This window comes from Lithobates pipiens, unplaced genomic scaffold (genome assembly GCF_037356315.1).
Source record: "Lithobates pipiens isolate NorthernLeopardFrog02 unplaced genomic scaffold, aLitPip1_a1.2 Scaffold_69, whole genome shotgun sequence".
In the NCBI taxonomy this organism is placed as follows: Eukaryota; Metazoa; Chordata; class Amphibia; order Anura; family Ranidae; genus Lithobates; species Lithobates pipiens.
In genome coordinates, this window is record NW_027507891.1 from 1,847,796 (window position 1) to 1,919,884 (window position 72,089).

The window sequence follows — 72,089 nt, forward strand, 5'->3', positions numbered from 1 at the left end:
CACACAGTACACAGTACAAACACAATGTCCCCACATATGTCCCCAAAACACACGTCCCCAATAATAAAAACATGTCCCCCACATATATCCCACTAAAATCACATGTCCCAATGATTATCTGCACACATATGTACGTGATCACCTGCACACATGTACATGATCATTTGTGTACATATGTCCGTGATCACACAAACCAATTATTATACACTTAACGGAATTTTTTTTTACCAAAAACATGTAGCAGAATACATTTTGGCTTAAATTTATGACAAAATTTGATTTTATTGGCTCTCTTTTCAAATAGTAAAAAGAAAATAGTTTTTTTTCCAAATTTCCGCTTTTTTTGCGCTTATATCGCAAAAAATAACAACGGAATTGTGAATAAATAACACCAAAATAAAGCTCTATTTGTGCGAACAAAATAACAATTTCATTTGGGTACAGTGTAGCATGACCGCGCAATTGTCACTGAAAGCGCTAGAGCGATGAAAGCTGAAAATTGGGCTGGGAAGGAAGGGGGCGAAAGTGCCCTGTATTGTAGTGGTTAAAGTAGAAGTTGTGACATATTACACTAATTACTACAGTATAATTTTGTGCAGGTGGCAAAAAGGATTTCTGGGAACATCACCCTTACACAGTCATGGGTGAGAAAGTTCTGGAAGAAATAGTCTGCAAGAGTTACGCAGAGGAGGAGCAATAGTCTGCATGGTGATGCAGGAAAAAGACTGTAGCTTTGAAACATGTACATCCTTCCTTCAGGCTCAAACGAAGTGTTAATCTGAAAGAATCTACAAATATGATGGCAAAGTGAACTATCCTATGGGCATCCCATATACCCCTTTTCCCCAACCAAGTTGTACCCCCAATAAACAAAAACACAGCAAATGACTTTTCATTGTCTCTACAAACAATATATGGGAGTCTGGCAGCGGGGTGATATGGTGGATGTTTGTTACTTGTGGCAACTACACTATACACTCTGCACTTCGTTGTCTACACATGGGGTGCCATACACAGCAAGGAAAGCTGTGCATAGGGGTGCAATGCCGAAGGGGGTACATGTTCCCCTGTTTTTTTTATTAAATTTTTGTTTTAAGAGAAGTCAATTCCACACAGTATTGCATTTCCAACCTCTTAATTACATATACCATCTCTCCGCCCCCCCAGAAAAAAATAAATAAATAGTCCCCTCCTCCCTTCGCCTCCTTCCCTGTTTATGCGGCAATACTAATCTGAGCCCTAACAAAAGGTCTCCCCCATGGGATAAGTGCGGTATTCACATATTCAGACATGCTATTGGTCTCTATACTTAAAGGGATTGAGCACTCATCCATTTAAACTAGTGGTTCTGTACCCATGGGCCATTTCTTGGTACTACTGATACCTTTATAGCGGGAATCTGACTACTTACCGATGTGTGAGATTTATATTTTAGCATACTTCTACATGTCCGTTGCATATCAGCACCTACCCAGTTTTTGTCCTAAGGAAGCTAATATCTTAGTGAAATGCGTTGGCGAGCAAGTTTTTGGAGACATTACTGGATCAGAAATTTTTCTCCTACTTTTATACATTATGACATCAATTTCTGTACCTTAGATCCAGCCCTCTGTAATTGCATCATTGGGTAACTGTGTCCACTGTGCATGTTGGTATATTTTTTTGTAATTTTAATTATGCTGTAATAAAATATATACTTTATTGATTTTCCCTCTCGTCTGCCAATTTTTTGACTTGCTAAAATATATATACACAAGAATTGACCATGGTGAGGGTCTTCCCCCCCCCATGTTACATATCAAATTATAAATCAGTTTTTTCATAAATAAAAAGACAATATTTTTATAATAAAATTGTTTATTATATCAGTAATTTCCATTAAAAAGAAAAAATGGTACACAATATAAAAAAAAAAAAAAAAAAAAGTAGGTAGGTGGCGCTCAGTCATGAAGTTATGAAATCTTCATAGAACGAGGAGGCTTTAAAAAAAAAAAAAAAAAAAAAGTGAAATTACCATAACGGCTACTTCCAGACAAAGTCGATATTTCAGTTCTGATTGGATCACTCGCAGACTCTGCCCCCCCACTTCAGCAAAGTCTGTAATGAACTCTTCTATTGGTGGACCTGAACATTAAATCCGAGTCTGGAGAGATGGACAGAACTAATGGGGTTGCCTTCTACAAGGCACGGTCAGGTCGGTGCTCACAGGATGACGCAGCAGCATGTGGATGGATAATCCTTAGTCTCCACCCGATTCTCCCGTCCGTACACAAAGTAGCTGCAGTTCTTCCCCTTCCAGCTGTACTCCACCTTGGTGAGGGGCAGCCACTCTATGGACTGTTTCTGGGGGGACACAGAGGACATATTCAGGGTCACAGTACAATCACCACAATTCTTTAGACTGGCAAAGCTGAACACTGTGCGCTCTTCTAGAAATATTGCTGTGAATGCCTTGGTATTCCTACAGCCGTCCTCACCAATGTGTTTCCTATAATGTCACCTAGTGGCCACATGTGATACTTTCCTGAAACACCCCACCCAAACATATACTGCATTATGGCCACTAGAAGGAGCTGGCAATCATAGCAAATATGCATATGAACACATTGGGGGGGGTGATCTTAACCCTCTAACTACCACTTTAGCTGGTCAGCTTAGCCCGTAAAAACATCTCTAAACAAACCTTTACTTTCAACAGATATCAGATAAGTGCTGTATAAACTTTATATAGAATCTGCTACATTCAATATGGAGACCTCCCATCCCAGAACAAAATCAAGTTGGGTAAGGGATGCTCAGCCATTCACAGGAGGCTTAGTATTGAATACATTAATACAAGGCTTCCTCTGGTTGGCTGAGGTGGGAAAATTACCTCACGATTGCCAACATCTCAACCAGAGGAAGCCTTGTACACATTCAATACAAAGCCTCCTGTGAATGGCTGAGCAGCATTTGGCCTGACTATTCTGTTCTGGGAGGTCTCTGTCCAGTTGCTGAATACTGGATGTAGCCAATTCCATATACAGGTTATACAGTGCTCTGTAATGACAGAAAGCTGGAGTTTAATGAAAAAAAATAAATAAATAAATAAATAAAAAAAATAAATAAAAAAAAAAACAAACAATGCAGCCACCGCATCTAGGAATTAGTAAGCTGCAATTTAGATTTGTTTTTGGGTTTAAAACTGCTTTAGACTAAATGTGTATTAATAATGGCGAGAACCGGCCAGAACCAAAGAGAACCAGCCAGAACCGGCTCAGTTATCTACGATTTCACTTTTCCATTTCATTTTATTGTAACATTAGATATCCTTGTAATGGTGATTCCGGCACACCCAAGCTGAACTCCGCCCACAATTTATTTCATATCCCAGAAGGACACTGTGCACTCCGAAAGCTTCTATAACCCAGATATTGCATTGTAAAAATATCTGTGACATCATCACTGTGCTGTACATAGCCTGAGCTGTGGGAGTGGCCCAGCAGGCTGCACCCATTATGGGGGGGGCAGAGACGAGACCAACCCCCTGCACAAGGAGAGAGATCAGCAGTGGGCGGTCTTTATTACAGGAAGTCTCACACCGGATGACGGTACAGATCTGGGAGAAGATTCCGGAAGAAGTCACATGACTGATGGATTTATTATCCCGGGGGTCAGATATAAAGTGCGCTGTACCTCTGAATGCACCCCTAAGGATCAAGAAATCACAGGTAAGTGGTATCTCTGAACTTACCTGCTTCAGTATGCGGCAGCTGGAGATGAACTGAGAGTAATGTTGCTGGACCGCCGTCTGAGACGCCTGATTGATGGACGCATCGGGGAAGTTCACCAGAGGTGGGACCTACAAACAGACAACCAATCACCATCCAAGAATGGAGGAAAACCTTCCAAGATAAGGAGTGCAATATTAACACCCCCCCCCCCCCCCAACACACCTAGCCAGGGGCTCCATCCATGGTCAGATGGGCCACCCTCCCGTCAGCCAGGGGCTCCATCCATGGTCAGATGGGCCACCCTCCCGTCAGCCAGGGGCTCCATCCATGGTCAGATGGGCCACCCTCCCGTCAGCCAGGGGCTCCATCCATGGTCAGATGGGCCACCCTCCCATCAGCCAGGGGCTCCATCCATGGTCAGATGGGCCACCCTCCCGTCAGCCAGGGGCTCCATCCATGGTCAGATGGGCCACCCTCCCGTCAGCCAGGGGCTCCATCCATGGTCAGATGGGCCACCCTCCCGTCAGCCAGGGGCTCCATCCATGGTCAGATGGGCCACCCTCCCGTCAGCCAGGGGCTCCAAAAATGTTGGATAAACAAATTTATTCATCAGATACAGCTGAAAAAAAGAAAATCTCACCAATAGCTGCTCATCCACGAAGATTTTTTCACCGGTCACCTTCTTGAACAGGTCAGTGTTGAATTCGGAGCCGTGGTCAGGTATGAACTCATACAGGTTGTTCTTCCTGCAGAATAAAATATCAAATCTGTATACTGGACTTTTCTTCACACACTTTTTGGAGTGTTGTGACCATAAAAAAAACAAGACAAAAAAAACCCCTCACCATGTAACCGTCAGCTCAATGTAGGACATCACTTGCCCCTTCCCCGTACAACCAGGGCAGGTCTGCACGTTCGTCTGGTGGCAGGTTTTGCATCTGTTCACAGAACAAAATATGGTGAAAGGATTACAGCTGATCAGAGGTTTCTGGAATTTTTACCAGGAAGTTCAGTAGACAAAAGTACTTCTAGCAATTTGTTTAGAATTGAGTATGAAATGGTTAGAGACCCCACTGGTTTATATTTTGCCCGTCTATTGAAGGGAGAAGTTTTTGATATAAAATATTCTTTAAACAGGCAAAATCCTTATACAAGAAAAACACTGAAGGGCTCATTCTTGTAGAGTTTACCTTACAATTAACACATTTACAAGCTTGTGCTTTCAGATTTTTATTATAAAGTATTTACAGATTGGCCCCCCAGAGTTGAAGATCTGCTCTCGGAGAAGTCACTTGGTATTTCTATTCACAACTGTTCAGATATCAGCTGCACAAGGAGTGCATGGGTTTCTAGTTTTCTGGATTATAATGCAATGGAAGGAGGACAATTAAACTCAAATATTGTGAGCAGAAAGCAGAACCTGACCATGTATTGTGAACGGACCCTGAAAGTACATGACCTTTCTCCAGTAGGTACCTACCATGGTCCCTCTTCATTGACTCCTTGGGCATTCCAACCTACAAACCACATGAATTTGGGAAGCAGTGTTATGGGCTGGTCTGCCACCCCAGCTGCTGGTTACTGATCTCACACACCACATTTCAGAGCCAATAGTCAAGTACTGAAGTCAGAACTCCAGGTCAGTACACTGCTAGAGGCGATGACTTGGAAAGTTCTGCAGCCATTGTGAAGAGATTTTCAGAATGAAATCAACAGTGGCAGGCTCCTGGTTTCTTCAGAATACATTTCCTCTAAAGTGGCCCTGTCATTTACGTAAGGAAATCCCCATGGAAACATCCTGCAATAGAGGTATAAGTTACCCATCTGGCAGTCTATGTCTCCTACCTGCCCGTTACAGCTTTGCAGCCTCCACCAGACCCTTCAGCAGACAGAGGAATGCCTGTGTCCCCAAACACTGACCCTCTACATTAATACAGGACTCTACTAATGTGGGGAATGGGAGGGTAGGGCCACAGCATATGGCAAGGTAAAGAGGTATAGGACACTCCTGAAGTGTCAGTGTGCAACACGGATGGTGGCTACAGTACTAAATGGAGGAAGGTAGCAGACATGGCCAGCAGAGAGGGAGTTTGTTTTTAAATTAGGATTTCTTCAGAATTATGTTGCATTTTGTTGCAAGATACAAGACCAAAACTCGCAGTAACAGTATGACAATTAAAGTTATTTTAGAATATACAGATGCAGCATAACACCCATCGCAGACCCCTCTTCACTAGTGCCAAGGCACCCATCGCAGACCCCTCTTCACTAGTGCCAAGGCACCCATCGCAGACCCTCTTCACTAGTGGCAAGGCACCCATCGCAGACCCTCTTCACCAGCTGTACTGAGGTCATATAGGATTGCTGCCTCGACACACATGTTTATACAGAAGACATGTACTTTCAATACTTTCTGTCCCAACACTTACCCTTCTGACCCGGTTCCACTGCAGTGTGAACATTCTTCTCCAGCACTGCGTCCAGATCCATTACAGTGCTCACATTTTACCTGGGAGAAAAAAAAAAAAAAAAAAAAAAAGAAAGAACACACCACAATGAATCATTGGCAAGGTTTACTTATGGCTGGTACAAGCTTAATTTATTGAAAAGGCCATTATATTCTGAACACATCCAACAATCTTCCCTTCCTCTATAGACCCACATGCGGTCAGAGGATGGCCCAAGATAAAATTAGGACTGTCAATGAGAAGTAATTCCTCCATGGACAAGACACAGGGACCTCCATGGATTAAAATCACCTGAAAGATGTTGAAGGAAAACTGGGCTCACAATGGAGTGAAAATTGAAAATGTTCGCTGGCTTGGCAAAAGGAGAAAACTCCCCAAATGGATCATCATATTAACCTTCAACCCTGAAGGAGGGTCACCCTGAACTGCGAGAACACCGCCTCTTCCCATCCCTTCAGTGGAGGTCCACTATGGAGTTCCTCCTTCCATAGCACTGCCACTGGCCATGGTGGACTCTTAGCCCTTGTACACGCAGTCGGACATTCCCACAACCAAATCCATCGGATTTTGTCCGAAACTGTTGCCTACACACAGTCGGACAAAGTTGTCAGAAAATCCGATCATACTTAACGTGAGGACGTTATGTCATTAGGACGGGACTACGTTCAGGCTAAAAGGCAATAGCTTTGGTCTAGGAATTTGATCTGAGCATGCGTGGCACTTTGTCCGATCGGAATTCTCTACACATGATCGGACAAAGTCCGATCGGATCATGTTGTCGGAAAATTTTATAGCCCAGCTGGAAAAAAAACTTGGTCCGTCGGAGGCCACACACTGTCGGATTATCCGACAGCACGGTCCTATCGGGCAATGTCCATCGGAATGTCCGACTGTGTGTACAAGGGCTTACAGGGCATCATCTCCACACGATCGTGAGTGCCCTCTTCTGTTCCATTGTGAGCGCAGCTTTACTGTTCTACAAACATTGTAAGTCTGTACTTACACACACAAACCTTTGGCCATTATCTACTACTATTGTAGTCATTGGAAATTTCCTTTACTCCTTCCCCATGCAACGCTTTGTCTTGAGTGTCACTTTACATATTGCATCTATTCCATCCCTGTCATTTGAATGATGGATACAATATTCATCTACAATGACAGCTACTGTGTTTTCACCAGAACTATGGGACTTACCTGTCCATTTCCATTACACTTCTGACAGATGATCTTCCCCTTTCCATGGCACTCTTCACATTGCTGGAGGAGAAGATTGAAGATAGAAGGGTCACCGATGGGCAGACTTCCCCAATCTAACAGAGCTAGCAGCCAAATATCGCACAGCTCTGCTGAACAAGTATAACCCCGGTCTGTACAAGAGCACAATATAACCAACTCTATAGTAAAAGACACTAGAATATGGCATTCTATCTAAAAGAAGACACATTTACTTAGAAGCACCAATAAGTCTCAGAGTTACATATGGTACAGTGACAATTGGACAAGATGGGAAAGTCATATTTTTCCTAAAATTACTTTTGTCCGTTCTGCATGTCTAAACAAACCACCCCTCCCCTTGCACAAAACATCCTGAAAATACTAATGAAGCACCCCAGGAGGCTTTGGGCCAGAACCTGACAGACGGCTCTGACCACACAAGGAGAGAAGATGGCGGTGTGGATTCTGGAGTATGTCTACAGAGTGAAGATTACACCAGACAATGCCGGATTCACAGCAAGTATTACATTTTGAACAACCCAGCAGTCCATAGATAGAAAAGGAGATCCGTCTTGTACTTTCCTCCATAGGGAAGATTCCTTACCTTCTTGGAGGAGGTGTGAGGTACTGGCTGTTTTTTGGTTTCATCATGGAAGAGGGCCGGAGGTTCCAGGATGATCTCCCAGGGCTGAGGAGCTGGCCCATTGGATGGACCATCCAGCTTCTCACCTGCAGGAAAGTGAATACAAGGAATTGAGTTTACACAATTCTCATTCCGAAGATTGCTTTCACCAAACCACTTCACATTTCATCTCCTGCTCTTGTGATTGGCTTATCAATATCTAAAGAACATAAGGAAACAGCAAATCACAAATTATATGGATCCTCTTGAAGGAAATCCTCCTTCAAAAATGTCCCCAAGTCCTTCCCAGGCCCAGAAACTGGTCATCTTCCAACAAACTGCTGTAGACCAATCAGAACCAAGATATTTCACAACGCAGTGAACCAAAACGCACACTAGAGCTGCACGATTAATTGTTAAAAAATAAAAAAAATTGCCATCTCGATTTAACCCCCCTCATGATCATCATCCAGCATTTCCACGATTGATGCAAAATTGCTCAGCTGTGAAAGAGAAGAAACATTGGGAGTTATTTACTAGAAGGTATATCCACTTTGTACTGCAAGTGCACTTGAAAGTGCAGTCGCTGTAGATCTAAGTGGAAGCTCTGCTAATTTTATCATCCAATCACGTGCAAGCTAAAATGCTGTTTTTTAGTTTCCTTACCTGTCCCCCTTGGGGAAAAAATACACATCAACGAATTAAAAAAAAAAAAAAAAAAAAACTAGCCAGTAAAGTTAGCCAATTTTTTTGTATAATGTGAAATGTTACGTTGCAAGAATTGTGATCTTTATTCTAAGCAAAAAAATAAGTAAAAATGGTGATTCTCATTTTATCCAGAATCGTGCAGCTCCAACGCACATTATATGAATTGTAGGACACCACAGTGCATTGTGTGTTGGAAGCCACTCTACAGCACAATAAGAGTTCCATTCACAATCAGTGCCACTCCAACAAATGGGGGACCCCATAGAGAGGTGGTTTTGCTGTAACATGCGTCACAATGCAATAATTTCACAGTCTGCATGTGTGGATCATCACCATGTACTTAGCAGCCATATTTACATCAGATGATGTCTTATCTTCCTGCATAGTGATTGTTCTTCATCGTTCATCTCTAGATGTAAATCTCAGATGGTCAACAGAAAACATTGTGTGGCCGAGAGTCCTGTGCCTGGAGGTGACCAGGAAATGTATTGGTCACTAGAACCTTCCAGAATCCCAGCAGAGCCCTCTGAAGAACACGGGGGCAATGGCTGAATGTTCCCAATATGAGTATAGCACCCTCTACCTCAGATAGGATATGCTAAAAAGGTAGAGGTTTTGTTTTTACAGCCAGTGCAGGTCTTGCTGTAAGCTAGGCCTGTTTGTTTTGATCTGGGGGATGGGAGTGGTTGAGAGTAGCACCCGGTGACTGACGTACTTCATCTCTCTGGTGCCTCCTCTGTTTCTGGAAGGTTCTGGAAAAGAGGCAGGGCAGAGGATCTGCAGAGGATTGGCAAGGGGAAGGCCTCCTATATATACACTCACGGTCAGCCTGCTGTGGGAGGAGTTGTCAGGTGGCGGAACTAGCGGAGTGTTAGGCCATCGTGAACTTGGAGGGAGCCCCCCTTCTGGGGGGGGGGGGGGGGGGGGGTGGTGGTATGACTAGACCTGGAGCTCGGGAAGGAACCCCTTCATACAACACTATCTCGAGGTGTCCTGAGCAGTAAGAGGACAGCGGGGAGCACTGCTGGGCAAGTCACTGGGAGGGATCCATTCCGGGGTCGGTGAGTGACAGGCACGGTGTGGAGAGCTGGTAGAGACATGCCAGGAGTGGATGTGAAGCCAGAGGGAGAGACTGATGTCGCTGGTCTTATCAAGTTGCTGCAGCCAGGAGGGTTGGCAGGACTTGCACAGGACTTTCTGGGATCAGTAGTCCACCAAGATTCAGTTAGCACAAAAGTACTTTTTCATCGCTATTGGTCGCTACACCAAGGGGGATTGCAGATCCCTGCCAGCAAATGGCGGATATTGAACAGTTGGGACTTTCACACTGAAAGCGCCCGGACGTCGGCGGTAAAGTAAAGCTATTCGGCCACTAGCAGGGCGGTTTTAACCCCCGCTAGCAACCGTAAGAGTTAAATCTGCCCGCAAAATGCCGCTGCAGAGGAGCCTTGCCGGCGGTGTGGAGCAGTGGTGTATTCACTGCTGCCAAAACTTTTTGTGAGGCCCTGCCAGTGCAGCGCCCCCGTGTGAGCACTTGGGCCTTCTCAGTGGGATTTCTAGCGCTAAATCGCCTGAAAAACACCTCCAGTGTGAAAAGGGACTGCCCAACCATGTGCTGACTGACAGGAATCTGGGATTCATCAGTAGAGAAAGTGGAGTTGACTCAAGTGATGTGCTGGAGGAGTGTGGAGCTTTAGACACTGCCAATATAGATTCAAAACAGTTTGTTCCATTTACCAAGATCAATTATCTGGGCAGGGTGATGGGTGGAACTACTACACTCAGCGACCCCACGAGGACAGCGGTACATGAGGATTAGAGAGATTACAGGGAGTGAAGATCCCCATAGCGGGTGCACACAGCCATTGAATTCAAGTGTTTGTTAAGGTAATAAATATAAGACTATGCCAGCCCCTCTATTAGAGGCTGGCATAGCACCCTGTGTATAAAAATGAGTGCTGTAAATACTGAATCTGAGCTGTCCTCAGGCCGGTCACGTGACTCACGGCCACTTTCCATGATTGCTCGTCTCCTCCGCAGAAGCCATCCATCGGAGATGAAAAGCGGCCGCGAGTCACGGGACCGGCTTGAAGACGGCTCAAATTCAGTATTTACAACACTCATTTTTAAAAACAAGCCTCTAATAGGAGGGACAGTGACAAATGTAATATTTTATTATTACAATAGCGGCGAGACAGAGAGCAGGGGTGGAGGGTGAGGGGAGAGAGTGGAGCAGGGCAGCCTTACACGGAGGGAGGCACTTTGACCACCCTTTTTTTTTACAGTTTAGAGCACAAGCACTGTGCAGTGTAATCTGCTTTAAGTGACCAGAATCCATTTTTTTTTTTTGGAAAAAAGAAATAAAATAATTAAAAAAAAGCGTTAAGGTCCCAAATCCCACCCATGAATGGTCTCCACAGATCCTGAAATACTCACTTGTTAGCGGTTTGGTTGTCCAGTCACAGGACCGTGACTCTGTGAAGGTTTCCAAGCGATACTGCCAATAGAAGACAAGAGTTGTCAATCCATAGGAAGAGACATTTGGGGACCTTGTTTGTCAGTAAAGCGCTCCAGCAGTATTCTCACCCTATATGTATTGAACGGCTTCATTTGCTGGATTACCATCTCTTCCACGGGGGAGGAGCCATAGCAGCACTGGCCACTGACGTAATCCAGAAGGGCCTGTTTTGCCGTCTCCTGGCTAATTGAGGGAATCCTGCCGAGGGGGAAAATTACAACTGATGTCATATGAAGTGAAAAAGTATTGCACATTATCCAACTTTATGGTCATCAGGAGAATAATCGCCATCATCATTTGTCGGTAGAAAGGATGAACATTGCACACAGGATCATAGCGGGGAGGATGGAAGCTGCACCATGGTCCCCAGCAGTCAAACGGCACCACTTCCTCCAGGGGACGACAATTACCGAGACTCAGCACTGCCACTAATCCAACCAAACCCACCACTCTCCTTACATTACTGGCCATGGTGCAGCTTCCACCCTCCCCGCTATGAGCCTGTGTGCAATGCTCATACGTTCTACTGTTTGTCAGTGCAATCTAATTTGTTTAATTCAATAAAATGATTCATTGCACCAGATCACGCATGTAAAGTAACCATATAAGAAGCTCTGATATACGCATTACCTTCAATCTGAGAAACTTGAGAAATACAGATGGGGCTACACTGGTTATGAAGGACAAACCCCAATATCTATGCATTTTTTCACCTTTAAACTACATTGGGGAGGAGCATGGATAATGGAAAGGTCAGCACACATTTTCTGAGTCAGCGGGAGTGGAAATCCTCCTCTCCTCTGGATCAGCAACATTATCTCTGGTACTGGATAACCTGCGATTTTTCTATAAGATGACAATCTGTACAGATCATGGAGGAGGAATACCAGGATGGAGGTGGGGAGATCAATTAATGTGTGGACACAAGATAAGTCTGGTGAAGCCAACTTCAGTTCCTTTAACTGGAACTTTGGGAAGTTATCAATGAACCATATAGCGGGAACTTTAATTGCAGACCAGTGGCATCTGATGCTGTACATTTTGGGAGGGTTGGGGGGGGGGGGGGGGAGCGGCAAACAAGACATCTCACCGCAACCCCCTAGGCCTGTCAGCCTAGCCACACACATAGTCAACTGTCCTAAACCAGGCAACTCAAGGCATTGCAACAAGCCGATGCAGGAAACCAGCTGAAAGATCTCTATTGGAAAGCATCATATTTGTCTCCCAGTGGATGTCACTGAAGTTTCCACATAGAGACACTTGATAGGTACTCAGAAGGCATGCTTCCCCAGAACCTATAATGACCATCAAGAGGCAAGGAAACAAAGCTGCCACAATTCAAAACTAGGATATTAAAGTACTCGGTACCAATGGCGCTCTGTAAATAGATTAGGGGCCAGCATATAGATTGGGGGGGGGGGCACCCCGTATGGACTGGCTACCACTGCAGACTAAACTCACTTTAAAAAATGCACATGTAGTGGAGCATTCTCTGCTTCTGGCAGAGATCCCGAAATCTAGTGTTCACTGTGCCAGGGTGACACCAATCACTCTGATGCCTGTGCTATGGACGTCCTTCAGACGTGACCATGAATGTTGGTATGAAGTCCAGTTATCTTGAATTGGCTTCCCTCTGGACCTCATTATTAGAAACACAATGCAGCTGAATGGAGATCGAGAGATCCACAAGCTATTGGAATCGGAGCACAAGGTAGGTCTTGTTTTTTATTGCAATGCAGATCAGTGACCAGACCTGAACCTAGTAGGGTTAGGGTTGATTTTTGACACAGGGTCTAGTTCCACTTTAAGTATCATGAATCACCAAGTTTCAGGGACTAAAGCTGACCATACATTGATCAAGCCTCCCTGCTGAACCGGCCGAAATTTGGTCCATCTATGTGCAAGCTGATTGTGTCCAAGTTGATCCATTGATAGAGCTGCGTTCAACCAGCCTGTTGGATTTTATACATTTGATTACTCCTGGGGGCTATAGTCGCTAGCAGCAATCGCGTTCTGCAGGACAGGAAGGCTCCCCCACTGGTAGAATACAGTAACACTGTGGAAGGCATTCCTCCATCAACACTGACTGTATTGATTGGAGGGGGGAAAAAAGAAAAAAAAAAAAAATCAACAGTTTCTTTACCTGCACCTGTGTTAGAAGGAATAAAAACTGAATAATGGGCCGCTTTAGACCCCTTCTTCAGGGCTTGGAAGGTTGTAAACTGCCATTTCTAATCCTTCCCACAGATCAATATTTGTTCCTACTGTGTAGCCGTGATAGCAATTAGTGTTTGGACCAGTAGCTTCATGCAGTAGATCTTCTGTACATGAGACAACTAAGAGTCATCAATGGGGGCATCTAATTGGTCCATTTCGGTTAAAATTAGATAAGAAAAAGGGGTTCCCAGACAAGACGTCACTTTACATAAGGTTTCCACATGGTTGCTGGCCCAGGTAACACACATGATCCGTTTCAGGAACAAGTGTCACCAAAGCAAACAGTATGGCTGCTGGCTGGCCTCTGCACCCCGATGTAAGCCCGCCTTTTTCAATTCATGTGTTAACAATGAACTTCTCTTATTTGTTGTTCTATCTGCTTGATAAAGTAAATCAATAAAATATACCCGATGTGTCCAATTCAGAACGATGTCCTGCCTACCCTTTTATTGCTTATCTGGGGACTACAGAATGATTAGCCTGGGTTGTGGAGAATGGGATGGGGGTGGAGTAGTTTTGGAAAGAAACCTGGGCAGGGCTTACACCACTTAGCCCTGAATGTTTTTGTATTTTCTGTACCTGCAGCTCTGTAAAAGGGATAAAGGAACATGAGAAAACATCATGCATTGCAGAGATCTCATTCCATTCTTTACCCCACATACACTTCTATACAATAAAAACCTCTTACGTCCAATCTTTGTTTGAAGGTGTGGGGAGGGCATCAGGTCCGGGTCCTACCACTGGTGGAGGTGGAAGAAATTTCCCAACTGTAGAAGAAAAGTAAAGTGTTTTAGGTTTAGTCCTGGCAGACTGTTCTCCCAAATTCTACTTATTCAGCTTTACGATGTTCTCCCCGCCTATAGCCTGGATGCCAAAAATCTGAGTTGTCCTTGCCTGCATTCTCCTGGATACCCCCAACAACTGCCGATCTGCAGGAGAGGACAAGAACACAGACCAAGTGAGCGGAACCGGTCCAGTCAGAACGTCAGATAAAAACAAAAAAAAAAAAAATGTCCAGAGAAGGAAACCTCCAAAAAGAATCCGTCCAGGTTGTCTTATTTCTTGCCATGTTGTGTTTTGTGGTTTCTTCTCTTGGGGGGGGGGGGGGGGGGGGGTGTTGTAGTCGTTCTCTTCTACAAACTGTCAATTCCCAGAAGTTAGGGGACAATGGTCATCTGGCCTTACACATTTATACAACCTCTACAAATCTCAATTGGCCAAAACTATTTACATGAGGCCCCCCCCCACAATGAGGACCCACCCAATACTCCTACAAGTAGGATCCATCAGGCGAGTCCTCACACAATGTCACTGTCCCAAATCTATAGGACATTGTGTCTGAGAATGTGCACCTAGAAAAGATGCTTCATAATAAAATGGGGAAATATTGATCCCTGCCAACAGACACATCAGGTAACAGATGGACCCCCCCATCATTATGGTCTACATACAGTAATTCATTGGACTCTTTAGTAAATACCACAGAGTTTCCAACATGAAAGTATTTAACAGAGTTCATTTAACAAAGTTTCTCACCAAAGACACAATGTGGCCAACTTACCTCCATCCCCAGCCATTCCTTCATAGCCAGGTATGCCAGAGAACTGGGGATAGGGGGCGTTCTGAGGCACAAGGGGGTTTGTATTGACTGGTGGATAGAACCCAGGAGCCATGGCCGGATTCATAACAGGGGGGTAGTTTGGTCCTGGAGGTATCATGGGATTTGCTCCAACTGAGGAAGAAGAACAATAAATCTTATAAATCTTAGAAGAAGGTGATAAAATAATAATCAGATGTGGGCTGTTCATGGAGGAGCGAGGTCATGGATTGTAGGCGCCAGCACTTCCACTAAAATGAAGACATACCTGTATTCATTGGATATCCTGGCTGAACCGGCTGCCCCATCATCCCATAATTCGGCACCTCCATGGTTCTGGAAAGAAAAAAAAAAAAAAAAAAAAAAAAAATTATGATATGAATACAAAGAAATCTAATAAGCCAATGTCCTGACCCTCATCCAGCCAATTAGCAGCATGTAAGGGAAGCCTCAGACATTCCTCTTACCAGAAGATGGAGGTTCTGCTCTATGATGGAGGAAATTTTATTGCCATCAGAAGAAAGCGTGGATGGTGGTGGGGGAGGGGGCATATGGAGAGGGGGGCACACCACCAATATAGGACTAAGCCACATGGATACTATAATTATTGCGCAGCCACTAAAAACAGCAACAAGCCGATGAGGTGTGAAAAATGCTGCGAAAGATGGATAAAATAAACACATAAATAACAAAAGTTCAACACTTCGTCAATCTAAAATCATTCCTCATAAATACGAGCATTTTTACAATACATAAAGAAAAAAAAAAAAAAAAAAGAAAACCGCAATCTGAGGTCACAGATTTTTGAATATATAGGATTTTTGAATACAGCTTACCTGTAAAATCCTTTTCTTGAGAGTACATCACAGGACACAGATCCTTCATTACATAGTGGGTTAGATAGGAACCTTCGGTGATTGGACACTAGTTAACCCTAATTAAGGAGAATTCCTCCCCTATAAAACCCCTCCCATACAGGGAGCACCTCAGTTTTGTAGCAAAACCCATGAAAGGGCAGGAGCTCTGTGTCCCGTGATGTACTCAAGAAAAGGATTTTACAGGTAAGCTGTAATCAAAAATCCTATTTTCTTGATCATACATCACGGGACACAGAGCCTTCATTACATAGTGGGATGTCCCAAATCAATGCTCAATTTGAGGGAAGGGAGACAGATCACAAATATAGACCGCAAACAGACCAGAGGAACTAAACTGCAGCCTGTAGTACACTGCGCCCAAAGGTGGCATCCTCTTGTCCTCTTACATCCACCTGATAGAATCTGGGGAATGTGCGGACTGAAGACCAAGTCGCAGCCTTGCAGATCTGAGCCATGGAGGCCTGGTGATGCACTGCCCAAGAAGCACCAACAGCACTAGTTGAGTGCACCTTCACTTGAAAGGGAGGAGTCTTCCTCTTTATATCATAAGCCTAAAAACTGGAGTTAGTACTTACCGGTAACTCCTTTTCCGGTGGTCTTCCAGGACAGCCCTTGAGAGATGGAGCTCCTCCCATCGACACAGGAAACACATTGCCACAGTTCAAAAGGCGGTCCCTCAGGTCCCTGGTCAGTCATTCACCAAGAACCGAAGGATGGAACTGAAAAACATATAAACCATAACAGGTAATAACATTAGTACATCACTACAATCAAATAAAGGGTGGGATCGTGCTGTCCTGGAAGACCACCGGAAAAGGAGTTACCGGTAAGTACTAACTCCAGTTTTCCCAAGTGTTCTTCCAGGACAGCCCTTGAGAGGATCCCCAAGTACTTACCAGATTAGGGGGCGACCACGGCCTGGAGGACTTTCCTCCCAAAGGCCTGATCCTGACTAGACATTAAGTCCAGTCGGTAATGCCTTGTAAAGGTGGAAAAGCTTGACCATGTGGCTGCTTTACATACCTGCTCCGGGGTGGCACCAGCTCTTTCTGCCCAGGATGCAGACAACGCTCTTGTTGAGTGAGCTTTAACACCCTCAGGAGGATCTCTATTCAAGGCCTTATACCCCTCTGCTATAGCTAGCCTAATCCATCTAGCTATGGTTACTTTTGAAGCTTTCTGTCCCCTACGCTGTCCGGAAAAAAGGACAAAAAGGGAGTCTGAGATTCTGAATGGATTTGTTATTTTAAGATATTCTAGAATACACCTCCTCACATCCAATAAATGAAAACGTTCCTCTTTCTCATTTGCTGCATTTTGACAAAATGAAGGGAGGACAATATCTTGGGACCTATGGAAGCTAGATGCTACCTTTGGTAAGAACCCAGGGTCTGTCTTTAGAATGACTCTGTCTTCTAGGATCTGTAGGAATGGTTCCCTGATGGAAAGTGCTTGGATTTCACTGACCCTACGGGCTGAAGTGATTGCCACCAGGAGAACTGTCTTAAAGGTAATAAGCCTTAGGGAGGCCTCTGAGATAGGCTCAAAGGGTGACCCCAAGAAAGCTTTTAGCACAACTGCTAAATCCCAGGATGGGACTTTTGTGATTCTGACTGGCTTGCGTCTAGCGACTGCCTTACAGAATCTAGCGACAAAAGGATTTTCCTGTAAGCGTTCATCTAGGTATACACTTAAGGCAGCTATCTGTACTTTAATAGTACTTAGGGTTAAACCCTTGTTTACACCTTCCTGTAAAAACTGTAGAATATTAGCCGTATTTATGTCCCGGCCATTCAGCCAGCTATTGAATTTTTTCCAGACTTTTTTGTAAATAGCTCTCGTGACTGGTTTGCGACTCTGTAGTAAGGTCGCAATTACCTCGTCTGACAGGCCCTTACTCCTTAAGATTTCCTCCTCAGTAACCACGCTGACAGCTTCAGTGTGGCGACCTGCGGATGGTAAAGAGGTCCCTGCGACAGGAGGTCCTGTCTGTAGGGAAGTCTTAGAGGCGGACAGTCTGTCAATTGTAGCAACGTTGTGAACCACGGTCTCCTGGGCCAAAAAGGTGCTACTAGAATCAAACAGGTTTTTTCCTTGAGGAATCTTGCTAGGACCCTCGGAATGAGATGAAGAGGGGGAAATGCATACGCCAGACTGAAAGTCCATGGAGTTTGCAAGGCATCTACCGCCAGGGGTTGATCTCCTGGGTTTAGCGAGAAAAAATTGGGAACCTTTGCATTTTTCTTGCTCGCAAAAAGGTCTACCTCTGGTTCTCCCCAGTGAGCTGTTATGAGATTGAATGCCTCTGGGTGTAAGGACCATTCTTGGTTCGAAATCCTCTGTCGACTCAAGAAGTCCGCCTTGTTGTTCAGCTCCCCTTTCAGGTGAACTGCAGAAATGGATTCCAGATTGGCTTCTGCCCACTGGAGAATGCGTCTGGCTACCAACATCAAACGAGGACTTCTGGTTCCTCCTTGTTTGTTTATGTATGCTACAGCCGTCGTATTGTCTGAACGGACTTGTAGATGGTGACCCTGTATTGCGGGGTGGAAAGCTAGAACAGCTCTCAGGATTGCTGTTAGTTCTTTCCAATTGGAAGAGAAACATTTCTCCTCCGGGGTCCACTTGTCCTGGACCCAGCTTGAACCTAGGTGGGCTCCCCAGCCCCAACTGCTCGCATCCGTTGTTAGTGTTGAAGTGATAGGAAGGACCCAATGAACCCCTTTGTTTAGGTTCTCCCTGTCCTTCCACCACCAGAGGGAGCGTTTTACCCTTGAGGGGATCGATACCTCCTCCTCCAGATCTCTGCCTTTTAATTGTTCTAACAGAAAACCCTGAAGTTCTTTGATGGAACCTGGCCCATTGTACGGCTGGAATGGCTGCCGTCATAAGACCTAAGACCGACATTACTTCCCTCACCGTACACTTGGGGCTGCATTGAAGAAAAGATATTCTCTGCCACAGATTCAAAATCTTTTCTTCCGGCAGTATAATTTTCTGATCTACAGACTTGATCCAGTACCCCAGATACAGGATCTCCTGTGTTGGGGTTGTCTTGGATTTCTCCTGACTGACAATCCACCCTAATCGACTCAGACTGAGTTGAGTCAATTCTAGGTCCTGAGAAAGACAACTCTCTGAGTGGGCTGTTAGGAGCAGATCGTCTAGGTAGGGGATAATTGAGACTGATTGAAGCCTCAGAGGAACTAAAGCCTCTCCGAGAACCTTGGTAAAGATTCTCGGAGAGGATGATAGACCGAAGGGAAGTGCTCTGCACTGAAAGTGGTAAACCTTTGTGTCTATCTGCACTGCCATCCGAAGGAATTTCTGGCATTCCTCCCTTATTGGAATGTGCAGATAAGCATCCCTTAGGTCCAGGGTTGCCATAAATGTCTCTTTCTGCAGGAGATTCTTTATGGAATAAATGGACTCCATCCGAAATCTCTTGTAACGGATGGAGCGATTCAGTGGACGGAGGTTCATAATTAGTCTGAATCTCCCTGACGGTTTTCTTACCACAAAGATGTGCGAGTAAAAACCGTCCCCTTGTTCCTGAATAGGGACTGGTGTCAATACTTCTTGATCTACCATTTCCCCTATTAGTAAAGGTAAGGCCCTGGCCTTTTCTGAGTGACTTGGAAGCTTTGTCACCAGAAACTTGGAAGGAGGGTTGCTGTGAAATTCCAGCGCATGACCCCTTTTTTATTATGTTTAAGACAAACTCGTTCGAGGTTGTCTCTTCCCATTGAGGAAGAAATTTGCTTAATCTTCCTCCCACAGGAACCCTGACGTCACTGGGGTTTGGGATCCTGATTGGGGCGGCTAAACAGTATGCCCCCTTTTCCTTTCCCTTTATGTCCCGACCAATGTTTTTTGGGGGTTGAACTCTTCTCTGATTTAGAGGGTTCCTTAAAGGGACGAAAAATTTTTCTTTGAAAATTTTTCTTTTTTGCAGGAAAGGTTTTCTTTTTGTCCGCCGTCCTTTCTAAGGCGGAGTCTAATTCAGGCCCGAAGACTAAGTCTCCTGTAAAAGGGACGCTGCACAGGCGGGTTTTAGACGCCGTGTCTCCCCCCCAGGTTTTCATCCATACTGACCTCCTTGCTGCCACTGAAAGTGCTGCAGATTTAGCCGTAAATTTAACGGAGTCCGTGGAGGCGTCAGAGATGAAACTGGTGGCCTTAAAAAGCATAGGGAAAGATTTCAAAAGCTCCCCCCTAGGAGTGCCTGCCTTTAAGTGTTCTTGTAGTTGCGATAACCAGAACTCCAGGTTTCTAGCTACACAGGAAGTGGCTAGAGCTGGTTTTAAGCCTGCCATAGAGGCATCCCAGGCCCTCTTTAAGACAATGTCTGTTCTCCTGTCCATGGGATCTTTCAGGTGGCCCATATCCTCAAAGGCCAGATCAGCCTGCTTTGAGATTTTGGACAGAGGGGCGTCTAGTTTTGGATTTTTATTCCAGACCGCCTCTGGGCTCTCATCAAAAGGGAACCTTCTCTTAAGGGATTTAGGAAAGAAAACCTTCTTGTCTGGTTCAGACCACTCCTTAAGGACAAGGTCAGAAAGCACCTTATGTATAGGAAAAACCCTTGCTTTCTTTTTCCCCAGAGCCTCATACATTTGATCATGTCTGGATAACTGAGTTTCTTCCTCCTCAATTTCCAGCGTATCATAGATAGCCCCCATTAGCTCATCTACTTCCTCGAGAGATAATCTATATTTTGAGGCTTTAGATGCTGCTTGATCCTCTTCCTGACCCGAGTCAGTGTCAGAGGATTCGGGGCTAATCAACGTGGGGCTAGGCTCCCTGACCATACGGGGCTCCCCTGAGCTGGGTGTTGTAAGGCATGGTGAGGATGAGATTATAGTTGTTTTACTCGTGGAGGCAGCTGCAGCTGATCCCACGTCAGTGATTAACTCCCGGAGGGACTTAAAGGTCGACGCCATTTCCTCTTTAAAGGAGCCCAAAAACTTTGCTAAAGGGGAATCTGCCTCAGATTTAAGCAAGCTTGCAATGCATTGCTTGCATAGGGCTTTGTTAGAGCCAGAGGACAACCTATTCCCACAATTAGGACACTTTTTGCGGCCTGTCTTGTCTTCCCTTGGCATCTCTTTAGCCTGAAAATAAGAAGACAAAGGATTTCTTAGCGTCAGAACCATGTCCCTCTTAGAATCACCACTAACAAACAACCTCACTGAGTAAACCGCCACCGTGGGGTACTACAGGGCCCAGCCTACAAACACCACCACTCCACCAGAGTAATAGCATGCCCAGCAGCCTACCTGGGTTTGGCTGGTGCCTGTCTCCGCCGGAGTATCCTGGGGAATAGCCTCCATGGTCCCCCTCTGACGCTCCGAATCCCGCCGCTAATCCGGTATAGCTGGACGCTGGTCGGGCTTTACAGGCACAGCGCTGGCTCTCCCTCTCCTCCTTGTACCCTTAGAGACCCGGAACCGGAAGTCTCGGCACGCAGTGATGACGCGGTTCCGCCGGAAGTGAACGCTCGGCGTCTCCGACCCCCTGCAACGAGGAGGGAAGATGGAAGGTTCCACTCACCACTCCTGGGGGAAACCGGCGTCATTCTGCCCCTGGCCACCTCGGCACTGGAAGGAGGAGGGTAACGGGTCTGCTCCGGTTCAGCTGGACGGTACCCGAGCCAAAGAAAAAAAGGTATGGACCCAAACTGCAGCCATAAACCAGGACCCGGTCCCTTAGGCTTGCAGGTTCTCAGGCAGCCCCTGAGAGGGGCCTCCAGGTTCCTGGCAACATGTTCCTCCGACGGAGGAAACACAAATGACTGACCAGGGACCTGAGGGACCGCCTTTTGAACTGTGGCAATGTGTTTCCTGTGTCGATGGGAGGAGCTCCATCTCTCAAGGGCTGTCCTGGAAGAACACTTGGGAAAAATAACTTGTCTGATCCATCTAGAAAGAGTGGATTTCGACGCTGCCTGACATTTTTTAGGGCCTTCTGGCAGGATGAACAAACAATCAGTCTTTCTTATCTCAGCGGTTGCCTGCAGATAGGTACTGTTTGCTCTTACCACATCAAGAGTGTGCAAAGATTCTTCTTCCGCGGACTGCAGATCTGGAAAAAAAAAAAAAAAAGGATGGCAGGAGCACATCTTGATTTAAATGGAATCCTGGAAGGACCAATGAGAACGCATCACTACTCGGTCCTTGTGAATAATCAAATGCGGCTCTTTGCAAGTAAGAGCTGCCAACTCTGATACTCTCCTAGCGGAGGATATGGCTATCAAGAAGACTCATTTCTTAGTCAAAAGAGCTGAAGAAGCATGGTGCAATGGTTCAAAGGGTTGTCTCTGTAATGCAGACAAAATCAAATTCAAATCCCATGGGCACACTGGAGGTTTGACTGGTGGATTTAATCACAGTGCCCCCTGAACAAAGGCCCGGACAAGGGAATGTGAAGCAAGTGGCTTCTGAAAAAATAATGACAAAGCCGAAATTTTGACATTGATAATACTAAAGGCCAATGTCATCTCTAGGCCTGACTGAAGAAAGGCTGGGATCCTGCTAATGACATATGTTCTAGGATGCCATCCCCTTGGTTCAAACCAGGAAACATGCCTTCCAGATTCTGTAGTAAATAAACCTGGAGGCCGGCTTTCTGGCATTGACCAGAGTGGAAAGGACTGATTCTGAGAGCCCACGATCTTTTAGAATATGGGTCTCAGCAGCCAAACAGTCAAATTTAAACTTCATAAGGCAGGATGGTAAATTGCACCCTGTGAGAGTAGATCTGGCCAGAGTGGAAGGATCCAAGGCCTGCCTACTGCCTTCTTTAAGATCTCTGCATACCAAGGTCATCTGGGCCAAGCCGGGCTACTAAAAGGACCGACCTTGCTTCCCTTTTGACTATCCCCAAGAACCGTAGAAGAAGCAGATTTGAAGGAAAGGCATAGATTAGATTGTACTGATCCCATGGAATTGTCAGAGCACCTGACCCCTGAGCAATTACATGCTTTGTAATTTGGGAAGGCCGTTGCCACTGCTTAGAGCCTGATGCTCCAGGGGATGGAGAAAGAACGTTTAAATGATGGACGTTTACTCTTTTTGATTGGTAGAAATGTAGATTTATCATCCCCAAATAATGGATTCCCATTTAAAGGGGAGTGCTTAAGTATTGTTTGCATGAAAGCTCCACTGCCCAATGCTTAAGCCAAAGGGACCTGCGTATGTGTACCAACAGGAGAGACAAACGAGATGCCTGCTGGACAGAATCCAGAATGGCATCAATCATAAAACACAGCACCTGTGGAAGGTCTGCTTAAATTGTTCCTTGAGGAATTGACATAAACCGACAGTTGCGATTGTAGGTTGGACTACAGCGCCAGCCATGGAAAAGAAGGCTTTTAATAAAGTTTAGAGATTCTTATCAGTTGGATCCTTAAACACCTGAGCATTATCCAGAGGACAGGTCAGGTTTTTGTTCACACTAGAGACAGCCGCATCCACGGATGGGACCCCCCACTTCTTGGTGAAGCTTTCCTCCAGAGGATAAAGCATAGAAAACCTTTTAGGAGGAGAAAACAGTTTATCGGCATGTCCCCAGTCCTCATACAATTCATCCATTAAAGAATGTATTGGAAAGGAAAAGGCAGTCTGCTTTTTCCATGGGGGACAGAAAAATCCCACAGAGGATGCAGCGGCCTCAGCAGAGGGCATCCTGAATGTGGCACGCACCAATTCAGTATAATACTGGACCTGCCTCTTGAGTGCCAGAGAGGAAGAGACACTTTCATCTTCCTCAGATTCATCTGACTGCTCTTGATCCCTATCCCTGGATAGGGATCTTTCCTCATTGTCAGAAGAATCATCTGAAAGAGGAATTGCAGCAGAGGGAGGGGATCTGCCCCTTTTCCTGCTATCTTTTAAGGAAGCTGAAATAAAATTCATAATCCTTCCCTCCAAAGCCTCCAATGTAGCCTTAAGAGCGTCTTCTGTGACATACGCTGGGGCTGCAACATTGGGACAGGCTGCAAAACCTGACAGGGGCACTGACTCATCCTGTGAGACTGGCTCCAGTCCTGCAGGGGGGGGGGGGGGTAATAATCTACAGGCATCTTTAGGACCCCTAGACCTAGAAGGTGATTTCTTTATGCCTTCGTTACCTCCCCCTGAGACCCTCTTACGAGGATACATAGTCCCAAGCTACAAAGCAGAGGTACTAGTACACATGCAATCACTGTTGTGCTAAAAGTTTTACAATACACATATATGCTCAATACTGCACAACCTGATGCCGAGTAGGTGTCTTAGGTTTGCCTGGATCCGACCACTTAGGATGCTTACTGCCCACAGCTCTGTGTCCACCTGCTTACAGGGCTCTGACAATCTGGCCTTTTCAAATTAGCTGCCTGGCAGCAGCGCACTGAAACGCTTTGCTTGCCACACGTGAATGGCGCCACAACTATGCCACCCCCCTCTTCTGTTCCCTGCCTGAGGCTTTAAAAGTGCGCCCCCCGTGCGTAGGACCATCATGGTGGCAGCTGAGGACAAGGGGGAGGAAGAGGACCATTGTAGAGAGCCCGCTGGACCCCCTTATCACCTGTGCCAGAGCCTGCAGCGGAGGATGTGAGAGGTCCGGAGACCGGCTTCACTGAGCGTGTATCCTGGAAAGGCAAGCAAGTATACACCAGGTTGCCCTTTACCCCCTCTGGTTGCCGGAAACCAGGTAAGACATGCAACTACTCTGAAGAAATTCATAAGGAAATATTATATATATATATATATATATATATATATATATATATATATATATATATATATATATTCTATCTATCTATCTATCTCTTAAATGTCCCTGCCACAGGAGAACAGACAGTTTCCAGCCAGTGGCGTCACTAGGGTTGGCGTCACCTGGTGCGGAAAACATTGGTGTCACCCCCCCTCCACCAACTATTTTCCCCCCTCAGTACAGACCCTCCCACTAAGTACAGAGCCCCTCCCTCAGTAAGGACACCTCCATCAGTCTAGAATCCCCCCTCTTAGTGCAGGACACCCCCCTTTTAGTGCAGATCCCCCATCAGTATAGAATTGCCTCCTTAATGCAGAACCTCCCCATCAGTATAGAATCCCCCTTAGTGCAGACCCCCCCATCAGTATAGAACCCCTCCTTAGTGCAGACTCCCCATCAGTATAAACACCCCCCCTTAATACAGACCCTCCCTCAGTATAGGCACTCACCTAGTGCAAACCCCTGCAGTATAGACACCCTTGATTTAGTGCAGACCCCCGCAGTATAGAAAAGACACCCCCCTTAGTGCAGACCCTCCATCAGTATAGGCACCCCTCTTTCCTCCCAGAGCGCGCCCCCCACACACACACACACACACACACACACACGCACACATCCATCTACATATAAGTAGACATAAGTGTACAGTACAGACCTCAGAATAACACGGCCGCGGACATACACAGCGACGTGTCCTGGAGGCAGCTTCAGTCCACTCCACTGGGGACACAGAGAGGCGCAGATCATCAGGGCAGTGGCGGTGTTAGCGGTCCCACAATCCATGGGTGTCACCCGGGTGCAGCCCGCACCCCCCGCCCCCACCTAGCAACGCTACTGTTTCCAGCCTTCACCCATCACGGCGGGTAGCGTTGTGCCAACCTTCAGGGTTTTTTGGGTTCCTATTTAGAGAAACCTTTTACCTTTAACTCATAGCGGGACCACAAGATCATTTATGGGGTTTTTTCACCTGCATTGAACATTATGGATCTCATGTGACAAATGCCAGACTTGGCCCTTCGCTGAGCATTTCCCAATCCTTCAACTTCCCCTCTGTTTCCTGATAGAAATGTCAGCTTAGCAGCCGAGTCCTGTCCCGGCTGTTATCAGATTCAGCTCGGTCCTGCCCCCCAGCTTGGTCCTTTAAAATATGGTGCAGCTTTACATATAACCCTGTAACAGTGTGAGTGACCTAATAAATCAAGCACTAACAGCGCTTTACTGCATATTTAGAAAACTGCTATTCCGGTTTGTTACATCACTTTTATCTTAGTGATTGCCAGCAACCAATATAGAAACTTGGAAAATGAGTAAAGCACAGTCCAGCACAAAAGTCACAGAGTACTTCCAATCTGTCTATGTAGCAAATGCATGCAGGATAGGAGATAACATCCCGTGTCTATTTACATATAACCCAATCAGCCTCCTGGGACTGAAATTAGAAGCCGATTGCTTTCTATGCAGAGCTGCAGCCAATTATGATTAGGGATTATTATGACCTCATCGCTGTGACGCTCTCCATCATTAAAGGGGAAGATGGGGGGGGGGGGTTCCAGCACAGCCCACTGGAGCACCAATGAAAGGTGACGGTGACGACTGAACTCAGGGAATGGGAACAGATCGACTTCAGCCAATCAGTGTTATTTCCCAGTTATCAATAACAGTTCATTCAGGTGGATGGTCATTGTAGAGGGGTTGTAGTGCCATTTCAGTCTATTTATAACATTTCAGACATTTATAAAGAGCAAATGAAGACACCTAAACTCCCCTCCCCCAAAGGGAAAAAAAAAAAATTTCAGGTCTGCCTGAGGTTACAAGTAGCGGATTTCCTGGAAGATGGACCCCGGGGTGTCCAGTGCACAACAGCTTCAGATCCCATAAACAAGACCTAAAAGACGCACAAAAACCTGAGCGGTGCAAGTGGAGGCATCATAGATTCCTGGGGAGGGGGCAGTCAATCAGAGCCCCACTTCTGACCATCTTCTGGTGTCTGCAGACATCTCCAGCTCTGTGCACACCCTTCCTCCACAACACTCCCTACTGGGACCCCAGTATACACATTTTGGGGCCCCTTGAGCCAGACACATGGGATAGGTGTGGTCACCATCTCTGATCTTTGTCCCTGGAAAGTATAGAAAAGTCTCCAGGACCGGATCTCTCTATGGTGAGAAAAGTTACTGGGAGCTCTCAGGGGCCCCAGAAATCCACAGTCAGGTCCAAATCTGGCGCACCACCCTGCACTCATACAGATCAAATATAAGTAACAATGTATTAAAAATGGAGGAGAAATGTTCCATACCTTGTATGTGATGAGTGGGGGGTCAGCTGTGCACAGGATGTCCTCTAATGTCTGAGATCTCTACAATCTTCTAATAGGAAGGGGGTGGGGGCTCTGCACTCCTCTAATAGGAAGGGGGTGGGGGCTCTGCACTCCTCTAATAGGAAGGGGGTGGGGGTGGGGGGCTGGGTGTGACTTGACTTCTGCAATCTGAGCCTGGGGCTGGGTGTGGAGTCTGCAGTCTGGGGCCAACTCTAGGGGGGGGTCAGCTGCATGAAAAGGACAGAAATACATACAAGTCAATGCAAACATTTCTTCACAAATGCCACGCCCTGAGGAGGCGATCCGCATTCCATCCACTTCCCACACAAATCTACAAAATGTATCAAATAACACAAATAGACATCAATAAAAACAATCCACAAATAAAAAATAAAATCAAATATAGAGCAAAGCTTCTCCTGCTGCACACAATACGCCCCCCATACCCACCCACGTACAATACGCTCCCCAAAACCCACCCATGTACCATATGCCCCTCACACCCACCCACGTACAATATGCCCCCCACTCCCACCCATGTACATTATGCCCCCCACACCCATACGTGTACAATACGCTCCCCAAAACCCACCCATGTACAATACACCCCCACACCCACCCATGTACATTATGCCCCCCACACCCATACGTGTACAATACGCTCCCCAAAACCCACCCATGTACAATACACCCCCACACCCACCCATGTAAATTATGCCCCCCACACCCATACGTGTACAATATGCTCCCCAAAACCCACCCATGTACATTATGACCCCACACCCACCCATGTACAATACGCCCCCTCACACCCACCCATGTACAATATGCCCCCCCCCACACCCACCCATGTACATTATGTCCCCACACCCATCCATGTACAATACGTCCCCCACATCCACCCATGTACATTATGCCCCCTACACCCACCCATGTACATTATGCCCCCCACACCCACCCATGTACAATACGTCCTCCACACCCTCCCATGTCAAGTATGCCCTCCACAACCACCCATGTACTGTACGCCCTCCACAACCACCCATGTACAATACACCCACCCATATACAATACACTCCCCCCACACCCACCCATGTACAATACGTCCCTCACACCCACCCATGTACAATAAGCCCCCCACACCCTCCCATGTACAGTACGCCCCCCACAAACACCCATGTACAATAGGCCCTTCACACCCACCCATGTACAATACGCCCCCCACACCCACCCATGTACAGTACGCCCCTCACACCCACCCATGTACAGTACGCCCCCCACACCCACCCATGTACAGTACGCCCCTCACACCCACCCATGTACAGTACGCCCCCCACAACCACCCATGTACAATACGCCTCTCACACCCACCCATGTACAATACGCCCCCCCCACAACCACCCATATACAATATGTCCTCCACACCCACCCATATACAATATGCCCCCCACACTCACCCATGTACATTATGCCCCCCCCCACACCAACCCATGTACAATATGCCCCCCCCCCACACCAACCCATGTACAATATGCCCCCCACTCCCACCCATGTACATTATGCCCCTCACACCCATACGTGTACAATACGCTCCCCAAAACCCACCCATGTACAATACACCCCCACCCATGTACAATATGCCCCTCACGCACACCCATGTACAGTACGCCCCCCCACAACCACCCATGTACATTATGCCCCCCACACCCACCCATGTACAATACGTCACCCACACCCACCCACGTACAATACGTCCCCCACACCCACCCATGTACAATACGCCCCCATCACCCACCCACGTACAATACGTCCCCCACACCCACCCATATACAATACGCCCCCATCACCCACCCATGTACAATACGTCCCCCACACCCACCCATGTACAATATGCCCCCACACCCACCCATGTACAATACGTCCCCCACACCCACCCATGTACAGTACGTCACCCACGTACAATACGCCCCCCACACCCTCACACCAAGAGCTGAAAAACATCCTCCAGACAGGACAATGCAACCCAACCAGTTCCTGAACACACCGGAGACGCTCCACACAGGAGGACAATAGAAGAGATTTGGAGGAATTTACTTATTTGGTTCTTTGCTGTGGGCGGGTCTGTGGGCGGAGTCAGCGAGCTCCTAAGTTAGTGACACATGATACAATTTTCTTGTTCAATTTACCAAACCCGTCTAATATGAGGTCACAGGTCACACCTAAACACTTTCCATTGGTATGCCATAAGCCCTTCCACTATACTAAATCCTGTACACACGCTTTGATTTTCAGACGACCGACCGTCCGTCTCATGTGGAAAGTGACGAGGTTACTCCATATGAAAATTCTCCTATGACAGAATTCAGTGTCAGAAGTGGCGGAATGTGTTGAATAGTTTTGTATGTATTCTTTCATTTCTGAACATGCTGTACTAATGAAACAAAAATCGAACGATGAGCACACATCCGACAAAAATGTTATAGTCTGCACATCCAGCTTCTGCCTGATGTAGGGACAAGCCGAACACCCCCCGGTGCGGTTCACAGCAGAACATGCAAACACGTGCAAAAATGCGAGCCCTGTTAAAGTCTATGGGACACGAACGTGAAAAATCAAAAGTGCTAATTTTAAAGGCTTATGTGCAAGTTATTGTCCTAAAAAGTGTTTGGGGACCCGGGTCCTGCCCCAGGGGAGTGTTTGGGGACCCGGGTCCTGCCCCAGAAGAGTGTTTGGGGACCCGGGTCCTGCCCCGGGAGAGTGTTTGGGGACCCGGGTCCTGCCCCAGGGGAGTGTTTGGGGACCCGGATCGCCCCAGGGGAGTGTTTGGGGACCTGGGTCCTGCCCCAGGGGAGTGTTTGGGGACCCGGGTCCTGCCCCAGGAGAGTGTTTGGGGACCCGGGTCCTGCCCCAGGGGAGTGTTTGGGGACCCGGGTCCTGCCCCAGGGGAGTGTTTGGGGACCCGGGTCCTGCCCCAGGGGAGTGTTTGGGGACCCGGGTCGCCCCCGGGGAGTGTTTGGGGTCATGTATCCATGCAAAAAAAAGTTTTAAAAACAGAAGTTTTTTCGGGAGCAGTGATTTTAAAAATGCTTAAAGTGAAACAATAAAAATGAAATATTCCTTTATATATGGGGGGGGGTCCCCTTAGTATGCCTGTAAAGTGGCGCCTCTTTGCCATGTTTATAACAGTGCCACAGCAAAATTACATTTCTAAAGGAAAAAATTTAATTTAAAACTGCTCACAGCTGTAATGTATTGTCAGACCCGGCAATCTAGATAAATTATTTAAAAAAATGGTGTGGGTTCCCCCCCCCCCCCCCCCAATCCATTACCAGGCCCTTCAGGGCTGGTATGGATATTAAGGAGAACCCTGCACCAAAAAAAAATTTAATTGGTGTGCGGGTCCACCAGGCACTATACTGTATATGCTGAACAGCAGTATATATACTTTAGGGCCTGCCCTATATACTCTGCAGAAAAACTGGGCCTTAGGTGTTGGTGGTACCAGAACACTGTAAGTCCTCACAGTTAATCTTGTTGGTCGCAGGAATGGGCCCTGCTTTGAAATATTAGATCAAAATCCATGGAGGGAAAGGGAGTGATGGGGATTTCTGGATGGATTTCTCCCTGTTCTCTACATGGGTGAACCACTCTCTCTGACTTTACATCCGAGTCTTATGCCCTGTACACACGGTCGGACATTCCAATGACAAAATCCATCAGATTTTGGCCCAAACTAGTCTTACATACGCACGGTCGCATAAAGTTGTTGAAAAATCCGATCATTCAGAACGAGGTGCCATAGAACACGTATGACGGGACTATAAAGAGGGCAGTAGCCAATAGCTTTAGTCTCGGAATTTATTCTGAGCATGCGTGGCACTTTGTGCGTCGGAATTGTCTATACGTGATCAGAATTTAAATGATCAGATTTTGTTGTCAGAAAACTTTAGATCCAGCTCTCAAACTTTGTGTGTCGGAAATTCAGACGGAAAAAGTCAGATGGAGCCCACACACAATCGGATTTTCCGACAACACGATCCGATCACACATTTTCCATTGGAAAGTCCGACTGTGTGTACAGGGCATAAGGATCTGGCGATGATAGGCGAAGTGATGTGAATGACGTCTACAGGCAGTCTACACGCCTGCTTCCGGTCTTTTGGACCGGATGGGGGGTATAAAAAGCCACCAGCTCTGGTGATTAGACGCTGCTGGAGCCCCTGGGATATGCTATGCTGTCATTTAATTTCAGGTAACCTCTCAAAACTTTGAACTATATTGGGGAAATCTCTATTCCTGGTGCCTCCATGGCAGCATACTGGTGATAGAGCTCCGCCCTGACTCCTCCCTCAGGACTAGTGAAGACAACCACCCCCTCCATCAGTACAGACCCCCCTCAGAACAAACCACCCCCATCCAATACAGACCCGCCCCCTCAGGATAAACCACCCCCTCCATCAGTACAGACCCCCCCGTAGGACAAATCACCCCCCTCCAGTACAGACCCGCCCCATTCAGGATAAACCACCCCCTCCATCAGTACAGACCCCATAGGACAAACCACCCCCTCCAATACAGACCTGCCCCCCTCAGGATAAACCACCCCCTCCATCAGTACAGACCCACCCCCTCAGGACAAACCACCACCCCTCCAGTGCAGACCCCCCTTCAGAATAAACCACCCCCTCCATCAGTACAGACCCCTCTTAACATTCTCCTTTGTTTCCTCATACCTCTTGTGCTGTGGAGAGTAGCAGTACATCCATACCTCTGCCTTTAGCAGCACCCGCCGGGTTTAGCCTTTGCCCTGCGCAGTCCCTGTTCTTGGGCCGCTCAAAGCGCTGATAAGACCGGGAACCCCTCTGTGGATGTGTTGGGATCTTCTTCTCGCAGAGTTTCCTCACAGGAATGCAGTCTGCCGCCATATCCTATGATGAATGCAGAGGAGTCACAAAAGGATCAGGTCCCATTTTTCCCAGGCTTGTGCTTTTCACTTTATTTTAGAAGAATATGTTATTTTATTCTCTTATCTTCCTTCTTCCCCCTCTTTTCTTTCCTTTTAAAAAAAAAGGTTTTATTTTTTTACCTCTCTGGTCTGCTTGGTGCTGAGCCAACCGATGTCTTATCTCATTATGCTCCTTTTTTCCTTAAAGATTATTTCTCTTGATCCTTGTACAGCAAGATGGCTGCGGGTGCCTTGTCTTCCCCTATTTAGAAAAGCCTGGCAGTAGGAATAGAGCTGGCTGGCGTCCTCATCGCCGTGTTGCGCATACGCGACCCGGGTCAAGGAGGAAGTCCGCCTCTCTATTTTCTATACCATTCAACATCTTCTATCTGTGTATGAGCAGGTGCATGTGCGGCCCCTCGGCGATGCACTGGCCATCTTGGTTTCTGGAAAAAGGGCCAGTTTTGCTCTTTCTTCCAAAAAAGAAAAAAAAAAAAGTTTTAACTCTCAGTGGTGGTTCATGGGATTAGCCCTCCCACCTAGAGGGTATTTAAGGTCAGCTTCAGGGTTAGCTGTCAGAGTCTCCTCGCCTGTGCCCTGCTAGGTTTCTCTGATGCTGCACTGTGGTAGGTATCCTTTTACAAAAAAAATATATATATATATATAGATATATATTGTGTTCTTTGAAAAAAAAAAGAGGAGGAAAAACTCCATTTCCATTTCCCTTTCTTGCTATATTTCCGCAGCTTATCCTTATGCCCAACTCCACAATGAGCCATTCATGTCGCAACAAAGATCCTCACACTTCTATTAGGTATGAGACCAACGATACATATAAAAAAAGACTATAGAAAAAAAAAAGAAAAAAAGTGCACTTGCTGGCCTAACGAGGATCTCTTAAATCGTAGCCCTGTCCACTCCAAGAGGTCCAGAAAATCCTCAAGGCACCATGACGACGACAGCCCAGGCCACAGATCTTATTTTTCACGCCACCGGCCCCGCTTGTCTGGTCACAAATCCCATTCCTCAAGACATAGCTCAAAATACAGAAGACAAGATCAGTCCCCCTCTCCTAGGACCCATACAAAGAAATGCTGGACCTGTGGGGCTACTCCGCTGCCGAACAAAGTGGTCTGTAAGGACTATTTTGCGGACTATGCATCCAGCTGCGAACTAGAAAGTGAACAAGTTGTGGATCTGTTCAAAAGAACAATGAAGGACTCCTCTGAGCTTGCAGATTTTGCACCCGCTCAGCCAGGCCTGCAGATGTCCCAGGTTCAGGATACAGAACCTAATCTTCCCGGTCTCTCTGCAATCAGTACTCCTCTGCCTATGCCAGGCCAACCGGCTAGAGATTCTCCACCTGAGGACTTTTCGAGGGACTCTTCAGAAGAGTCAGATCCTTCTGGCTTCAGTCATTCCTTGGTGAAACCGTTCATTCAGGCAGTCAGAACTGCGATAGCCTGGGAGGACGGAGAAGAACCTCCCCAGGAATTCAAAAGCTACTTCCCGTTCCTCAAAAGGAAGCAGGTTTTCTTCCCGTTGGACAAGGCTGGGAAGCTCATTGCAGGGAAACCAGGATAAAGGGAAGATGGTCCTGTTCCACCCAGGGAGTAGTATCCAACATCCTGGAGATAAGGACAGCATTCCTGGCATTGACTTCATTGGCATCTGAAATCGAAGGCCAAAGGATACTTATACACCTGGACAACAGGGCAGCTGTTGCATATCTGCAGAAGCATGGGGCACTCGCAGCAGGTCACTCCTCAGAGAAGTAGAGCCGATCATGCTCTGGGCAGAGAAGAACCACCTAGATCTCAGAGAGATGTATCTTCTGGGCAGGTTGAACATGGAAGCAGACACGCTGTCAAGGAACTTCCTGAACAACAACGAGTGGGCCCTTCATCCCCATGCCTTTCATCAAATTGCCAATCTTTGGGATCCCCCTCAGGTAGACCTGTTCGCCACTCCAGAGAATGGCAAACTAACCAGATTCTTCTCTCGCCTGCCGCATATGCAGGCCGAGGAAGTGGATGCCCTGTCATGTCCCTGGAGGTTCACCATAGCGTATGCCTAACCCACCCCGGCCATTAATATTCAAGTTCCTCCTAAGGCTTCTCAGAGAGGCAGTCAAGGTACTGGCAGTACTTCCATATTGGCCAAAGAGACCCTGGTTCCCTCTAGCCATGTGTCTCATTGTGAGCTCTCCAATCAGGATCCCTCCTTCACCCCTTCCCCTCAACTTCTGACACAGGACAGTCTAAGTATAAAATTAAGGAAAACCGCGCTCAACAACGGTGGGAAGTAAGAAAGGATAACAATAACAGTGGCTACAGCCAAATACTAGTTATATCATTAGGTTGCTGCCACCCACAAGGAAAGAAACTCCAATAGGTGTTTCCTCCAAAAAATAGAACAATATGGTAACCGGGGTAATTGGCGCTACCTACAAATAAAACTCCTTACATGTATATATGTAAATATATAATCCCGAATATATCATGTATTCATCCTAAAGAATATATATATAATAAAAAAGGGGTATAACCCAAAAAATGCTGCTATTCTGCGATTTTTAATTTACAAGCTACTCAGATGTCCCAAAAAACAGCAAAATTCCTACTGTAGATTAATTCCTGAGATTGACAAATAGTTCCAGTAAACGAAGGGAAAGGAAAGAACCAAAAACCAAACAACAACAAACAAAAAAAAAAAAAAGATTTGTATCTGTATCGCTAAAAAGCAATATTCCCTAAAATCGCATTATCGCCAAAATAAGGTTAAATAAGCAAATTCCCAGTAGGAGGCGTGTGTAAATGTGCTAGTGAAATTATAATCCCAAATATACAAACTATAAGTGCAAAACGCTAATATAGACATATATATAAAAAATTGTTGCCTAAAATCGCATTATCGCCAAGATATGCAAAATCCCAGTAGGAGGTGTATATAAATGTGCTTAATGAAATTAAAATTCAAACCCTAAATATACAACCTATAAATGCAAAATGCTAATATAAGCATATATATGAAAGAACAAAATATTAATAGTATATAAAAATTATATCAAAATTATATCAAAAAAGTGCGAGTGAAAAAACAAAAAACAAAAAATATAAAAAACAAAAAAGCAAAAAATTTAAAAAACAAAAAATCAATTAACCCCCAAATTAAATAAACAATCCATAATAACCAAAAGTGCAAAAATAGTGTCCAATTTTCCAAAAAAATCTTCAATGGTGCAATTACAGAAAGTTCAAATGTGACTATAGTGCTTCTTGTGCAATCTTCAACGTGACTTCTGTGTTCCCCCACAAGGTACCCCACTCACCAGAAGAATACACCCCTGCAGGGGTAATTCGCCTTGAAATCAAAGTCTGCCGATATCCAGCTCTTCATTCGCATCCAGAGAGAGTTTTCTCAATCCCTGCTGATGTCCAGCTCCTCAATCGCAACCAAGGGGAGATTTCATATATCCTCATAAGAAAAAAATTGTAGCCTCCATAGTGTGATTTGTATAAAAAATCAATTTATTGCCACAAAAATATAAACCAATAAAAACATAAAAAATGATAAAAACGAAAAAAACAAATCTCATATATTGAGACAAGATGTGGAACCACAGTCCATTAAAAAAAACCACTCAGCCTCCATATATAAATAAATGGTAACGTTCCAGGAAAACAGATAGAAAATCCTAGAACAAAGCTGAGAGAAAGATAATAACCATACGCTAATGGCACTTTATCCCAAAAAACACAAAGGACTAAGAGTGCAAAAACCACTTAAAAACAATGTCTCAGGATATAACCTGTTGTATATGGTCACTCCAGTGTTTGTAAGTCCCCCAGGGATAGAGCCCTTCTAGCGCGAAAATTATTCCGAACGTGGAAGCCGCTCGGTGGATACGCAGCTACGGCTTGCACTCCAACTGCGTTCCAACGAACGGAACTGACGTAATAAGCGTAACTCCGTCGAACGCGTTTCGTCATTGACGTCTTCAGCGGCGGTGTCACGCTACTACGTCCTACAACTCAAATAGGAAAAAACCCAGATTAAGCAGCATCTGATTGGCCAACGTTCGTAATTGACACCCAAACAAACAACAATGGGCTGTACCCTGTGTCTGAAGGAGTGACAACCACCGTATCCAATCCGCATGTTGTTACCACCCAGTTCCAAGCCAGAAGGCGAGGGGAGGATATCCAAAAAAGAAAGAAAAAAGGATTTCAAAACTTAGCTTATAATAAATAATCGATAAATTCAAAAACCATCTATCGTCCACCTATTGGGTACACAGCACATAAGGGTGATCTATCCCAAAGGGAACTCAAAAAGACTGTATACATGATAACAATAATTTTATGTTAGAAACATTAATAACATCAATGACCCTTATAACAAGTTATCATAAACAAAGGTATAAAAATGAGTGTTTTAAAAATTAAAAATTGAAAAACTGCCAGAAATCGGTCACTTCTAACTGAGATAGCTGAATGCAATGGATTTCACTAACAAAAGAAAAAGAACCATCCTATTTGCTTCATTGCAATCCAGCTATTACCTAGTAAAAGTACTCATATCAATCTAGTAGAAGTTTTCATCTCTCCACAGTTTATATGGTGGACTATAAGGAAAGCGAACAGGACTAGAAGTAGTATATCATATCCAATAAAAAATAAAAATGAATATAAATAAAGAATAATAATTATATCAACCTATATTTAGTGGATCCGCATTTATCTAGATGTTTCAAAGAGGGGAGAACCAAATCATGCCCATACGTATCAAAGTTGGCATATGCAATCATCAATCAGCAACACTTAGGATAATCCCAAATGAATATAAGGCCTTCAAAACAAGTCGATATATATAAGAGGGAACCTTGTCTTATAATATTACATAATAAATAAGAGAAAAGTGTAATAGTACCAAACACCATTCTACTAACTTAATATAAATGAATATGTAGATCCCAATCTATGGCAGATTAGTAAGTAACACACATCTCCTATAAAACAACAGTCAAGAAACCATCAAAGAAGAGAGGTTTACGGATTAGCTATGAAACAGTTTAGGTCTATATCCAGGTTGAGGCCCCGTGGCGCAAGAGACCCCAACCTGTATATCCATGCAGTTTCATTCTGCGAGATGAGGGTGGTCTTATTCCCTCCCCTCCAATTGCCTTTAATGCAATCAATCCCTTAAAAGATTAATCCGGAAGGATCACTTCTGTGGAACTCGTCAAAATGGCGGGAAAGGTTGTGGTTTGGGAACCCTTTTTTTATATTGTTAATATGTTCCCTAATCCTAACAAATAAAGGACGTGTGGTCCTGCCCACATACTGTAAATTGCACGGGCACTCTATAACGTATGTTACATGCGTGCTCCGGCAAGTGATTAGTTCCTTTATTTTGTACTCTTTATGGTCTGTTTTTGCCTTAAACGTTTCTTTTTTTCTTGGCTGTTTCTTGCTAACTTTACATGGGAGGCATTTCTGGCACCTATAAAATCCCTTCATGTCATTAAAGATTTTGATTTGTTTTGGTGGGTCGATGGCATTATGTACTAGAAGGGAGCGTAAAGTGGGGGCCTTTCTGTACACAAAACAGGGCTTTTTTGGGAGGACCTTAGATAGCACTTTATCCTCTTGAAGTATAGGCCAATACTTTTTGATAATTTTTTCAAAGTCCCTATATTGAGTGCTGAAACCAGTAATAAAAGCCAGTTCCATCTTTCTGTCTTTTTTACTCTGTTTCTCCAATAACGACTTCCTCTCCAAATTTCCAATATTCTTTTTTAATTGGAGTAGTGGTTCCGGCCTGTATCCTTTTTCTTGGAATCTCTCTAGGATCATATCTGCTTGAAGATGGTAATCTTCTGCTGAGTGGCAATTTCTCCTTAATCTTAGCAACTGTCCCTTCGGAATATTATTTTTCCACTTAGGGTGGTGGCAGCTCGTGATCGGGATATAGCTGTTTCTGTCAGTTGTTTTGAAGAATGTCTTGGTACTAAAAATTCCATCTATTTTTGAGATTTGGAGATCCAGATAGTCAATACTATGTTCGCTGTATTTGCCAGTAAAGGTTAGACCATAGATGTTATTGTTTAGGTTGTTCAAAAATATTTCAAGGTCTGTTGGGGTACCATCCCATAATAAAATGAGGTCATCTATATATCTACGGTAGAACCTCACCTGAGGTATATTGCTACCATAGATATAATCCTCCTCCCACATGTTCATCATGAGATTGGCCACACTAGGGGCATAACGGGCCCCATGGCTACTCCCTTGGTCTGGACATAGTATTTCTGATCATACCAAAAATAATTGCAACACATTGCCAGCTCTAGTCCCTCAATGATGTATTCTATTTGTTCTTGTCGCATATCTGTGTTCTCATATATTGCCTTTTCAACTCCAATTAGGCCGTCACGCTGCACTATACTTGTGTACAGTGAATTTACGTCGATGGTTACCATCAAAAGTCTCTCAACGTCTACTATATCTTGAAGTTCTTTTAAAAGTTGTGTGCTATCCCTCAAATAGGATCTCCCTTTTTGTACCAGGGGTTTCAAGAATTTATCAAGATATTCCCCTAGACACGAGAAAATGGAATTTATTCCACTAATTATAGGCCTACCTGGGGGCTTATCAAGCCTCTTGTGGATTTTCGGCAAATAATACATCACTGGGGTTTTAGTCGAATTTGAGATTAGATATTCTGCTTCACTGTCGTTTAGAATTCCCATTTCTTTCCCTTTTTTCACAAAGGTTGCTAGTTTCTTCTCATATTCATATTTAGGATTTCCCTTCAACTTTTTATAGGTGTCTTCAACACTTAACAGTCTTTCCATCTCCTCTATGTAGTCAGACTTGTTCAGAATTACCAGGCCCCCCCCTTTATCAGCTGGTCTGATGATTAAATTTTTCTTCTCTCCTAGTGCCTTGATGGTTTTCCAAATATTCGTAGTTTTCTTATAATTCGTTCTCTCCATTTTTCTTAAATCTCCTTCCACCATCTTACTAAATGCCCCTAAACATTGATTTCCTGGTGTGTTAGGGTTGAACGTAGACTTGTTTTTCAAATCGGTTTGTACATATAAAGATTCTTTTTTACTCTCTCCTCCTGCATTCATAGCAAAATGTTTTTTAATATTCAACTTCCTCATGAATTTCTTCAGATCAATAAAAGTCTCAAACTTATCTAGTGCCTTATCAGGCGCAAATTTTAAACCTAAGTCCAAAATCCTCAACTCATCATCCTCAAACTTTATGTTGCTCAAGTTATAGATTCCTTTTCCAATTAAGTTCTTCTTCTTTTGTTTCTTCTTTCCTCCTCTACTTCCCCTGGTCCGCTTTCTCCTTCCCTGTGTCTCCACATAATGGTTCCATCTCTTTCTGTATTGTTCGCCCATGGTGTCTCTAAAGGGCGTGGATCCATGTGATCTGGGTGTTGTCCCTCTCTGTTCATTGTCCCATAAAAAGCTCCCTGGGGTCCCCCCCTGTTGTCTGCTGGTCCTCTCCATCTTGGATTCCTGTAGGGTGGTCTGGCGCCCCATCTTCCTGGGGGCCTGTCCCGTTGTCCATCCCTGGAAAAATCCCTATAATCTCTAGAGTTCCTTCTAGGTTGGGGGAATCTATTTTCTCTATAGTTCCCTCTATCTTGCGAATGTCTATATTGCGGGTAGTCCCTCAAAGGAGTGGGTCGGGGATATCTATTTCCTCGGTCCTGCGGATATCTATGTTGTGGATAATCCCTTAGAGGAGTAAACCGATTTCTTGTGGGTATGTTATACCTCGGTGTAATTGGGTCTTCCATTATATATGGTTCTTGCTGATAAATTCTTTGGACATTCTCTGGACATTTGGAAATTCTCTGGACATTCCTACGACTGGATGGTTTGTTCAATAATCTGCTACCTTGCATTGGATTTGTTCTCATAATTGGTTGTGGCGTGCTAGTTGGTTGGTCTAGATTCATAATTTCCATTGACCCATCTGGACTCTCGTTATCATGGGCTGTATTTATCTCGTCTATAAGATCTTGAAGTCCTGATTGCCATTTATACACTTTTAAGTCATTATAGTCCAATACATCCCTTTTAAACTTTTTTAACTTTACAAAGTTTAAAAGGAGCTCCACTGACACTCTGACCCGTCCCCGTACAGCCTGTATGCTCAGAGCAGAGCGGCTGTAGTGAGAGCCAGTGATCGGAGTGGGAGTGTCAGTGGAGCTCCTGGCCTCGCCCCCGGACCTCTGTATTCCCCAGCCAGTATAGAGGGGGCGGGGCCGGGAGCTCCACTGACGCTCCCACTCCGATCACTGGCTCTCACTACAGCCGCTCTGTTCCGAGCATACAGGCTGCACGGGGGCGGGGTCAGAGCGTCAGTGGAGCACCCGGCCCCGCCCCCTCTCAGCTGGCTAGCGCGGGAATACAGCCTCCTGTGTCCTCTGTGCACTCTGCAAAACCTTCATTTGGGGCCCCAATTCACGGGTAACGGGGCCCCCCTACAAAGCATCAGTGGAGCTCCCGGCTGTTGTAGTGAGATCAGAGAATGGAAGCCCCGCCCACATACCTCTAAATGTATGTAGTGTGTTTGGCTGCTCAGGTATGTCCTTGCACCCATAAAATGCCTGACTGCTTAAACCCTGAGCTGTGTTATTCAACTGTCAAGCTGTGCGTTGCTAAAAGTTCTCTGACCATCACCTGTAGCATGTACGCAGTCTATGATTGTCTCCTGCGGTATGTCCGCAGTCTTTGATTGTCTCCTGCAGTATGTCCGCAGTCTCTGATTGTCTCCTGCAGTATGTCGCCAGTCTCTGATTGTCTCCTGCAGTATGTCCGCAGTCTCTGATTGTCTCCTGCCGTATGTCCGCAGTCTCTGATTGTCTCTTGTAGTATGTCCGCAGTCTCTGATTGTCTCCTGCAGTATGTCCGCAGTCTCCGATTGTCTCCTGCAGTATGTCCGCAGTCTCTGATTGTCTCCTGCAGTATGTCCGCAGTCTCTTATTGTCTCCTGCAGTTTGTCTGCAGTCTCTGATTGTCTCCTGCAGTATGTCCGCAGTCTCTAATTGTCTCCTGCAGTATGTCCGCAGTCTTTGATTGTCTCCTGCAGTATGTCCGCAGTCTCTGATTGTCTCCTGCAGTATGTTCGCAGTCTCTGATTGTCTCCTGCAGTATGTTCGCAGTCTCTGATTGTCTCCTGCAGTATGTTCGCAGTCTCTGATTGTCTCCTGTAGTATGTCGCCAGTCTCTGATTGTCTCCTGCAGTATGTCGCCAGTCTCTGATTGTCTCCTGCAGTATGTCGCCAGTCTCTGATTGTCTCCTGCCGTATGTCCGCAGTCTCTGATTGTCTCCTGTAGTATGTCCGCAGTCTCTGATTGTTTCCTGCAGTATGTCCGCAGTCTCTGATTATCTCCTGCAGTATGTCCGCAGTCTCTGATTGTCTCCTGCAGTATGTTCGCAGTCTCTGATTGTCTCCTGCAGTATGTCCGCAGTCTCTGATTATCTCCTGCAGTATGTCCGCAGTCTCTGATTGTCTCCTGCAGTATGTCCGCAGTCTCTGATTGTCTCCTGCAGTATGTCTGCAGTCTCTGAACCTCTCCTGTAGTATGTCTGCACTCTCTGACACTCTCCTGTAGTATGTGTATTAATGTGTGAATAAAATTAAATAAATAGATGCGGCGCTACCTAAAATTACATAAATAATAAATAGAAAATATATAAAATATAAAAATGTAATGTCCAAATAGGACTAAAGTGCAAATGGGATGCTATCCCACTACAGTATTAAATGGTGAAATTACGAATAAAACATGTATTGTGCAATAAATATAAACCTGCATGAATATTCCAAGTAAATAAAAATTCAAAATTAAAATGTGAAAATAAGTGAAAAAAATTAATACCAATCCAGTGGTTATGTGTGAAAAAAATTCCAATAATAGCAAGTGATTGTCCACAAAACCATGCACAAATAACTATAAACTTGTAAACAACACAAAGTCCATGCAGAAATTGTAGAAGTGATTTCCAGAGGTGACAATCCACTGCAAACTTCAGTGCCTATTATGTGCACCACCTATTTCCCCCAGCCTCTCACCTCCAATAAATGGCAAATAGGCGCTGTATGTAATCAGAAATGCTGCTGACTCTTTATCCATCCAGCCTCAGTATTCTACCGCTGTTAGTGTATCACTGTATATCGCTGTGTATAAGCAGTTAATATTAGTGATGGACGAACTTCCGACGGGACGTTTCGCGAACGCGAAACGCGAACGGACACAAACGTTCGCGAAAACGACCGTTCGCCGCGGGCTCCATTGACTTCAATGGGAGGCGAATTTCGCAAACCTTTAGGTCGAATTTGCGGCCACGGGGTAATTATTAGGGGGTAGCACGTAGTCCCACCACCTGGACAATAGCATAATACATGTATGAGGTGAATTTGGGATCGATAACTACAAGCATTTTTTTTTTATTTGGGAAATTGTTCTGACAATTCAGGACTATGGAGCTAATGAAGGCAATGGAGGAGAGGGAAGGTCAGGGACCAGGGTAGGCAAACAAGAGGGTGCAGGAGATACAGAGCACTGACAGCAGCACCGTAATACAGAGCACTGACATCAGCACCGTGACATACAGCGCTGACAGCAGCTCCGTGACATACAGCGCTGACAGCAGCTCCGTGACATACAGCGCTGACAGCAGCTCCGTGACATACAGCGCTGACAGCAGCTCCGTGACATACAGCGCTGACAGCAGCTCCGTGACATACAGCGCTGACAGCAGCACCGTGACATACAGCGCTGACAGCAGCTCCGTGACATACAGCGCTGACAGCAGCTCCGTGACATACAGCGCTGACAGCAGCTCCGTGACATACAGCACTGACAGCAGCTCCGTGACATACAGCGCTGACAGCAGCTCCGTGACATACAGCGCTGACAGCAGCACCGTGACATACAGCGCTGACAGCAGCTCCGTGACATACAGCGCTGACAGCAGCTCCGTGACATACAGCGCTGACAGCAGCTCCGTGACATACAGCGCTGACAGCAGCTCCGTGACATACAGCGCTGACAGCAGCTCCGTGACATACAGCGCTGACAGCAGCTCCGTGACATACAGCGCTGACAGCAGCTCCGTGACATACAGCGCTGACAGCAGCTCCGTGACATACAGCGCTGACAGCAGCTCCGTGACATACAGCGCTGACAGCAGCTCCGTGACATACAGCGCTGACAGCAGCACCGTAAGCAGCCCCAGGAGGAAGTCAGCACAGCACAGGGATGGTGTGATCCCCTCATAATAAGAACCCCCAGGAGGAAGTCAGCACAGCACAGGGATGGTGGGAGCCCCTCATAATAAGAACACCCAGGAGGAAGTCAGCACAGCACAGGGATGGTGGGAACCCCTCATAATAAGCAGCCCCAGTAGAAATATGACACCGCTCAACCTCTTCAAAGAGGAGGGTAGGGGCATATAGTACGGTGTGCTTTTTTGGGTCAGGGAAGTGAGCCAAATGAATTAAGAAGGTCTGTGTGCTTGATTCCAAAAATTGTTTATAGACATATACATGGTCTACTGATCACATGTGTTGAATTCCTCCGAGATCCATGCCTCATTCATTTTTAGAAATGTGAGGTAGTTAACACTGTGGTGAGCTAGGCGAGTACGCTTATCGGTCACAATCCCCCCTGCTGCGCTGAACGTCCTTTCGGACAGGACACTGGATGAGGGGCAAGCCAACAGTTCGATTGCAAATTGGGCAAGCTCTGGCCAGAGGTCAAGCCTGCCCACCCAGTAGTCTAGGGGTTCATCACTCCTCAGAGCGTCCACATCGGCCGTTAACCCAATGTAGTCGGACACCTGACGGTCTAGGCGTTCCCTGATGCTGGATCCGGATGACACCTGTCGATGGGTCGGCTGAAAGAATGACCTCATATCCGAAGTCACCAACACATCTTCAAACCGGCCTCTTCTTGCAGGCGCTGTTGGATTGGTACCCGCAAATCCTTCTCTGGGAGTGGGAATTGCTCCTCTGCCAGCGCACGCAAAAGCAGAATGCAGCATTTCTCGAAGCAAGGCCTGGAAGTGCTGCATTCTGACAGCCCTCTGCGACGGCGGTAACATTTCCGCCATTTTGTGTTTGTACCGGGGGTCTAAGTACGTTGCCACCCAGTACTGGTCCTTGACCCTCATGCTTTTTATACGGGGGTCCCTATTAAAACACTGGAGCATGAAGGCCCCCATTTGCACTAAAGTGGAAGCGGTGTGGTGGCCTGGCTCCTGCTCATCATCCAGGATAATGTCGTCCTCTTCATTCTCCTCTCCCCATCCTCGCACAACAGGGATCCCAGAAAGGTTTAAAGCATGCTCTTCTTGCTCCTGCTCATCCGCCCCGGCACCATCCTCCTCTGACTCCTCATCAGACTCCTGTTGTTGACTTGTCTCAGATAGAGTAGCCCCCCCTGGGAATTCATCCAGCATTGCGACTTCCTCATCTTCCCGCTCCTGCTCCTCCACAGCCTGATCAATGACACGACGCAATGCACGCTCCAGAAAGAAGGCATAAGGTACCATGTCACTGATGGCGCCATGGCTGCGACTGACCAGTTTGGTGATCTCCTCAAATGGCCGCAGAAGTCTGCATGTGTCGCGCATGAGCAGCCACTGGCGCGGTGAAAAAAAACCCAGCTCCCCAGAACCGTTTCTTTCGCAGAGTTCATACAGGTAGACGTTAACTGCACGTTTCTGCTGGAGCAGCCTATCAAGCATATAGAAGGTTGAGTTCCATCGCGTCGGGCAATCGCAAATAAGACGTCTGACCGGCAGATGGTGTCGCCGCTGAATGTCAGCAAGGCGAGCCATGGCCGTGTAAGATCTTCTGAAATGGGCCGAGATTTTCCTTGCCTGCCGCAAGATGTCCTGGACCCCAGGGTATTTGACAAGGAATCGCTGCACGACCAAGTTTAAGACGTGTGCCATGCACGGCACGTGCGTGATTTTGCCCTGTTTCAATGCGCTAAGCAGATTGGCACCGTTGTCACACACCACTTTACCAACTGTCAAATTGAGCGGTGTTAGCCACTCATCTGCCTGTGAACGCAAAGCTGAAAGGAGTGCCGGGCCAGTGTGGCTCTTTGCTTCCAGGCACAACAGACGCAGCACGGCATGGCAACGTCTCACCTGGCATGTGGAATAGGTTCTGGGGAGCTTGGGCGGTGCAGTGGAAGAGACGCTAGCAGCGGAAAAGGAGGAGGCAGCTGAGGAGGAGAGGGAGGAGGATGGAGTAGGAGGAGGAGAAGAAGAGTCAGGCCTGCATGCAATCCGTGGCGGTAAAACCAAATCTACACGGGTGCCACGGGTTACATGCTTGACGGCCGTCAGAAGGTTCACCCAGTGGGCAGTAAAACTGATATACCTTCCCTGCCCGTGTTTGCTAGACCACGTGTCTGTGGTCAGATGTATCTTGGCACCGACACTGTGTGCCAGAGATACATTCACTTGCCGCTGAACATGGCCATATAGCTCTGGGATGCCCTTCTCTGAGAAATACTTCCTTCCTGGGACCTTCCATTGTGGTGTTCCAATGGCCACAAATTTGCGAAAGGCCTCCGAGTCCACCAGTTTATATGGCAGTAGTTGGCGGGCTATGAGTTCTGACAAGCCAGCCGCCAACCGTTGGGCAAGAGGGTTATCCGGCGTCATCATTTTTTTACGCTCAAACATTAGGCCCACGGAAGCCTGCCTTTTTGCAGAAAAATGTGAGCTTGGCGTGATGGAAGGTGGAGTGGAGGACAATTGTGAGGAGAGAGGAGAAGGAGAAGTAGAAGACGAGGCTGGACGGTGAGAGCCTGCAGTGTGGCTTTGTGTGTTCCGTTGCTCCCACTGGGCTCGGTGATGGCTGCTCATGTGCCTTCTTAAGGCGGTCGTCCCTAGGTGAGTATTGGGCTTACCGCGACTAACGCGTTGACTGCAAAGATTGCAGATGGCAACGCTATTGTCAGCAGCGGACACGTTAAAAAAAGCCCACACTGCGGAGCCATGTGCCGGTGTCCTGGGAGCGCCAGATGTGACCGTACATGGTCGATGACTCGCTCCTGATACATTTGCAGTCTGCTTTGTCCCTGCTGTGCAATGTAAGTCATTGCTGCTTCTCCTCCCTATCTGCTGGTCCATATCTCCCTCTGAACTCCCCTCCTCTTCCTCTCTTGTGGGCACCCACGTGACATCACTAGACACGTCATCATCAACGTCACCTTCCCCACCGCTATAAGTAGAGTAGGCAGCAACACCGGGGACCAACCTCCTCCTTGGGCTGATCTGGGTACTGGCGTCAGACTGCTGAGTAGCGCTTGTTGCTACCTCCTCTTCCTGATCCAATACCAAGAGTGGCTGCGCATCAGAAATGTCCTCTTGATATGGATCGGAAAATAATTCCAGTGACTCAAGCGGAAGGTATGTGGTGGTGGTGGTGGTGGTCGTGTTGTTGGTGGTAGTGTCTTTGGGGGTGCACATAGCAGAGAGTGAAGAAGAGGGTGCAGATCGAGAGGATGAGGAGGGTGCAGAAGAGTAAGGCTGAGCGAGCCACTCAACCAAGTCTGGTGCATCCTTTAAAGTAATTGAACGCACCTTCTGCAACTTCCCACTTTGGCTCAAGCCTGTTGCTCCTGCCCTACCCCTACCACCCCTGCGGAAGGGCCTGCCTCTTCCTCTGCATGTCATTTTTTAAATGACCCTGTGACAAAACTCTTAGTCCCTATACCGCTGAAGGACTGCTGCAGTATAGGTGAGCGGTCAGCAGTGGTGCACGTCAACCCTATCTATTGTGGACCGATAGCGGTCCTTACAGAACAGCAGACTGTACCGCACTCAAGCCTATGTACCGTAGCACCCTATACCAAGTTACCAGTCCTTATAAGAACTTTTGTGGACCAAGCAGGTTGTGTATTAGTGTTTAGCAGACTGTACGTCAGTCCCTATACCGCTGAAGGACTGCTGCAGTATAGGGCAGCGGTCAGCAGTGGTGCACGTCAACCCTATCTATTGTGGACCGATAGCGGTCCTTACAGAACAGCAGACTGTACCGCACTCAAGCCTATGTACCGTAGCACCCTATACCAAGTTACCAGTCCTTATAAGAACTTTTGTGGACCAAGCAGGTTGTGTATTAGTGTTTAGCAGACTGTACGTCAGTCCCTATACCGCTGAAGGACTGCTGCAGTATAGGGCAGCGGTCAGCAGTGGTGCACGTCAACCCTATCTATTGTGGACCGATAGCGGTCCTTACAGAACAGCAGACTGTACCGCACTCAAGCCTATGTACCGTAGCACCCTATACCAAGTTACCAGTCCTTATAAGAACTTTTGTGGACCAAGCAGGTTGTGTATTAGTGTTTAGCAGACTGTACGTCAGTCCCTATACCGCTGAAGGACTGCTGCAGTATAGGGCAGCGGTCAGCAGTGGTGCACGTCAACCCTATCTATTGTGGACCGATAGCGGTCCTTACAGAACAGCAGACTGTACCGCACTCAAGCCTATGTACCGTAGCACCCTATACCAAGTTACCAGTCCTTATAAGAACTTTTGTGGACCAAGCAGGTTGTGTATTAGTGTTTAGCAGACTGTACGTCAGTCCCTATACCGCTGAAGGACTGCTGCAGTATAGGGCAGCGGTCAGCAGTGGTGCACGTCAACCCTATCTATTGTGGACCGATAGCGGTCCTTACAGAACAGCAGACTGTACCGCACTCAAGCCTATGTACCGTAGCACCCTATACCAAGTTACCAGTCCTTATAAGAACTTTTGTGGAACAAGCAGGTTGTGTGTTAGTGATTAGCAGACTGTACGTCAGTCCCTATACCGCTGAAGGACTGCTGCAGTATAGGTGAGCGGTCAGCAGTGGTGCACGTCAACCCTATCTATTGTGGACCGATAGCGGTCCTTACAGAACAGCAGACTGTACCGCACTCAAGCCTATGTACCGTAGCACCCTATACCAAGTTACCAGTCCTTATAAGAACTTTTGTGGACCAAGCAGGTTGTGTATTAGTGTTTAGCAGACTGTACGTCAGTCCCTATACCGCTGAAGGACTGCTGCAGTATAGGGCAGCGGTCAGCAGTGGTGCACGTCAACCCTATCTATTGTGGACCGATAGCGGTCCTTACAGAACAGCAGACTGTACCGCACTCAAGCCTATGTACCGTAGCACCCTATACCAAGTTACCAGTCCTTATAAGAACTTTTGTGGACCAAGCAGGTTGTGTATTAGTGTTTAGCAGACTGTACGTCAGTCCCTATACCGCTGAAGGACTGCTGCAGTATAGGGCAGCGGTCAGCAGTGGTGCACGTCAACCCTATCTATTGTGGACCGATAGCGGTCCTTACAGAACAGCAGACTGTACCGCACTCAAGCCTATGTACCGTAGCACCCTATACCAAGTTACCAGTCCTTATAAGAACTTTTGTGGACCAAGCAGGTTGTGTATTAGTGTTTAGCAGACTGTACGTCAGTCCCTATACCGCTGAAGGACTGCTGCAGTATAGGGCAGCGGTCAGCAGTGGTGCACGTCAACCCTATCTATTGTGGACCGATAGCGGTCCTTACAGAACAGCAGACTGTACCGCACTCAAGCCTATGTACCGTAGCACCCTATACCAAGTTACCAGTCCTTATAAGAACTTTTGTGGAACAAGCAGGTTGTGTGTTAGTGATTAGCAGACTGTACGTCAGTCCCTATACCAATGAAGGACTGCTGCAGTATAGGGCAGCGGTCAGCAGTAGTGCACGGCAACCCTATGTATTGTGGACCGATAGCGGTCCTTACAGAACAGCAGACTGTAACGCACTCAGGCCTATGTACCGTAGCACCCTATACCAAGTTACCAGTCCTTATAAGAACTTTTGTGGACCAAGCAGGTTGTGTGTTAGTGATTAGCAGACTGTACGTCAGTCCCTATACCAATGAAGGACTGCTGCAGTATAGGGCAGCGGTCAGCAGTAGTGCACGGCAACCCTATGTATTGTGGACCGATAGCGGTCCTTACAGAACAGCAGACTGTACTGCACTCAGGCCTATGTACCGTAGCACCCTATACCAAGTTACCAGTCCTTATAAAAACTTTTGTGGACCAAGCAGGTTGTGTGTTAGTGTTTAGCAGACTGTGCGTCAGTCCCTATACCGCTGAAGGACTGCTGCAGTATAGGGCAGCGGTCAGCAGTAGTGCACGGCAACCCTATGTATTGTGGACCGATAGCGGTCCTTACAGAACAGCAGACTGTAACGCACTCAGGCCTATGTACCGTAGCACCCTATACCAAGTTACCAGTCCTTATAAGAACTTTTGTGGACCAAGCAGGTTGTGTGTTAGTGATTAGCAGACTGTACGTCAGTCCCTATACCAATGAAGGACTGCTGCAGTATAGGGCAGCGGTCAGCAGTGGTGCACGTCAACCCTATCTATTGTGGACCGATAGCGGTCCTTACAGAACAGCAGACTGTACCGCACTCAAGCCTATGTACCGTAGCACCCTATACCAAGTTACCAGTCCTTATAAGAACTTTTGTGGAACAAGCAGGTTGTGTGTTAGTGATTAGCAGACTGTACGTCAGTCCCTATACCGCTGAAGGACTGCTGCAGTATAGGTGAGCGGTCAGCAGTGGTGCACGTCAACCCTATCTATTGTGGACCGATAGCGGTCCTTACAGAACAGCAGACTGTACCGCACTCAAGCCTATGTACCGTAGCACCCTATACCAAGTTACCAGTCCTTATAAGAACTTTTGTGGACCAAGCAGGTTGTGTATTAGTGTTTAGCAGACTGTACGTCAGTCCCTATACCGCTGAAGGACTGCTGCAGTATAGGGCAGCGGTCAGCAGTGGTGCACGTCAACCCTATCTATTGTGGACCGATAGCGGTCCTTACAGAACAGCAGACTGTACCGCACTCAAGCCTATGTACCGTAGCACCCTATACCAAGTTACCAGTCCTTATAAGAACTTTTGTGGACCAAGCAGGTTGTGTATTAGTGTTTAGCAGACTGTACGTCAGTCCCTATACCGCTGAAGGACTGCTGCAGTATAGGGCAGCGGTCAGCAGTGGTGCACGTCAACCCTATCTATTGTGGACCGATAGCGGTCCTTACAGAACAGCAGACTGTACCGCACTCAAGCCTATGTACCGTAGCACCCTATACCAAGTTACCAGTCCTTATAAGAACTTTTGTGGACCAAGCAGGTTGTGTATTAGTGTTTAGCAGACTGTACGTCAGTCCCTATACCGCTGAAGGACTGCTGCAGTATAGGGCAGCGGTCAGCAGTGGTGCACGTCAACCCTATCTATTGTGGACCGATAGCGGTCCTTACAGAACAGCAGACTGTACCGCACTCAAGCCTATGTACCGTAGCACCCTATACCAAGTTACCAGTCCTTATAAGAACTTTTGTGGAACAAGCAGGTTGTGTGTTAGTGATTAGCAGACTGTACGTCAGTCCCTATACCAATGAAGGACTGCTGCAGTATAGGGCAGCGGTCAGCAGTAGTGCACGGCAACCCTATGTATTGTGGACCGATAGCGGTCCTTACAGAACAGCAGACTGTAACGCACTCAGGCCTATGTACCGTAGCACCCTATACCAAGTTACCAGTCCTTATAAGAACTTTTGTGGACCAAGCAGGTTGTGTGTTAGTGATTAGCAGACTGTACGTCAGTCCCTATACCAATGAAGGACTGCTGCAGTATAGGGCAGCGGTCAGCAGTAGTGCACGGCAACCCTATGTATTGTGGACCGATAGCGGTCCTTACAGAACAGCAGACTGTACTGCACTCAGGCCTATGTACCGTAGCACCCTATACCAAGTTACCAGTCCTTATAAAAACTTTTGTGGACCAAGCAGGTTGTGTGTTAGTGTTTAGCAGACTGTGCGTCAGTCCCTATACCGCTGAAGGACTGCTGCAGTATAGGGCAGCGGTCAGCAGTAGTGCACGGCAACCCTATGTATTGTGGACCGATAGCGGTCCTTACAGAACAGCAGACTGTAACGCACTCAGGCCTATGTACCGTAGCACCCTATACCAAGTTACCAGTCCTTATAAGAACTTTTGTGGACCAAGCAGGTTGTGTGTTAGTGATTAGCAGACTGTACGTCAGTCCCTATACCAATGAAGGACTGCTGCAGTATAGGGCAGCGGTCAGCAGTAGTGCACGGCAACCCTATGTATTGTGGACCGATAGCGGTCCTTACAGAACAGCAGACTGTACTGCACTCAGGCCTATGTACCGTAGCACCCTATACCAAGTTACCAGTCCTTATAAGAACTTTTGTGGACCAAGCAGGTTGTGTGTTAGTGATTAGCAGACTGTACGTCAGTCCCTATACCAATGAAGGACTGCTGCAGTATAGGGCAGCGGTCAGCAGTAGTGCACGGCAACCCTATGTATTGTGGACCGATAGCGGTCCTTACAGAACAGCAGACTGTACTGCACTCAGGCCTATGTACCGTAGCACCCTATACCAAGTTACCAGTCCTTATAAGAACTTTTGTGGACCAAGCAGGTTGTGTATTAGTGTTTAGCAGACTGTGCGTCAGTCCCTATACCGCTGAAGGACTGCTGCAGTATAGGGCAGCGGTCAGCAGTAGTGCACGGCAACCCTATGTATTGTGGACCGATAGCGGTCCTTACAGAACAGCAGACTGTACCGCACCCAAGCCTATGTACCGTAGCACCCTAGACAGACCAAGTTACCAGTCCTGATAAAGAGCTTTGTGGAACAAGTGAGTTGTGAATGATTAGCAGACTGCAGCAGAAGGGCAGCAGTCAAGTATAATATTCTTTCTATATTTGGAAGAAAGAATATTATACGTGTACAAGCCTATTACCGTACCACTGATACCAGTCCTGAAAAGAACCTTTGTGGAACTAATAGTAACAGCAAGTCTTTAAAATTATCCTCACTGCCTGACACACTGCTTCCTGCCTGTCCCTATACAAATTGGCAAAAAAGAGTAGGCTGGAACGATTAGCTGGAACAGCTCTTTTGTGGACCTGATAGTAACAGCTAATGATGATGATGATGATGATGATGAAGAAAGACTAATCTGGCTGAGCTGTCCCTAAAATAGCAGCATACAGCGCTCTGTCCCTTTATCTAAACTGACAAAAGAAACTCAGGCTGCTGACCTAACACCTATACCAGTCCTGAAAAGAACTTTTGTGTACCAAATAGCTAGCGTTTTCTCTGTCCCTACTCCACACAGGATCCTTTCCCTACAGTGACAGAAGAAAGAATGTAAAATGGCCACCGGATCGGGTGTATTTATAGGTTAGGGGGAATGTCCAAGTGTCCATGAGCTGTCATGTCTCAATTGGTTGTCCTGTAACACATGATAAACGTGTCACGAAAGGTTAAAGTTCTTGTATACATTAAACACGTAAGTCCGCCGGGGCGAACGACGGAAAAAGGCGTTCGAACCCGCGGACGGCGAAAGTCGGAAATTCGCCGCGAAACGACCGCCGGGCGAACCGTTCGGCCATCACTAGTTAATATTCTCCCAATTGCTCCAAGACATCCAGTAGGTATGTTTATGTAATTTTAGGTAGCGCCGCATCTATTTATTTAATTTTATTTAATTTTATTCACACACTTTTGGTGTTGAGATCACCGTTTTTTGCTGGCTGCTTCCTGTGTATGCAATTTAATTCATTTAGTCCTATAGTTAACTACTAGGTGGAGCGCATTAGTATTTCTTTATACATGTGTATTAATGTGCCCCTTTACTTTCTCAATTATTTAGGATTGCTCCACTGCTCAGTGAGAGATAATGATGTGTATTAGCCTGTAGCAACCAATCAGCGAACAGTAGTGATCTGCTTTAATCTCTAGCAGCCAATCAGTAAGTGGTAATGATGTGCATTAAGCTTTAGCAACCAATCGGCAAGCAGAAATGATGTGTTGTAACCTTTAGCAACCACCCAGCGAGCAGTAAGGATAGGCTGTAACCTCTGGCAAACAATTGCAATCACTGCGTGATCTGCTGCAGTAAACTGATTTTGAGTCTACCTGCTATTTTTTGTATGTCTCAAAATGGAGGGGGGCCCCAAGAAAATGTTTGCCCAGGGTCCAATCAAAATTAAAGACGGCCCTGCTTCTACATCAAATGTTCTAGGTTTTCTCCAGACAGGACTTGATCTGGGACTTGGTCTAAGCTCCCTCAAAGTGCAGGTAGCAGCAATCTGTGCCGCAACCAATAAAAGATGGGCGGAGGAGCCTTTAGTAGTCACTTTCCTCAGAGGAGTATTAAAGATTCACCCACCTGTCAGACGGTCCTTTCCTAAATGGGATCTGTCCCTGGTCCTTGAAGTCCTATCTGTCCATCCCTTTGCTACATTGGAACAAGTAGCAATATGGAGCCTGACACTGAAAACGTTTTTCCTGCTAGCCATTACATCTAGCAAAAGGATTTCGGAACTTCACTCTTTAGGGATAGGTGAGGACCACATCTCTTTCTTCCCCGATAGAGTGGAGCTTGGCCCCCTTCGGGGGTTCACACCTAAGGTCGCTACTCCAAGCCACCTTTTGACCTTTTGGAACCTTGGGCACTACCAGTATTTACTGAAACAGATTCGGATTCTTGTCACGGGCTGGACATATCCAGAGTGCTCAGGGCCTACCTAGAGGCCACCAGACCCTCCAGGAACTCGGAAAGACTTTTCATCGTACCATTCGGTAAATACAGGGGCAAAGAAGCTTCCATCAGATCTCTGGCATCTTAGGTTGTAAAATTAATCCAGACAGCTTACAGGGTGAAGAATATGGAGCCTCCATCCCGAGTCAATACTCATTCTACAAGGACAGTCTCAACTTCCTGGGCAGCAAGAGCTAATGTTTCATTGGAGACGGTGTGCAGGGCTGCCACCTGGTCTTCTCACAATACTTTCCTCAGACACTACCATATTGACCCTGGAGCAGTGGCAGCCCATCCATAGGGGGCGCCTGGGTGACACATGCTGCTGCATTTGGTGGTGACACAGGCTGCTGCATTTGGTGGGACACAGGCTGAATGTAAGAAGGGACTCTGCTGGGGGCACCTGATGTAAAGAGGGACTCTGCTGGGGGCACCTGATGGCATCTGGTGGCAGGCGACGTGGTTAGTGACACGCTCAGGGCTCCCACTGATTCTGCATTATGGTGAGTTGAATGATTTCATTTTATATTACAATGTAATAATAGAAATAATGCTCTTCAATCATCCTGACACCATAACAACCATGGTTCCGGGATGATTGAAGAGCTAACACCAGGTGTTTGGAATATCTTTATCTGCTTATTGTTAAACTTTGAACGTTAGAATACACATATTTCTATTGTGTAGGATCTGGGCCTGCTGTCCCTCCATCCCTCTCTCCCTCTCCCTCCATCCCTCGTTCATCTCAGACACTAAACACACCACCTTAGAGCCACACCCACTATTTTGATGAAATCACACCCATTTTCACCAAGTGGGAGGGGTAAAAAGAGAAGGGTGGGGTCTGGCACCCCCCCCCATCCTAAAACTTCACCAGCCACCACTTCCCAGGAGTTCTCACGACTGTTGAGTTTGGAAGGGGGGCAGTTCAGGAGGCAATGTCCCTTTCTAATTAAACATTTATTGTTAAGCATTATCCCACCCATGTCAGCTAGTTATTTATCACCAGTATGCTGCCATGGAGGCACCAAAAAAATTGAAAATGGTATCATACTTACCGTAATTTTCCTTTCCAGGTGCCTATCCATGGCAGCATATGCTACCACCCTCGGCATTCTATATTATAGAGAATGTTGGGGGAGGGACTATGCCTTTAATTTATGCTATTCACTAGCCCTGAGAGAGGAGTCGAGGCTGAGCTCTATCACCAGTAGGCTGCCATGGAGGCACCAGGAAAGGAAAATTACGGCAAGTATGATACAATTATCCGTTTTATGATGTTGTGACCTAGCTTTTGGCTGTTGTGAAGTCTGTAGTTTAAAGGCACTATTTATGTCTATCAAGCAATTTTGCTGCATTATATATACTATTCTGTAAAATCTGCTGTTTTTTTCTTTTTTTTTTTTCTTTTTTTATATTGATTGTTTCATTATTTTGAGAGATAATTGCTTGTTCGCTACATCTTTTCTCCTTTTATGGTCTGTAATCACCTCTGGAGATCCACATTAGAGTTTACTGACAGCACTTCAAACTCCCTTGGAAATAAGCTCATTGCAGACTCTGTATTTGTCAGTTGATTTTTCTATATCGCTTTTTTCAGTTTGGGAAAGTATTTTCCACTGACATTTTCTGATTTACTTTAATGTATACTTTATAGCTGCTCCTATTGTTCCCCCTGTGGCCGCTGGTCACATATGGTTCTCTTGGCGCTGATAGCCATCTAGAGAGCGTGGCGACATTTGGACCCTTTTTAGAGGATACAGGTAAGAAGCATCTCCTTGAAAGTAGAGATGCATGTGCATATAAATCGCTATGTAATTAAGTCGATATAACATTTTGCAATATATATGATATATAACTAAATTAGTTGACATATATATGATTATGTTTTTTCTGTTTGTCTCTTATGTTAGAAGACTTGTACTTCAAAACTGGACAGCCTCCCCTGAAGAAGCCCAACATATGGGTGAAACATGTTGTGAAATCCATCTTACAGTGCTGTCCTGTTAATACTGTGATATATTATACATGCCAATTGTTCTGTTTTTTAAAAAACATTTTTTAATTTGTTTTCCAAAATAAAAAATAAATTATTTTTTAAATAATATATTTGATATTATTCTTGCACCTAAAAAATCCCAATATCCTCCTCGTTCATCTATCCTTGATCAGTAGTCACTGGCATGGCAGAAGCCAAGCTCCCCTGACCCTGTCCTGGTGCCATACTTGAACAGGTATTCATTGATAGCCCTCTGCTGTGTGTGCAGCCGCTGCAGCATTGCCAACGTTGAGTTCCACCTGGTGGGCATGTCACAAATCAGGCGTTTGGTGGGCAGGTTGCATTCCCTTTGAATATCAGCCAGCCAAGCACTGGCATTGTATGACCGGCGTAAATGACCACAGACTTTTCTTGCCCGCCTCAGGAGATCCTGTAAGCCTGGGTACCTGCTCAAAAACCACTGCACCACCAAATTCAGGATGAGTGCCAAACAAGGAACATGGGTCAAGTGTCCCTGTCGGAGGGCGGAGAGAAGGCTGGTGCCATTGTCGCATACAACCATTTCTGGCTGAAGCTGGTGTGGCGTTAACCACCTCTGAGCCTGCTCCTGCAGAGCTGAGAGAATGTCTGCCCCAGTGTGGCTCCTGTCCCCTAAGCAGACCAATTCAAGCACCGCAAGGCATCTTTTAGCCTGACTGCTTGCGTAGCCCCTTGAACGGTTACGGAACACCGCTGGTTCTGAGGACAAAAGCCAACAAGGAAGAAGAAGAGGAGGGGGTGGAGGAGAGAGCTGTGGCAGAGTCTACTAACTGAAAAGACAATAGTTGCAGTGCTAGCAATTTGATCAAGCTAGTATTCAGACGCTGAGCATGTGGATGGCTGGGACCAAATTTTTTCTCCAGTTTAGCATCTGGGGTAGGGAAACTTACCTGCTAAAATCAGATGGAGGTGTACCGCTAGCAGATTGTCTGCAAGTACTTGGGACACCTTCATTCCTCTCATTGCAGGTTTCTGAGAGGACTGGAGGGTATAGTGGGGTTGGAATGAATGAAATACTTGTATAGTGCAAAATGCAAACTGAATCGCCTCTAGGCACTGTGGCGAGCTTTGATCATCTGCTAAAAGAGGAAGGTCTTGAGTTTTTTCCTAAAAGCCAGGTGATTTTCTTCCAGGCGGATGTTGATTGGTAGAGCATTCCATAGCCGAGGCCCTTGGACAGCGAATCTCCGATCCCCCTTGGATTTGTACCGGGCTTTGGGCACGAGGAGGAGGTTTTTGTTGGCTGATCGAAGACTGAGGTTTGGAGTGTAATGATTTATTTTCTCCATTAGGTATTGAGGATCTTCTCTATGCACGCATTTGTGGGTGAGGCAAAGGGTCTTGAACGTGATCCGTTTTTTACGGTTAGCCAATGTAAGCTCTTCAGCGAAGGAGAAATGGATTCCCAGGGTTTTTTTTCCTGTTATCAGCCTTGCTGCCGTGTTTTGGATCAGTTGTAATCGCGCAAGTTAATATTGTGGTAATCCTATGTAAAGCGAGTTTGCGTAGTCCAGTCGTGAATTAATGATTGTTCCAACTACCACTGCTTTGTCATTCTTTGGAATAAAAGGGATGAGTCTGCGAAGCATGCGCAGCAGATGGTGAGATCCACTGACTACTGCTCCTATTTGCACATCCATTGACATTTGTGCGTCTAAAATAACCCCGAAACTTTTCGCTTTGGTCTTTGGGGAGATAGTCTGCCCAAAGACGGTTGGTGGAGACCAGGAGGTTTTGGATGCGGGCTTATGATTTGGGTGTAAGATAAGAAGCTCTGTCTTTGATTCGTTCAGCTGGAGGGAGTTAGTGGTCATCCAGTCCTCTATTAATTTGAGGCAGGTTGGAGATCCTAGATGAGGAGCAAGGAGAAGTCTGCCTTTTTCTTGTTGATGTGGTTGACAACGGACTGCATGGGGGGTCGTCATATGTCTGGCCAAGCATGTTGTGCCCAAGTAGCTGCTATTCTGGCCAAGCTTGCACCAACTTCAGACATAGGTTGCAAACAGTGCGATCTGCTGCACACGTGTCGAAAAAGGCCCACACCAAGGAACTTTTAAAAGTCAGTGGGGAGTCAGCAGCGTCCTGCCTCCTTGGAGTTGTGCCTCCTCCTCCTCTTTTCTATCAGGCACTCAAGTAGAGTCAGTGACCTCATCATCCCCTCCCTCCTCATCACTGGAGCAAACTTGGCAGTATGCTGCAGCTGGGAGAACTTAACTGCCAGTTTCTTGTCCTTCTGTGGCACCTCCTCTCTCTAGGCTCACGTTACTCCCTTCCTCAATCTGGGAACCAACATCGGAGCCTTCAAATCACTGCACATCCTCCAGCAGCAGTATGTACCCCGCACTGTGGTCGAATAGTTCGGGGGACTCCTCTGTGCATGATGGTGGGGCTAGGGAAGGAGTGACTGTGGACAATGAGCTGGTGGAATAGGCCACTTTGGCAGCTGCATTGGAAGGCAAATTACTCTGAGCCTAGGTGACAGAGAGTGAGGAGGATGAGGACGGCTTTGTTATCCACTCCACCAACTCTTCTGCATGTTGTGGCTCAAAAACACAGCAAGCTGCAGAAAAAAAGGACAAGCGTACCCCACGACCACCTGATGAGGATGCACCATGTGCACAGCCAGCACTGTTCACTGTAGACACAGAGTCTGCTTGCCCTCTTTTAGTGGCCTGTGAGCGTCTGCCTCTCCTTGGTGGCCTTCCAGACATGATGTATATTTTGTTTTACAACAACACACTGCACTGTATTGTGTACTGTGTACACCGCCAGAAGTGTATTAGAAATAGGCACAGTCCCACACACACAGTCACACACACAGTCCCAGACACAGTCCCACACACACAGTCACACACACAGTCCCACACAAAGTCCCAGACACAGTCCCACACACAAAGTCCCACACACAGTCCCACACAAAGTCCCAGACACAGTCCCACACACACAGTCCCACACACACAGTCCCACACACAATCCTTCACACAAAGTCACACACACAGTCCCACACACACAGCCCCACACACACAGTCCCACACACAGTCCTTCACACACAGTCCCACAGAAAGTGCCAGACACAGTCCCACACACACAGTCCCACACACATAGTCCCACACACAATCCCACACACACAGTCCCACACACACAGTCCCACACACACAGTCCCCCACACACAGTCCCCCACACACAGTCCCCCACATACAGTCCCCCACATACAGTCCCACACACACAGTCCCACACACACAGTCCCCCACATACAGTCCCACACACACAGTCCCACACACACAGTCCCACACACATAGTCCCACACACAGTCCTTCACACACAGTCCCACACACACAGTCCCACACACACAGTCCCACACACACACAATGCCACACACACAGTCCCACACACACAGTCCCCCACATACAGTCCCACACACACAGTCCCACACACACAGTCCCACACACACAGTCCCACACACATAGTCCCACACACAGTCCTTCACACACAGTCCCACACACACAGTCCCACACACAATGCCACACACACAGTCCCACACACACAGTCCCACACACATAGTCCCACACACACAATGCCACACACACAGTCCTTCACACACAGTCCCACACACACAGTCCCACACACATAGTCCCACACACACAATGCCACACACACAGTCCCACACACACAGTCCCACACACATAGTCCCACACACACAATGCCACACACACAGTCCTTCACACACAGTCCCACACACACAGTCCCACACACATAGTCCCACACACACAATGCCACACACACAGTCCCACACACACAGTCCCACACACATAGTCCCACACACACAATGCCACACACACAGTCCCACACACACAGTCCCACACACATAGTCCCACACACACAATGCCACACACACAGTCCCACACACAATCCTTCACACACAGTCCCACACACAGTCCTTCACACACAGTCCCACACACAGTCCTTCACACACAGTCCCACACACACTCAATTTAGGCTCCGCCTGGTGGATGTCTTTATAGAATTTATTGCTGACTGAAGAACTTGAACAGGGGAGAGGTTCCAGGTCCTCCAACCCATTAATAGCAACCAATGGGAGGAGAAGCTTCTCACTAATCTTCTAAGATGAGCTTTTCCTGGAGATCGCAGGGAGCGGCCCATATATCTGAGACTTCACAGGTCCATACATGTATCAAATCTCTGCCCGGCCCTGCTGAACCAGCTGAATTTCGATCCATGCACTGTATGTCCACTCTATGTTCCCTTCTGGCACAACTAATAGTCTCCAGCAAGGAGTTTACTCTCAGTGTCCCTGGGAACTATCTACCATCCACAGGTAGGTCCTCAGTGAGGGAGATAACAGGACTTCAGTGCACTCCAGCAAACATCTATTGCCAATCATCTTCCGTCTTTATTAGTGACAGCGGGGTACGGCTGCCAAACCATGATATATGCAGTGTGTTTTTTAATCCAATACATTTTTATTTTAAGTAAGAACATTACAAATACAATTGCTGTATCTATTAAACAACATTTGTAGTAACATTTAAACTGTAAAGGCATTTAGTATAGAATTGTTCAGATCTTAATGACCTGGACCTGCCTACCCCTAATGGGTTCAAACTGTTGGCCATGGAGGTCACCAAGTAAATCTATAGTTCAGCATATTCCTACATTAAATAGGGAAGGAATATTAGAAGAGGGGAAAACAGGAATATAGGATAACCAGAAATACTGATCTACACCGACATATCGCTTAAATAATTGTCCATAGTATTCCAATCTGAGGGTTAAGGGTAAAATTGACATTCTTTTAAGTAATTAGAGGCTCTGGGATGGGATAACCAGTGTTCCATTTCTTTCTAAAGGTGGTGGTGGAACAGTTTTTGTAAGCTAGCATCAATTGGAATTGTGCTTGGGTATTTAATCTGGATATAACTGTTGATAGATTAGGTGCTTCCCTCGATTTCCACAGACTTGCCATTGTGAGTCTTGATGCTATTAAAATGTGAAGCACAATTATCCTGTATATTATGGGATATTTATAAAGGTTTATACCTAATAACGCTGTAGCAGGAGTAAGCGTGGAAAGGTTCCCTGTGATATCTGCCATGAAGGATGATACTGAATTCCAAAAGCTTTTCAGAGTTTTATAGCTCCATAGAGTGTGTAGAGGGTTGCCAGGATGCTCATTACATCTGCAACAAATGTCCGATGTGGATTGATAGATGTTTGATCATTTGTATGGAGTTAAAGAGGAAGTAAACCCTGATGAGTTTACTTCCTCTTTCATTCCCTGCAAAGGCAAAGCATAATGGACTACTATGCATTGCATAGTAGTCCATTATTAGGGATGAGCCGAACACCCCCCGGTTCGGTTCGCACCAGAACTTGCGAACAACCCCCGCGTTCGTTACGAACGTTAGAACCCCATTGAAGTCTATGGGACTCGAACGTTCGAAATGGAAAGTGCTAATTTTAACGGCTAATATGCAAGATAGTGTCCTAAAAAGGGTTTGGGGACCTGCCTCCTGCCTCAGGGGACATGGGTCACTGCAAAAAAAAGTTTTAAAAACTGCCGTTTTGGCGGGAGCACTGATTTTAATGATGATTAAAGTGAAAAAAAAAAGGTGAAATATTCCTTTAAATATGGTGCCTGGGGGGTGTCTGTAGTATGCCTGTGAAGTGCCACGTGTTTCCCGTGTTTAGAACAGTCCCTGCACAAAATGACATTAAATGGAAATTTTGGCCAAAATTCATACTACTACATATCTTTGGTAAAAATAAGTACAAATTGGTGGATATTATTTGGTCTTTGTGAAAGTTATAGAGTCCACAAGCTATGGTGCCAATATCTGAAAATTGATCACACCTGAAGTACTGACGGCCTATTTCCTTTTTTTTTTTCAACAAAATTGTCATATTATCAGGTTATTTCACACACACAGCATATGCATACCACAAATTACACCCCAAAACACATTCTGCTATTACTCCCGAGTACGGCGATACCACATGTGTGAGACTTTTACACAGCGTGGCCACATACAGAGGCCCAACATGCAGGGAGTGCCATCAGGCGTTCTGGAGCACCCAGGCCAATTCTGACATTTCTCTCCTACATGTAAAAATCATAGTTTATTTGCTAGAAAATTACAGAGAACCCCAAAACATTATATATATATTTTTTTTTAGCAAAGACCCTGGAGAATACAATGGTGGTCGTTGCAAATTTTTATCTCACACGGTATTTGTACAGCAATTTTTCAAACGCGTTTTTTTGGGGGAAAAAACAGTTTTGTGCTTAAAAAACAAACAAAAAAAACAGTAAAGTTAGCCCAATGTTTGCATAAAGTGAAAGATGAAGTTATGCTGAGTAAATAGATATCAAACATGTCACTCTTCAAAATTGCACATGGAATGGCGCCAAACGTCGCTACTTAAAAAATCCCCATAGGCGACGCTTTAATTTTTTTTTTACTGGTTACATGTTTTGAGTTGCAGAGGAGGTCTAGGACTAGAATTATTGCTCTCGCTCTAACGTTCTCGGTGATACCTCACATGTGTGGTTTGAACACCGTTTTCATATGTGGGCGGGGCTTACACATGCGTTCGCTTCTGCATGCGAGCACATGGGGACATGGGCGCTTTAAAACATTTTTATTTTTTTTTATTGTTCATTTTACTTTATTTATTTTAGTTTGACATTTTTTTCCCCAAAAATATATTTTTGATCACTTTTATTCCTATTACAAGGAATGTAAACATCCCTTGTAATAGGAATATGGGGTGACAGGTCCTCTTTACAGTGAAATCTGGGGGTCAATATGACCCCACATCTCACCTCTAGGCTGGGAAGCCTGAAATAAAAAATAAAAAAAAGATTCTGGCTTTGATCGTACTGGCGAGTTGGTAGAAGCACCGGAGGGCGGTGAGGGGTGGGGGGCGTGTATGCCTGGGTATTTCAGGGTATCACCGAGTATGGCTGGGTATCTCCGAGTATGGCTGGGTATGGCAATTTATGGCAGGGTATTGCAGAGTATTGGCGGGGTATTGGCGGGGTACTACAGAGTAATAGCAGGGTACTGCAGAGTATTGGGGGGTACTACAGAGTAATGGCAGGGTACTGCAGAGTATTGGGGGGTACTCCAGAGTAATGGCAGGGTACTGCAGAGTAATGGGGGTTACTGCAGAGTAATGGGGGGTACTGCAGAGTATTGGGGGGTACTGCAGAGTAATGGGGGGTACTGCAGAGTAATGGCAGGGTACTGCAGAGTAATGGCGGGGTACTGCAGAGTAATGGCGGGGTACTGCAGAGTAATGGCAGGGTACTGCAGAGTATGCACTGGTATTGCAGAGTATTGGCAGGGAATTGAGGGGTTAAATTCGGTGAGCAGCGATGTGGGCACTGCAGATGCAGCCCACATTGCTGCTGACACTGATCTCTTTCCCCTCCGCTGTACCGATCGGTACAGAGAGGGGAGGGAGGAACCGGCGTCATAACATGACGCCGGTTTGTTTACAAGTGATCACTCCGTCATTTGACGGAGCGATCACGTGGTAAACGGCCGCGACGAGCGGCCGTTTACCGTGATCCGTGATGCGCCAGGTCCTCTGGACCCGGCGGTCACGGATGCTCTCGAGTGCGCGCCCCAGGGGACGCGCGAGAGCAGAATTCTGGGAGGCCGTTAATTAACGGCCTCTCAGAGTTAAACAACCGCCCTGAAGCCGTTAATCGGCAATGGGCAGTTGTTAAGTGGTTAAAGCTAGATCACTAGCTATATAGGTGAGGTGAATATAGTGGTGTATACTGCGGTCAGGGCACAGACAACAACCACTACACAGCAGCAAGATAGGAAATCAGCCAAAAACGATCGGTGTGTACTGTGTTGAAGGTACACAGAACACCCACTGCTTCAGATGCTAACACACTACACAAGGCCGCCTCAAAGGCGGCCTTATATAGTGTGGGGCGTGCACTACACAGCCTGAGCTATGATTGGCCACAGGCAGGATGCCTGTGGCCAATCATGGCTCTCCTCGCTGCTGGCGCTGCGATTGGCCAAGCATGCGGGGTCACAGTGCATGCTTGGCCAATCATGAGGCAGCAATGCACTGCGCCACCGCAGTGCATTGTGGTCCGCGCGCGCCACTCGAATTTTGACGCGAACGGCCCAAACGTTCGGAATTCGCCGAACGCCCGAACAGCCAATGTTCGAGTCGAACGTACGTTCGACTCGAAGACGAAGCTCATCCCTATCCATTATGTGTCACTTACCATTATGTGTCACTTACGCTGTCCCCTGTAGTTCCAAGCATCCATCTTCTTGGTGGGTCTCCGTAGGTCTCGCTGCTCCGGCGCTGTGATTCGCCGTAGCAGCGATGACGTCACTTCAGCACATGCGCACGGGAGCCGAGACGTGCGGCATTGCGCTGCATCTTCGTCATCGATGATGCCCCGCTCAGTGCGCCTGCGCGCCGCTATCTACGGCGCATGCGCCGTAGATAGCGGTGCCCGTCTTCGGGCAAATATCTCCTAAACCGTATAGGTTTGGGAGATATTTCTTGGACCTAGAGGTAAGCCTTAATCTAGGCTTACCTGTAGGTCAAAGTGGTTTGTAAGGGTTTACAACCACTTTAAATACCATCTGCTTGTAATTTTTTGCATGTTGTCCCAGTGTTCAATACATGATGACGATTTATTATTTGAAAGGATTTTTTCCATTGTTCCCAGGAAAATTCTTGATGTAAATCTCTCTCCCATTTCATCATATGAGCATTTTTGCTATTTCTATGGAAGGACAGTATATCAAAGCAAAGGGAAATTCCTTTCATATTTTGGTCCTTTTGGTGAGTAAGATACTCCCATACTACTGATGGGAATTCTATCCAGTTAATGGGATTGAAATCCTTTAAACGTTTACACTTTCCAAGCTTACTCATAATTACATCCTTGAAGTTCATGGGTAGATTATTGTATAAATGGTAGCCTTGTTTGATCCAATCGTCTACTGATAAACAAATCCTACAATAATTTATTACTGCTGTTGGGAGAAATACTTTGGATTTTATTTCTATATATTTTGTTTTACAAAGGATGCGTTTCCATGCTTGTATTGTGGCTTTAATACTTAGTAGATTGGATGCAATTACTTTAGAATGTACGACATTAGCTACTGCTAGGGCGTACAGATTATAATTTTTAGTCAATTCTTTTTCTATATTTATTAACCATAACGTGTCTTTCGGTGAGGTGAGCCAACATTTCATCTGGTCTAATATGGATGCATAACAGTAGTTCTTAAAGAGGAGGGCCAGCTTTAAAAAAAAAAAATTGTAAAAGTCAGCAGCTGCAAACACTGTAGCTGCTGAGTTTTAATAAGCAGACTTACCTGTCCAGGGCGCCCGCGATGTCGGCCGCCTGAGGCCGACCCATTCCTCGGCTCTCGGGTCCCGGCGCCGCCATTTCAACGAAGGGAAACAGGCAGTGGAGCCTTGCGGCTTCACTGCCCATTTCCTACTGCGCATGCGGGAGTCGCGCAGCGCTTTGTGAATGGGGTGCGCTGTGTTCTGGGACACACAGTTCCCAGAACACACAGCGCCCCATTACCCAGAAGATGCCACACGGAGGAGAGAAGAGCGAAGATCACCGCGGAGGAGGAAGAGGCATTTCTGGTATGTTTAAAAAAAATATCTTTTCATTTTTTTTTATGATTTTTTGCTAAATTTTAATGTATTTTTCTTTTTCAGGGTGGCCCTCCACTTTAATGTCTGGTAGATGTATTCCTCCAAGAGATTTATTGGTAGTTAAAATTGAAAATGCCACTCTTGGTTTCTTTTTATTCCATATAAAATGTTTAAGCTTGGTATTCAATTGTGTGAAAATTTGGCAAGTAATGGGATAGGGAGGCATCCGAAATAGTATAAAAAATTTGGCAAAGTTTGCATATGCAGTGTGTTTTATTATTGTGTACTATCCCTTTAAAACATATATGTGTAACTCAAGGGTTTTAACACAGTGTACTAATAATACAATAAAAATTACTAGATTACCAAAAAGTGTGAATCGTGCCAAGCAGCAAAAAGTGACAGAAAATAATAATAATTAAATATTAGAAAATATAAATCAAATGACGCAATGGGGGTTTATTTACGAAAGGCAAATCCACTTTGCACTGAAAGTGCACTTGGAAGTGAAGCTGCTCTAAATCTAAGGGGTAGATCTGAAATTAATGGAAGCTCTGCTGATTTTATCATCCAATCATGTGCAAGCTAATGCTGTTTTTTATTTACCTTGCATGTCCCCCTTGGATCTATAGCAACTTTACTTCCAAGTGCACTTGCAGTGCAAAGTAGATTTTCCTTTAGTAAATAAATAACCCCCAGCCTTATTCCAAAAATTCATTATTTTCCTCAAAATTCTACAAACAATCCCCCATAATAACAACGTGAAAGAAGTTTGTTTTGAAATCTTTGAAAATTTAATAAAAAAAAAAAAAATCCCAGGTGCATAAGTATCACAGACTCCTCCCATGTATATTACTCCTCCCATGTACATAAGTATCACAGGCTCTTCCCATGTACATAAGTATCATAGGCTCCTCCCATGTACATAAGTATCACAGGCTCCTCCCATGTACATAAGTATCACAGGCTCCTCCCATGTACATAAGTATCACAGGCTCCTCCCATGTACATAAATATCACAGGCTCCTCCCATGTACATAAATATCACAGGCTCCTCCCATGTACATAAGTATCACAGGCTCCTCCTATGTACATAAATATCACTGCCTTTTCCCAATACTTTGGTGAAGTTTCTTTCCCACCAATTACAGCCTCCAGTCTTGGTGAGTATGATGCTACAAGCTCGGCACACCTATTTTTGGGCAGTTTCTCCCGTTCTTCTTTGTAGGACCTCTCAAGCTCCATCGGGTTGGATGGGGAGCGTCGGTGCACAGCCATTTTCAGATCTCTTCAGAGATGTTCAATCGGGTTCAAGTCTGGGCTCTGGCTGGGCCACTCAAGGACATTCACAGGGTTGTCCCCTGGCCACTCCTTTGCTATCTTGGCTGTGTGCTTAGGGTCGTTGTCCTGTTGGAAGATGAACCTTCACCCCAGTTTGAGGTCCAGATCACTCCGGAGAAGGTTTTCATCAAGGATGTCTCTATACATTGCTGCATTCATCTTGTCAGGGCGCTGATAGCAGAAGGTGCCCAGCGTCCCCAGCAACAGATCACATGGGCCTTTATAAGGAAATGTATCGGTGCTTGAAGTTGCTGACTGATCTCAGCTTGTTACCTGTGTTCCTGTGATTTCTTGCTCCTGTGTTCCCTAGTTTCTGACCCAGCTTGATCCCGACCTGTCTGCCTATCTCCAGTTCCTGACCCCGGCTTGTCTCATGGATACCCTCTGCCTGCTTCCACCCGACTTTGTCTGCTCTGCTTTAAACCTGGTTCTGATCTCAGCTTGTGTTGTCTACTCTATTATCTCAGTGACTTTACAGACCTGTCTCACCTCACCAGTGCCAACTGCCTGCAGACTCTGTTCATCACAACAGCAGCATTCCTGAGCCTTCTGCAAGCAACTTTACAGGGGACCTGTGCAACTTTGTGCCCGATTCCTCCTGTCTCACCTTTAGGGGAGTCTGGAACTTAGCTGCAAAGGAAGCACTCTCTCCATTGGTCTCCAGCACCTGGTACTTGCCTAGGTACACTCAAACCACCACCAGGACCCCCTGCTCCTAACAGCAGATGGAACATCACTACGCCAGACTCAAGTGCAGCACTTTGATCTCTTGGAAGCCCGTGGAAATTTCTCCAGCAACAAATCCAAAGCAACGCTCATAACCGAACTAATGGAGGTCGACCAGGCCAGCAACCTACTAGCAGATACCTCAGAGGCGACAGAGTTTCAGCGTGACGTCCAGTGGTGACTGTCCTTGTATTGTACTCACCCCCCCACAGGAGACTATCAGTCAAGTGTTACAAGAGGTGTCTGTGACAGACTCAGCAGGGACAGAGACTTTTAGATGGGACTGAATGCTGGCTTCTTGCTATTGATTGGGGAACGGTGCTCTCTGTGAGCTGTATGCCTGGTGACCCTTGAGGTGGTGTTATTTTAGATTCAGGTCCATGTCCCCCAAGACACACAGACTCTGGGAACCCCGTATATGCCATATTAGAAATAGTAACTGAGAAAATATATCTTGGATTACTTAAAATGGGGTAGTAATATTTATCCTCAATATCTCCCAGGATATATGTAAAGACTATTCTTGGTTTGTTTGATTCTGAAATCAACATGTTAGTTGAGAGAGCTGATAACATTGTTGTTTGTCCTAATTAACCCTGCTATTGTGTGAAGGAGTTCTGTGTTGATGTTTATGATAATGTGTATTGTATAGTCAGCAAGCTAGGAGACAAGAAGCCCTGGGGAGTCATATTTCTAAATCACCTAGTCTGTGTAAATGATTCGTTAACTAGCTCATGTTAATTCGTTTTCTGGTTACAGTTTTATTGTAAACCTGCTGTATATATTTGTGTGTCATTTCAAATAAAACAGTCCATGTTCAGCAATTAAACAAGTATCGTCTTGTTTTGTGCTTGTGAGTGGTTGGAATATCTGATATCTGTATTCAGACTGGGAGGAAATGGTATATAACGAAAACACTCAAGCGAAGTGTAGGGACGTTTCGTTACAATGTCCCAGCTGCGAATGGCTGAACTCCAGCGGGACCAAGGAGCGTCAGTTATGTTCAACCGAGAAGCTCCAGTGGCCCGCAAAAAGCTATCCTATGCCACCTTCCGAATGTTTCAAGATGGGGAAGATGAGATGGATGTTTACCTGTAAATGTTTGCGCGCCAATGCGATCTCCAAAGTGTCAATAAAGCAGATTGGGTCAGGCGCCTCGTCAGCCAGCTCACAGGAGGGGCTCCAGAGGCGTACAATAATGTCCCAGACAAGATAAGCAAGGACTATGAACAGGTAAAAGAAAGACTATGGGCTCACTTTGGCATTACTCCAGAGGCACACCGTTTGAGGTTTCGCAACCTCTGCGGAAAGGAGAGAGAGCCTTGTACAGAATGGGCTCATCAAATGACCCAAGCAGCGGAGAGTTGGATGACTGGGCGCCAAGCTGTTACCATGACAGATGCGCTCCAGCCAATCCTTCTGGAACAATTCTACAATCATACCCCACTTGAAGTTAGAGACTGGGTAAAGGATCGGTGGCCAGTCACAGTAGATGAAGCTACCACCCTAGCTGACCAATACAAGGCGGACTGTAAAATCAGAGCTTAAGACACCAGCCCGGCCTGTCCCCAACATCCACGTAGCGTTGCCCCTCCACACCAGCCAACGATCTCCAGTCCCACTCAGCTACCATCTTTACGAGGGAAAGGGGACCTGTGCTACAGATGCAACCAAGCAGGGCATGTTAGGAGGTATTGTCCATAGAATGTTTCCCAGGACGCGCAGAACAACAGGCCCCTTGGACCTGCCCAGGCTGCTTCACACTGTCTGGAGAGAGATGATGTGACTTACCCAAGTGAGGAGAATATTGGAATTCTATATGAGGCAGACCCTGTGCAATCATTTGCACCATTGACAAACCGTGTGGATTAATGGTCAAACTGCTCAGGGTCTGTGGGACACGGGAGCTACTATTACCCTGATACAGTCCCGGATGATAAACCCTGCAGAGCAAATGGGACATCTGTAGCTGTGCTGGTGGCCAGGGGAAATGTAATGCAGGTCCCCACTGCCAGGGTTCACTTTGATTGGGGTTCGGGGGCCAAAGAAGTGGAAGTTGGAATAATGCTGAACTTACCTGCAGGGGTTTTGTTGGGCAACGATTTGGGATGTTTAAATTCAGCCTTCTCCCTGGATGTATCCCTGGAAGCCTACCCTGTTACCACCTGCCAGTAAGCCCAGATGGAGGGGCTTAGCCGGACACCTGGGGATGTCCCGGACCCTTCAACGTCTGACTCAGTCGTTTATTGCCGATTCTGTGACACATGACAGAGGGTGGGTAAACATGGGGGCCCACTGAAAGCTCCCCTACACCCTTTACCGATCATTGATGAACCCTTTAGCTGCATTGCTGTAGACCTGGTTGGACCATTGCTCCGACCTAGTCATTCTGGGAAAAGATATAGCCTTACTGTGGTGGATTATGCCACCCAATACACAAAGGCCATTCCCCTGGCAAATATCCACACAGAAACCATGGCTGATGCCTTGCTCTGGATCTTTGCCAGGGTGGTTTTGCCTCAGGAAATCATCTCCGACCAGAGGACCCTGTTATAGAGGCTCTGTAGGATAAATCCTCTATAGAGCTCTCCTTATCACCCCCAGACCAACGGACTGTGTGAGAGGTTCAATGGAACACTGAAACAGCTGCTTAGGACTAGGGATGGGCTGAACAACCCCCCCAGTTCGGTTCGCACCAGAACTTTCGAACGGACCGAAAATTCGTGCAAACTTTAGAACCCCATTGAAGTCTATGGGACTCGAAAGTTTGAAATAAAAAGTGCTAATTTTAATGGCTAATATGCAAGATATTGTCCAAAAAAGGGTTTGGGGACATGGGTCAATGCCTAAAAATTTTTTTAAAACGCCCGTTTTTTCAGTAGCACTGATTTTAATGATGATTAAAGTGAAAAAAAAAGTTAAATATTCTTTTAAATATCGTGCCTGGGGGGTGTCTATAGTATGCCTATGAAGTGGCACGTGTTTCCCGTGTTTAGAACAGTCCCTGCACAAAATGACATTTAACGTAAAAAAGTCATTTAAAACTGCTTGCGGTTTTAATGTAATATCTGGTTCCAGCAATACGGATGAAAATCATTGAGAAAATGGCATGGGTAGCCCCCCCCCCCCCCCCCCTGCCCATTACCAGTCCCTTTGGGTCTTGTACGGATATTAAGGGGAACCCTGTACCCAAATTAAAAACAGGAAAGGCGTGGGGCCCCCAGGCCCGATGTACTCAGAACAGCAGTATACAGGCAGTGCAAACAAGACAGGGACTGTGTAGGTGTGTTGTGGTAAGTAGAATCTGTTTGTAATTTTGAACTGGTACCTTTTTAAAGTGTAGCTCCAGTCCAAAAATCTATTTTTAAGATTTTTGGAAAACATAGGGAAGGGTTATCACCCCTGTATAATTTTTTTGGCCGGCCGTCTTTTTTCATCTCACTTCCTGTTGTCTCCTTCTGTTTGAAAGAAGGAGACGTTTGTAAGTTGGATGTTTGAAAGTAGGGGCCTGCCCTATATGCTCTGCAGAAATGTGGGCCTAAGGTGTTGGTGTTGCCACAACACTGTAAGCCCTCAAAGTGACTCTTGGTGGGCGCTGGAGTGCCCTGCTGTGAACTATTATATCAAGAATTGTAATTACATGCTATTGTTGAACAGTGGTAGAAAAATTGGGCCTTTGGTGGTTGTGGTGGTGGTGCTGGTGCCACAACACTATAAGTACTCAAGTTACTCTCGGTGGGCTCAGGAACGGGCCCTGCTGTGAAATATTACATCAATAATTGTAATTACATGCCCCTATTAAACAGGGGCTGAAAAATTGGGCCTTAGGCACTGGTGCCACGACACTGCAACCTCTCCCATATACTCTAGTTGGAGTGCAGTAATGAGCCCTGCTGCAAAGCATTGCATGAAAAATTGTTTTACATGCCCCTGTTAAACAGGGGCTGAAAAATTAGGCTTGTAGCATCATCCAGAACCAAAAATGTTCTTCCAAGATATCAGCAGGATCATTGAGGAGGAAGAGGATAGACAATCAACATAACAGGACAGTCACTCAGCATCAGCATACGCAGTCTTGAAGGGATGTGACATTTCAAAAAAAAATTATTCAGTTACATCAGCTTCAGGTGCTTGGTAGCTGGTGGTGATCCAAGACTGATTCATCTTTATGAAGGTCAGTCGATCAAACAAGTCGGTGGACAGGCGTACCCTGTGATCGGTTACAAAGCCACCAGCAGCACTGAAGGTGCATTCCGAAAGAACGCTGGATGCAGGACAGGAGTAGCGATGGCCGAACAGTTCGCCCGGCGGTCGTTTCGCTGCGAATTTCGGCTGTTTGCGGTCCGCAAGTTCGGCGGACTATTGCCGCCGTTCGCCCGGCGGACTTCCGTGTTTTTACTGTGTAAAAGAACTTTAACCTAATGACACATCCATCATGGGGTACAAGACAGCCAATTGAGACATTACAGCACATGGACACTTGGACATTCCCCCTAACCTATAAATACACCCGATCCGGCTGCCATTTTACATTATTTCTTCTGTCACTATAGGGAAAGGTTGCTGTGTGGAGCAGGGAGAGATAAATCGCTAGCTATTTGGTACACAAAAGTTCTTTTCAGGACTGGTATAG

The 72,089-nt window shown here is 46.2% G+C and overlaps 1 protein-coding gene across 1 annotated transcript; it reads right to left on the reverse strand.

Annotated features, from left to right (window-relative positions):
• Nucleotides 1–1,839: 1,839 nt before the first annotated feature.
• Nucleotides 1,840–27,142, reverse strand: LOC143959283 (protein SSUH2 homolog). The gene is made up of 13 exons (XM_077467961.1): nucleotides 26,993–27,142; nucleotides 15,330–15,397; nucleotides 15,026–15,196; nucleotides 14,153–14,231; nucleotides 11,316–11,445; nucleotides 11,166–11,226; nucleotides 8,004–8,128; nucleotides 7,379–7,441; nucleotides 6,143–6,222; nucleotides 4,559–4,651; nucleotides 4,354–4,459; nucleotides 3,734–3,841; nucleotides 1,840–2,343 (listed from the first exon to the last, which is right to left on the reverse strand). The coding sequence occupies exons 2-13, from the start codon at nucleotides 15,391–15,393 to the stop codon at nucleotides 2,203–2,205; spliced, it is 1,221 nt and encodes a 406-aa protein (XP_077324087.1). The 5' UTR covers nucleotides 15,394–15,397; nucleotides 26,993–27,142; the 3' UTR covers nucleotides 1,840–2,202.
• Between the last annotated feature and the right edge of the window lie 44,947 nt (nucleotides 27,143–72,089).

What these genes read in the sequence shown, in the direction of transcription:
- LOC143959283 (XM_077467961.1), bottom strand. Translation starts at nt 15,393, where the DNA reads ATGGAGGTGCCGAATTATGGGATGATGGGGCAGCCGGTTCAGCCAGGA. An exon ending in CTCACACCTCCTCCAAGAAG is followed by an intron (nt 7,442 to 8,003) that starts GTAAGGAATCTT and finishes CTTCTCCTCCAG; the next exon opens with CAATGTGAAGAGTGCCATGG. An exon ending in AGTGTAATGGAAATGGACAG is followed by an intron (nt 6,223 to 7,378) that starts GTAAGTCCCATA and finishes TTTTTCTCCCAG; the next exon opens with GTAAAATGTGAGCACTGTAA.